Raw genomic sequence first — 60909 nt, 5'->3', positions numbered from 1 at the left:
TCTGATGTGTGGTCGTTGTTAGTACGAGGTTGTAGCAACGAGAACCTTAGGAGGTATTTTCCTGGGTTAGCCATGACTAGCATTAGAGTTGAATGAGTTGTGGTTGTTTGTGTCTTTAATCAGCACTGGTTAGTGGAATTCCTCCTGGATTGGTATCCCCCGGATGTAGATTGGTTGATAATCGAACCGGGTCAACAAACACCTTGTCTTATTGTTGTTTTATGTTCTGCATTGTTTTTCGTTGTTGAAACGTAGTTATAACTGTGAACCGTCCACGCTTCGGGAGTTGGCCCTTTAAAGTGTTCGAATGTGTTTTGTTCGATAAATCACTATCCTAACATTCTTCAATCATAATCATTCCAAACATTTTGGCGGCATCAACATGTCAAACTAAAAATTTAGAACTAATATGTATTAAATTTTTAGTTGTAAACACTCAGGGTGTGTTTGTTTGTTGGTTTGAGATTTTGGGTTTGGATTTATGAATAGTAAAAAACTGGATTTGAATAGTTGTTTATGTGATATAAATAGATGTTGATGTGATATTTTGAGTGTAAAATAAATTTATAATATAATATAAAAAAGAAAAATAATTGTTTGATTTTAAATTTTTTGAAAAAAAAAGAAGAATCTAAATAGTAAAAACTTGTGTTAAAATTCACAAAAGAACACAACCTCAAGAACTTATCAAAATCCATTTTTTCACTTGATCATTTCGACAAAAAATTCTCCCTTGTTGGCGGTTGATTTGTGGGCACGAAAAAGTTTTCAACTTCACCTTTTGGACATATAAGTTGCTGAGATACCAAACCGAGTCGTTGCTTTCCATTCTTTTCAATCAATGTGGTTTTGGGCCACTCAATTGCTAAAAGAAAATAGGTTTTTCTTTTGCTTATTTTTTTTTCAGCGACATGGCATTCACACCTGCCATAAATGAACCATTGTTTACCTTCATGTCTTACTCTTTTGGTTCAACAAAATCTTCATCAATAATGATGATGAAAGGCTTATCAACCAACTTAAATTTATCAGCATCTTGTCTTTCATTTCTCATACTCTCGGTCCAAATGGCACAAGATAGTAGTTGTTGTTATTCACTGAATACTTACAAGAACAAAATTTTCTTCATTTGCCAACGGAAGATTTAAATGTGGGGTTGGGGCAGTAGCCCACCCAACCCCTAATTTTTATTTTCTTCAATATAAAAATAAAATTTTTATATGATTATGCTAATTTTTCCTGCCTCCGGCCTGCAAATCTTATTGTTTATAGTTTTTTTATGTTCCTATTTTTTTTATTCTAACCTACTTTGCTAAGGAGAATTGAAGAAAGGGGTGTTGGATGGGTAAAAGTGGACTGATGTAAAGCCGCTCTAGAGTTCGAGGGCATGTTCCGCCACTGTTTGCAGATGCATATATTTTACTACTATATGTGTCATTTGAGTATTCAAAATTTGTGCATTACAATGACTTTTCATTTGTTAATAGTACATAATATAGAATTTGTGCATTACAATGACTTTTCATTTGTTAATAGTACATAATATACTCGGCTACCAATTCATCAATTTTTTGCTTTGCATTCATTAAATTGAGTAGTATAATTTAAATTGGCAAGTTATAAAAAGGACAAAAAATACTCTTTTTCATATCTTATCATTATTGTATGGAGTTTAGTGGTAACGCCAAATACTAATTGAATATTGTTCCAATCATTGGCAGAAAAAATATTTGAAATTTATGTCAATCAGTATATCCTACTTATTCACATTATGCAATAAAATGGCTCACATGTTCAATACTCAAGTACAATGATGGATCCATTCAATCAAAGTGGGGTCACAGACCCCATATGATATTTATATATACATATATTAATTTAATTTAATTTAAGTATCCAAAAACAAATCTATCAATAAATTTTATCCACAAATCTTATCCACAATTTCTTAAAAATGTGCAGTCCTATTTTGATTATTTAAAAAAAATAATTAATTATATAATATATTAATTTCATTCTCTATCTAAACCTAATCCTTTCTCTACTTTTATTCACTTTATCATTTTTATTCTCTATTTTTCACAAGTCACGACAGGCGACTCGAAGGGTTAAACCTTGAAGACCGAATGCGAGATGATTTGGGTATCGATTTGGTCGATTTCTTCAATCTTTCTCATTTGAATTGCAATTGAGGTTTTCGATTTGGATTTCTTCAATCTTCTTCAAATGAGTTTTCTTCAATCTGATTTTTTTCTTTCTTGGTTTGAAGTTGTTTTGTTTGAAATTTTAGATTTGTGTAGTGCTCTATTTGAAATATATATCTTTTTTTTTATTTATATAGATTTTCAACTTGAAATTGGTTTAATGGATGGAGAGATATTTTAAAACAATTTTCTTTTTAAAGAAATTAGTGTCGATTTAAGAAATGATATTCCTACCGGTGCAACTAATAGTATTTATCAATCCATTCATACTACTTCAGTTGCTAAAGTTTTGCTGATTTAGATAGCCTCTCTTCAGATCCTGTAGAAATAAAAAAATATATATATTTGAATATAACCCCAACCAAGTTGACAAAACTAGAACAACTTACTTATTAAAGGTTTCTTGTCAACCACGTGATCACGACTTCCCATGTGATGAAGAAATCTAATTTGTCTTTGAAATGTGCTTTTGATATTGGGCTTACTAATTGGCGTTTGGGTTTGATGAAGATTCGAGACAAGAGTTATAATGGGACAAGTAATATGAAGAGAGAATTTAATGGGTTAAAAGCCTTATTATGAAAGAAAATTAGTCGTTCATTGTTTTTCTCATCAGTTGTAGTTAGCTACTATTGCATTGGCTAGAAAAAATATTGATATTACAATTTCTTTTTATAATTTCCTCTTCAATCAATCTGGTTGGAGCTTCTTGTTAACGTAATAACATGATTCAACAAAACAAGCAAAAAGAGTGGTGGAAAGAATCAAAAGTAGTTTTCTTAGGACTAAAATGGATTAAATCAAGAGTTGAGTATTAAGCGGATGGTGGATACATGTTAGGGTCTCATTATAAATCATTGTTGAATTTGATTGCTTTATTCTATTCCATTCTCGAAGTTCTTGAAGTTGTTTCGTGTGATGCTACAGATTCATAAAAAAAAAAAATGCTCAAACATGTGGATTATTAGGATATTTGTAATCATTTGATTTTGCTTTTAATTTTAAATGATGTTGGTTATACCTGGTCTTACACATGACTTGTCATTAGCATTGCAACGAAAAGATATAAATATTTTGAATGCTCTAGCACTTGTTAGAGTAAGTAAAAAAAGATTGCATGCAACAAGAAATGATGGATGGTGATCGATGAGTTTTTGGAGATTTAAAAATATCTTTAAGATACAAAAAAATGATAAATGTATAAAATAAAAATAGTGTAATGCGTGTTCGTGTAATAACTTCTAAAACTTCATCAAAAATAAAAAATTCCTTTAACCGGTGAGTGTTCGTGTCGAACTTAAGAAATATGTGAATATCCTATATTTAATTAGAAAAAGTGCAGTGAGTTAATGCAATCGAAGAGACTGAAAAGAAAATTCGCAGAAATTAAATCTAATTAAAAAGCAGTAAAATATATATATCTCGAAGAGGATGGAACGAGGCGTTTGTGTGTAACTTTTGCGTTATGGCTAGATTTTCATGGATGTTTCATGGATGAAATTAGTGGGATGACGATGGTGTGCTAGCGAATTTTTTTTTTTTTTTTTGGGGCAGTTCGGAGGAAGGAGTGTGATCGCATTTGCTCGCTTAAGACCGATTTTCGACTCGGTTGGTACTTGACCTTAGAAGATTTACAACGAGGCTTCAGCACCCGAGGAAGAACATTATTTGCTAGAAAAATCGATGTCACCAGACATTTCTGTGACCCGATAGGCAAGCACCTATGTCCAATGAATTATTCTTCCAACCATTTCGCTAGTAGCTCTGCCCCTCTATACCTCTCTTTAATTGGGGTTAAATTCGCTCACAACTAAGAAAGTCGATAAGGTTCCCGCCTACTTAGCTGCTACGAACCGCCTAATCTCTATTACTAAATACGACGCGATTATAGGCATAGATAGTTAACCCTTCTGCCGCCCTTCCTTAGCAACTTCGTCGCAAATCTAACTTGAACTCTTCAAATGCAAACATGGAATTTTATGGGTGAAGGTAGGGTGGAAAAATATGATAGGAACTTTATTAGCTAAAAATAATATGCAAAAATTAAAAGAAAATGAGGAGAAAATCAGTTTTCACGCGACACAAATATGAGAATATCATATTATTAAACTAGATAAAAATATAGGAGAAAAAAATGGAGAAAAAATAGAATGTATGGAATGATGGTTTGTGTGTATGGTTATATATAATAATATACAATTAAAGAGAATATTTATAGGAACGAAAGCTTCTAGAAGCTTGGCGGTTACAACCGCCCTAATTAACTACATCTGAAAATAACTACTAATAACTACTTATAAGTTACATATAACTGCCTATTTTATAGAAGGTTCTAGAATAAAAATACACAAAATAGTCAAAAATAGGCTAAGTAATTATGTGTAGAGCAGTAAATGCAGCGAAAATAAATGCAAGTAGAAATTCTGTAAAGAATAATGATAAGTTGGTGCAGTAAATGCAACCACTTGCCATAAATACCGCTGATTTCTATGCTCACTTGCTTTTCGTGCTGATAAATGCGGCGGCTGACTGCTAATGCTCGCTGGTGTCCGTGAAGCCGCCGGTAGAATTCCGCAAAGCTGACACTTTGCTCAATTTCATGCATGATTTTATGTTTCGCTCTCAAATTTCGTGCAACCGCCGCTGGCTTTCCACGCTCACTAATGTATGTGCAGCCGCCGCTTCGCTAACCTTCATGGTGGATTTCTGCTCCGCTAACAGATTCCGTGCAGCTGTCTGCTTTTCACACAGCCGCCACTCGCTTTCCGCACAGCTACCCTTTTTTTTCGAGCAGCCACCGTCGTTTCCCTTAATTTCATGCATGGCTTTCCACGCTGAGTAAATGTAGCCGTCGTTGTAATTCCGCGCCCGCCAGCATTCAGTGTAGAGTTATTGCAGCTAACCAGTTATAATTGCTTCTGCTGGTTTCGGTGCATAATGAATACAATCGCCACTTAGAATAAATGCGGCCGCCGCTTCGCTGATTTTCACGCAGCCACCATAGAATAATCACTCTACATAGAATTTTGCACTGCGTTAATGCAGATTCACTAATTAATACCAAGTTTGACATTTATTAAAAATTACAAAATAACTCTTTAGTTAAATAAAATAAATTATCTTTTAAAAAAGATTAATTACTTAATTTGCCAAAATTAAATATTTAAAATATATTTTCTTATAATATTCAATTTAACTAAAATTAAATATTTAAATAACACATAAATAATACCTAAAAAAATATAATTAAAGAAACACATCAATTAATTTAATTTATACACCAAAATAATTATAAAATACACTTACAAATTAATAAATTAATATTTTACATGCAATATACAATAAATACAATTATGAGAATAAATTAATATAAATAATACTAAAATTTGACATAAATATATAAATTAATTAAATAAATATAAGTTATAAAATATGAAAAAATCAAGAGTTATCAGATGAGATCTCTACTTGGTAAGATCACAACTTTTTTTCATGTTATAACCCCGATTGTCATATTAAAAACAAAAAACTTTTTGTGATGAGCATAAGATTGATTGTGTAGATATGAATGATAAATATATTAATCATCATCGTCCTCGGCATAACACAAGCATTAGTAACGATTTTCATTATTGTGTGAAATTTTTTAATGTCATTATGGATAAAAATAAAATAAAATTTGAGATTAACAAAAAGTTTAATGAGATCAATTTTGAATTGCTAGTTTGTGTTGCTAGCTTGAATCCAAGTAATAACTTTTCCGATTTTAATATAGCAAATTGGAAAGATTGTCTCATTTTTATCTGATTGATTTCTCTCCACTTGAATATATGATGTTTGAGAATCAGCTAAAGACATGTATTATGGATGTGCGATCAAATGACAAATTGGTCAATTGGAGGGGCTTGTTGATCTTTTAGGTTATGCTAATGCAAACAAAAAAGCACTTGTTTTACCATTATTGTATCGGCTTTTGAAGTTAGCATTGATTTTACTGGTAGCCACGGCTATGGCGGAAATATGCTTCTTGGCATGAATATTGTGAAGACATATTTACGAAACCGTATTTGTGATCAATTTCTAAATGATTGTATTGTGTATTTCATTGAAAAAGATTTGCTTAGTTACAAATGATAATGCAATTAAATGTTTTCAATGTATAAAAATGTGTAAGAGACAATTTTACTGTATATTTTTTATATTGTAATGATAATTTATTAAGTGTACACCCACTTGAAAAAACGGCTAGATCCGCCACTGCTCGAGCATCCACCATCTCCTGAAGAAAGAAAAATAAATTTAGGTATATTGATATTGAGTGGCAATAGCATCGTAGCCGCTACCCAATCTAGATAAGGCCTTTGATATATGGTCAATCAACGGAGTGTAAGTGCTACCCAAAAACTCCATGAATAGCCACATTCAGAATTTGAGGATCAATGACATTTTGAGGCACCAAAAGGGTTTTCAGATCAATTTGGTATCTCGGGAATGTTATACCAGCAGCATTTAGATCGCCTACTGGCATAATGATAGTGGCGGAACTCCTTGATCTAGTAGTTGAAAATAACTATCTCATAGCACATGAAATTGCTTTCCCTTCAAGCGATGCGTAGTGGATTCGACAACTAAATTAGTGGGTATTATACTGGCGGTGTTGTGATTGTTGGCCTAACATGTGGTTACTGCCCTTGAAATTATAGATGGAAGTAATGATCGGTCAAAGCAATAAATGATTTCTAGACCTTATGAGTAGATATTGGTTATTTTTTACTGTTAAATCAACAATTAGGATTCTACAATTTCGGGTCATATTTATCAATTGTCCCCAAACTCTAACTTGTTGTCTCGGACGCGTCAAACCAACGGTGCTAAGATCGCTTGTTGGTGGGACAATCGGCGATGGTAGTCCCTGATAAGGCAATTGAAAATAACTGTCCCTCTTCCCCAGAATACCAAACGTTTGTTGACTCCCGAGAGGCTGATGCGGCAAGGTAGCCTATTGGGTGGGAAAATACATTACTCGTATTTACTTCCGAATCAATCGTTTAGATATTGTTGGATGAGGCTTGATACACCAATTTCCCCACAAATATGTTGGGGTTGCCGCTGCAATTTCGAATACTTGTTATACCTGTTGAAGGGTCTTTCTAAAGCGCTTAAACCTACCTAAACTATACACATACGATGAAAAAGTAGAAAAAAAAACCTACCTTATTTGGGACTTCCGTGTATGAAAACATATGCAATTTGACACATGGTAGTTGTTCAAAGCTTTTGGCTCTTTTCTTGTCAAATGGTGGTCATTTTTTGGTTTATGGTTGGCCAGATAGTGTCAACCACTTAGCTCGACATATCATTCATAAAATCTTGAACTCTTTCCTGCATCATTGATGATATTTCATCATGATAAAGATAGTTGCCTTCTGCTAAGAAGAAACGGTATCCTCCACCATACGAAGCGCCGCCTATGTGGCATAGATGGTCTAAGATGCATAGCCCGTGGGGGAGTCCGACAACTCATTTTTGTTCTTTTTTTATTCTCCATATGAATAAACTCTTTTTTTTCTTAAAATGTAACTGTATATGCTACAAAGTCCCGTTGGGTATGCCAATTATATTGGCCTGATAATTTGGTTTCCACACTAAAATTTCTCATCAGAAAGAATTAATGAATTTTCAGACGACTTAATGTTAATACTCGAAGGTATGCAATAAATTTAGAGAAATATATCGCAATTTGATTGAAGAAAAAATGACTCAAATGAATTGTAATTAACCGAAAATCAAATTATATTATCCTACAAATAAAACAAGAAAAATACAAATAAAAGTAAAGGATAGGTTATGGATAAATGTGGTTGGTTTTTTCACATGGCTGCTCCAATCCCATTTTGTCTCAATTAGTTCCTCGTTCAATTTTGCATTCATCTATTTATTTATGTTATCTATCATCTTTGATTGTCTTTTTAATGTCTTGTTAATAACAAGTACCTTCATAATTGTCCACTTCAATCGTCAACGTTCAAAAGTAATTCGGGTTCATTTCTTGTACTTGCATTCTTTTGGCCTTTTCTTGAATTACATCCAAATTTCTATCAATCATCTTTGGGCCAAAGATATTGAAGGTATCTTTCAAATTTGGTCAACCCAATTAATCGGACTTACACTTGTCTTCATTATGCGTGAAAAAAATAAGCATGGTCCGATAGCACAGTCTAAACACGGCACGAAAAAATCATGCTTAGGCCTCCAAAAGTAGGCCCGAAAATTTTTGGGCCGTGCCTGGCCCAGAACGCTAATGAACCGGACCTTTTATGTGTACTGCAGGAGCAAAAATTGATATACGGAAGGGCACTCTCGCTTTGGAATTTGATGGAGAATAAGTCCATTTCAATATTTTTGATGCTGTGAAACATCCTATTGATTCCGAATCATTATATACAATTGATGTCATTGATCCCTTGGTGCATGACGCATTTGAATTAAGTGGTTCCGACGAATTGAAGATCATGTTGATAGAGCATCTGAAGGAACAACATGTGAAAGAGATGGCCATAGATAAGAGAATAAGAAAAGTTCTCAAGGAGCTTAACTCAACTCTGAGAGAGTCACCAAGGTATTAATTGGCTCCAATATTCTTACATGAATCTAATCAGTGTTTATTACCATCTTTGATGCAGACACCTGAATTGGAATTGAAGCCTTTGTCTGAAACTCTGAAGTACGATTATTTGGGAGAGAAGAATACTTTACCGGTGATCATCTCCGCAAAATTGACACCAGAACAAGAAGAGAAATTGATTAAGGTTCTAAAAGATCACAAGACCGCCATTGGATGGACGATCGCTGACATAAAAGGTATTGATCCCTTGTTCTGTACCTATAGGATCACACTCGATGAGGATTCGAAACTAGTGAGACAACCTCAAAGAAAGTTGAACCCGATTATGACTGAAGTAGTCAAGAAAGAAGTGTTAAAGCTCCTCGAAGCTGGTATCACCTACCCTATCTCCGGTTCAAGTAGTTCCCAAGAAAGCTGGAGTAACGGTGGAAGAGACTCGAAAAGGAGAAAAGCTCCCTGTTCGAAAACAAACTAGATGGCGCCAGTGCATAGATTACCGTAACCTCAATGCGGTAACAAAAAAGGATTATTTTCCTCTCCCTTATATTGATCAAATGATTGAAAGACTCGTTGGTCGCACATATTGCTGCTTTTTAGATGGATTTTCAAGTTACTTTCAGATAGCGACAGCACCCGAAGACCAAGAGAAAACATCATTCACCTGCCCATTTGGAGTTTTCGCCTACAGAATGATGCCTTTTGGTTTGTGTAACGCTCCTACTACATTCCAAAGATGTATGCTAAGTATTTTCTCTGTGTATATTGAGTGATCATCGAAGTATTTATGGTTGACTTTAGTGTATATGACTTTAGTTTTGATGATTGTCTAGGCAATTTGACTATAATCTTGAAACGATGCATCGAAACTAACCTTGTGCTTAATTGGGAGAAATGTCAACTGATGGTTCAACAAGGAATTTTTTTAGGCCATAAGGTGTCACATGAGGGTATAGAAGTAGATAAATCTAAAGTTGAGCTAATCATTGCTTTACCTTACCCTACTTCTGTGCGAGAGCTACGCAGTTTTTTAGGACATGCAGGTTTCTACCAACGCTTCATCAAGGACTTCTCCAAGATCGGAGCACCAATGTTTCACCTCCTGCAGAAAGATATAGCATATGAGTTCAATGACGATTGTAAGAAGGCATTTGGAGCACTGAAGGAGCGCCTCACAACCCCACCGATTATTCAACCTCCGAATTGGGACTTGCCATTCGAGTTGATGTGTGATGCAAGCGATACTGCAGTGGGAGCCGTTTTAGGGCAACGAGTTGGGAGAGCTTCTCATGTCATCTACTATGCTTCACGAGCATTGAATGGCGCTCAATTAAATTACTCTACCATGGAGAAAGAGATGTTTGCTATTGTTTTTGCTCTTGATAAATTTAGATCTTATCTTTTAGGCACTAAAGTGTTTATGTACTCTGATCAGGAAGCTCAGTGTTACTTGATGGCAAAATTATTGGGCAAAATCTTTAATTTTTGCTACTTTTTATGCCTGATTTGTTGTCTTTTCGCATATTTTTGATATTTGTCTGAAGTAAGTCAAAGGTGGTCTGTGTGATAGGTTTTTCTAGCATGACTAATGACATTTGATTGGTGATATGTTGAGTCAAGTCGACGTTTGAACCCTGTGAGATTTGAGCCTATGTTCCAAAAGTTACATTAGAGAATAAATTGCATACATTCAAGCTTTTGGAAAATTCTTTTATGTGTGATTTGTAGTAGTCAATTAGATGATCTAGAACTTGAGTGATTATGCATGTTGAACTTGCAACTATCGAGTCTTGCGTTTTGAAAATGATAAGGGCATTAGGCAACCCCATTAAGCCTTTAATTATTACCCAGCATAATATATTTCCCTAGTTAGCCCATTTGAGCCTTCTTAGCCTAATTTTTCTTTTATAATAAACTGTCTTTTAGCCTCATACATTTCTTTTGATTAAGCCTTCTCCGATTTGAACCCTATGTTAGAAAGAATTACTTTAAGTCCATATTGTGACACACTTTATTTCTTTGGCACTAGTTAGAAACGAAATTTGGGTACGAATAAGTCATAGTATGCAGGAATAATTATGGGTAGTGAAAGTATATATATATATATAAAGGCAAAAGCCAAAAAAAAAAGAAAAAAAAAAGAAACAAACAAACAAAAAATAAATAATAAAATAATCATCTTGATGAAGTATTTCAATTTAATTATATTATTGGACGTAGTGAATAAAGTACGGATTTCATTGTTTATGCCGATTTGTTCTTCATGTGCTAGCATCGTGTTCTTAATGTATTCTTTTTTGACATACTTAGCTGTTGTTTATCCTTTTCCTACCCTTAACCATAAGCCCTACTACAACCCTTATTGAAAGTCCTTTTGATTCTTTATGTTAGATTCGAATACTTTAAGCAAATGAGATTTGATTTTTACTCAAGCCTATAGGATAATCTTTTGTTGCACTACCTGAGTGTTGAGCCAATTATACACTTAATTCCTTGAGAGAGCATGTGCGAATACACTTTATCTTGTGAGGTTGACTTGGCTTGATGTGTTGGATTTCGGATTGAATTGGCTATGTTGGATTCTCTTGTCATATTGAGTTGCCTGCAAGTTATTTGGCTTATTTCAAATCTATGCTTGAGGGCAAGCATGATCTACGTGTGGAGAGATTTCATAGTTAGAAATTGCATGCATTTTATGTTCATATCATATGCGATATTTGAGTGATTTTGATTGGATTCTACCTAATTTATTGTGTATTATTTATTTGCTGTGTACAGAGGGAGAATATCAAATTTGGCATAATTGGCAGAAAAAAGAAAGATAAATTCAGATTTGCACCACCTAGATGGTCATGGCCATGACTAACTATACCCTCTTGATATGGAAATTTAATTAAAGGCCCAAAAGCCCAACTACAAAATAATTAAGGCAAAAATTAAAGAAAAGGGAGAAGGGTCACACGTTTCAAAGTAGAGAACGGCCAGAGCAGATACACACAAGAGCAAAAGACTGACAGACTCATAGATCGCGCAAGAGCAAATCGACAAAGAAGATTTCCCCTTCCCATTATGACTTTATCTTTCTCTTTTGTTCTTTGTTATTTGATTATGGAGTAGATATTTTTTTTTTGTTTGAGGGATGATAATGTTTTGGTTGTTTTGTTTTGGATTGTTAGATTATGAGATTGATTGAATATTTTGGTACCGATATTTGAATTAGTCTGATAATCTAAAGTCAATTCAGGTATGATATCCGTAATTCTATTCGCACTTGAATAGGTGATAACCGGGTTGAATAGTTCCTTCCCAGGGGTTAGACAATCAAATCGAATTGCTCCTCTTAGGTAGTAATTGTTTTGAATTGGGTTTTTCTAGATTAGAATGCGGTTAGGCAATATTCTTATGGGTGCACCTAGGTTTATTTGCTTAATTAGGAGTAGTTAATGGCCGTACCTTAATTACCTACATTGTAAGGAAAAATTTGTTGTCAAAGCTTGTTGATAACTATAACCAATTTATTGATACTTTAATAAGAATTAACTTTATTGAATTAATGATAAAACACAAGTGTCATAACTGCATCATCCCTTGAGCCATTTTCATTAGATAATAAAAGAAAATTCCCCATTTTATATATTGCATTAGAACACGAAAGAGTGAATCACACAATCCCTGTGGAGATGATCCATTCCCCTGTATTACATTAAATTGTGATCACGCAATAGATGAATTATTTGATTGACCGCGCGACCGGTCAATACATTTGATATCTTTGAAAAATTGTGCAAAAGATTGATGAATGAGAAAAGATCAAAGGTGAATCGAATTCGTATTGATCATGGTAAGGAGTTTAAGAATCAGAAGTTTTATTGTTTTTGTTATGATCTCGGAATACTTCACGAGTATTCAGCTCCGAAGACCCCACAACAAAATAGAGTCGTGGAAAAGAATAATCGAATACTTTAGGAAATGGCTCGATCAATTATGCAAGCCAAAGGTGTTGCGAAGTACCTATTGACTAAGGTTATCAATACCGCATGTTATGTGATGAACAAAATATATTTGAGACCCCACACTGAGATCACACCGTACGAGCTATGTTAAGGAAGAAAGCCGAATGTGTCATACTTTCACATATTTGGATGTCGATGCTACATTTTGAAGGATATGAGTAATCTTCATAAATCTGATGCAAGATAAGATGAAAGATGCTACATTTTGAAGGATATGAGTAATTTTTATAAATTCGATGCAAGATCAAATTAAGGAATATTCATTGGCTATTCTCATAACAGCGAAGCTTATCACGTTTACAACAAGAGGATGAAGAAAGTTATGGAATCGATCAATGTAACTTTTGATGACTCTCGTGCGGAAATGAGATCAATCAATTAAGAGGATAATGTAGACTTGATGCCTCTTCCTACTATTCAGAATCAGAATGTCTTACCTAAGGTTCATAATCCTCTACCTCAGATTCCAGAAACAACTCGTGATGAGAGTTCGATGCAGTTCGATTAGAGTGAAACAAATGAATCTACTGAAGTTAGCACTGCTGCTAACAACCTGAAGAATGTCAGTCTGATGCTGAATTGAGAAGATATGGTTCAAGAATTCTTAAGAACCATCTCATTGATACTGTCATTGGAGATTCACAAGAAAGTCGTCGAACCAGAGGAAAGCAAATTGATTTTAGAGAATTTTCTGGTATGAATTGCTTTGTGTCTACCAATGAGCGAAAGAACATTGAAGAAGCACTGAAAGATAAATACTAAACCAGTGTCATGCAAGATGAGTTGAATCAGTTTGAAAGGAACAGAGTGTGGATGTTGGTAGAACGACCATATGACATCAATGTCATTGGAACAAAGTGGATATTCAAGAACAAATCTGATGAGAAAAGGGAATATCACAAGGAACAAAGCTCGGCTAGTTGCACAGGGATGCACTCAGATTGAAGAAGTTGATTATGATGAAACGTTTGCCCCCGTTGCAAGAATTGAAGCCGTGAGGTTATTACTCTCAATCTCATTCTCGCTTGGATTTTCTCTATTTCAAATGAATGTCAAAACTGCATTTTTGAATGGCTGGATCAAAGAAGAAATGTGGAGCAGCCTAAAGGGTTTGAAGATCCATTTTATCCGAATCATGTCTACTGATTGAGGAAAGCTTTGTAGGGATTGAAGCAAGCACCCCGTGTTTGGTATGATCGATTGTCTACCTTCTTGATTGGAAAGAAATACACCAGAGGATCCACAGGTAAGACATTATTCATCAAACATAAAGGTACTGATTTTGTGATTGCTCAAGTTTATATCGATGATATTGTCGTTGGATCTACGACAAAGAAGTTGAAGGATGAATTTGTAAAGTTCATGCATTCAGAATTCGAGATGAGTATGATGGGAGCTAACATACTTTCTTGGATTGCAAATCAAGCAATGTGTTGATGGGATATTTTTGAACCAAACGAAGTATGCAATGAATATGGTTGAGAAGTTTGGTATGAAGAGTTCAAAGACTGTTAGAACACCGTTGAGACAACAGGACACACTGTCTAAAGATGTAGAAGGAAAGGATGTCAATCAGAAGTTGTATAGGAGCATTATCGGAAGTCTTTTGTATCTCACAGCTAGCAGACCCGATATCACATTTAGTGTTGGTATTTGTGCTCGATTCCAATCAGCCCCGAAAGAATCTCATTTGAAAGCCACAAAGAGAATTTTAAGGTATATTCATGGAACATTCGAACTTGGATTATGGTATTCTAAGAGATCATCACTTAATCTAATTTCGATTGGGCCGGATATTGTGATGACCAGAAAACTACTACGGGAGGATGTTTTACATTGGTGAGAACTTGATCAGTTGGAGCTCGAAGAAACAAATTTTGATTGCTTTATCTACTGCTGAAGCGGAGTATGTAGCCCTGGAAGTTGTTGTGCGCAATTGTTGTGGATCAAGAAAATGTTGAATGATTATGGGATTGAGAAGAAATCGTTTATGCTGTGGTGAAACAAAACCAGTGCAACTAACATCTCAAAAGATCCAGTCCAACATGGTTGAACGAAGCACATAGAAATTCGATACCATTTTATTCGAGAGCTTGTGGAAGCTGAGGTGTGCAAATTACTACACACTGGGACTGACTTTCAAAAGGTAGACATCTTCACCAAAGCTTTGGATTCATAAAGGTTTGAGAAATTGAGAAATGAATTAGGTATGTGTTGATACCTTAACTAATTCGGATTATTGGAGGAATTAAGTCCAATATTCATGGGATTTTATTTTGATATATTTTGGAATATAGGATAAATATAAGAAAAGGAGAAATACATGGCTTGATATTACTGGAAGGGAAATTTATAGCCTTTTTAGAGCTGCAGCTATTGTGCCTTGGGCAGTGGTGTGCTGTTGAAACATCGCTTTGACATCCCACACGCCTGGACTGATGCAATTTATTGATGATGATGTGTGAAGGGTTTTGATTCCCCTGTATATATATCATTCAGATCAGAGTGCTCATACATCACTCATTCTCACTTTCCCTAAACCCTAATTTTGACTTATGAAGGAGTTTTCTCTTGAAATCTCCAACAATGGTGAAAACTCATTCCAGTGGAGTTGCCAAGGATGTTTTTTAAGCTGAAATCTGCTTCAAAGAGAAAAGTTGGAACTACAAAGAAAGGGAAGAAGCCGTCTGAGCCCTTTTCCCCTGTTCTTGAAACTGTTCATGAACATATGATGGAAGAACCTAGTCATGATGTTGAGGCTTCAGCAACTGTTGTTGTCCATGATAAGGAAACCATTGTCCAAAGTACTGGAAATCTCTCTATATCTGAAGAAGATGAAGGCTATCCAGTGGAAACCGAAAATGTTGGCCAGATCGATTTAAATCAAGTAGCAACTGTAGAGGCTGAAAATGAATGTGGTAACAATGGTGATGTTGGTGCTACTGCAACTGCTCAAGATGCCCTCATTTTCATTGAAACTCAAATAGATCAAATTTATGAGGATGTGTCTAGAATGTGTCCGAACTTACTGAACCAGAGGAGCATCAACCCATTGGTGATGTCGAAGAAGGAATTGAAGGAAATGCAGTGAATGAAAATCCAGAGGAGGATCTTGCTGATTTTCAATAAGTTGAAGTTGTTGGTAATGCAGAAGCTGTTGCAACACCAGATGAAGCCCCTGTTGCTGGTGCAACTGGAGATGAGGTTGTGTCTGCAAATGTTCCTGCAGAAGGAACTGAGGAAGCTGGATCTAGAGAAGAAGGCGTTGGTGTTCAACCACCCGAACTCGATGAAGAAGATGATGATCAAGACTCATGTCTTCTATCTCTGCCTTGCAAAGACTTCGAGAATTCGGAGGATTATCTCGTGTTGTGCCTACCAAGGATGGTCTTGCTCCTGCCTCTTCCTGCAAGATGTTCAAGAGGACTAAAGCAAAGGCTACAAAGTCGAAGGACCCCTTCGAAGTTCATGAGGATAGAGCACTGAATGAGGTTTATTACTATGCCTCTGGAAGATAATATGCTCAAGAAGTTCTTGCTGGAAGAACATTCATTGCAGAAGCTCAGTTCATTTGGAAAGTGTATATCGAAAATGGATTTTGTGCCTATTTGGAGGAGCGCCATTTGTTGTTTTCGGCTACCGAGTTGGAAAATATTGTCCACGCCTCGTCAAGGAATTCTATGCAAATTTGAGTGGGAAGGTACTTGACCCGAACTCTCTTTGGTATCATAAAATTTATATTCGTGGAAAAATTTTGGAATTAAGCCCTGCAGTACTCAATGAGTTGTTGCAACTACCTGTCAATGATGAGATGAAATTGCCTGCTGAATTACTTGAGGAATCTACCAAAGAAGTTGTCCGTACAATCGCTGCTAGAGATGCATCAACATTTGGACGTTCAGGAGTCACTGGAGCAATGTTGACTATGAAATTCCAATGTCTGTTTCACTTGAGTGGTTGCAACATCCTGCCAACCGTCAACAACACTTCTATGAGCAAAGACATGGGTACTCTTATTTTTTTCATTGACAAGCATTTGGAGCTCATTAATTTTGGTTATTTAGTCATCAGGAAAATGATTGATTATTGCTCTGATTCTCGAGTTGATTGGAATAGATTGTCATACCCTGTCTTAATTTGTTTGTTCTTGAGCTCTAAGGACATTCATCATGCCCCTGAAGATGAAGTTCTTCTGATTCGCTCATTTCAAGCTCAATCTAATTTGAAAAAGCTTCACAATAATTTTCTCCTCGGTGCCCCCCTAGACGTTGATGCCCGACTTGAGAAATGTAAGGAATTGCTCGATGAAGTGATGAAGGAACACTCCTCCATCTCCAAAAATCTTATTGCTCATAAGAGCAAGCTTGCCCAAGCTACGAGACTCCTGCCTCTTTCATCCGAAGCCCTCGGTGATGTGCCCGATGATGATCTCGTTGATGAGGAGGAGGAACGCCCTTGATCTGCCCTTTTTGGCCACTGCTACAAGCCAGGGGGAGAAGCAGCAAGCCAGGGGGAGCTTATGCTAAGGGGGAGTGCTTGGATGTGCTGGTATCTGTTTTTGAGTTTGGCTTATTTTCTGTCTGCTTTATGAACTGATGTTTTCTGTTGGTTGTTACAATACTCTTTTGATATAAAAGCCGTATGTGGCTTATTGGATTTATAGCCTGTAATAACTGTGATTGAATTTTTGTTGGTTTGTGTTTGCTTGCTTTTATCATGTCTTGCTTCCTTGTCAAGAAAAAGGGAGATTGTTAGTACAAGCAAACCCTAAAATCCCTTTTTATTATTTATGGCAATGACCAGGCATGTTGACACGTTGTCACAGCTATTCTGTAACACAGTTTTGGCACTATCCGATGCCCTAGTCGAGGAATCAGGTTTGCAAGGGTCAAACCTGTTGTGCATTCAATGCTTTGAGACAAAGGGACTTGTCTCATGTGGAGAGGAAGCATGACGTGACAATGGACATCTCATTTGTCCTACATGGCATTAATTATTTTTGTACACACTTTGTCTTCTAGTGTGTGTATATGTGTTTTGTTTGCATGTATGTTTGTGTATGTGCAAGACAAACTGTGTATGTGCAAGACAAACCAGAACTTAGAGAGGGTTCCCTCTCTACCTGTTTGTGTTGAGAGAGCTTATTCATGAACAGGCCTGGCCCTGGGTCAAAGCCATAAGGGCCTTGCCCAGGGCCCATTCCCTTAAAGAGCCAATCATATATATACTCCTATATATTAATATATATATATATTATTATTATTAATTTTTTTATAGAATATATAAAATAAAATTTGAAAAAAAAACTATTTTATAATTATTTTTTGAATAAAAATTTCTACATTAATTTTTAAATTATTTATTTGTATATTTTAGTATGTTTATTTAATGATATGATTTTATATATTTTTGTGAATTATGTAAAATTAAGAAGATCTGATGGAGTAATATTTTTTGTGTTCTTGTTATTATTATTTTTATTTTTATGTTTATATGTATAAATTTGTATATTTTAGTATTTTTTTTGGTAGTATTTTTAAAAATTTGTGTATTATATAAGCACTGGGTTTGTTTTTTTAATCTAAACTTTCTAATTTTTACTATTAGGACTATGTATTTCTCAAAAAAATACATTTTTTTCTCTCACAAACATCTCATCAATCATTATTTTAATATCAAATTCAATCCAAACTTTTCCCTAAACCAATCAAAAGAAACAAACCCTTGATAAACATTTTTGTTTGAAAATTTTCTTTTAAAGAGTTTTATTATTTATAAAAATATTTTTTTATTTTATTTTTTATATTATACTAAAATGTCACATTAATTTTATATTTATATTTTGATTTTTTAATATATAAAAAAATTATTTTATTAATACATTTACATTAAAAATATATTTATAAAATTATTATATTATTATTATTATAATATAAGAAATATATTTAAGTGCCCAAATTTCTAATTTTTTCCCGGGCCTAATAAAAGTCAGGAACGGGCCTGTTCATGAATGTTTGAAGACGAGAAGAAAAATTTCTTGGAGCTGAAATCGAATGAGTCATTCATCCGATACATATCCTTATTCTTAGCTTGGCCGCAGGTTTGCTGGTGTTGCTACGGGGCAGTAACAACCAATCCATGAGAGTTTCTATAAATTAAATGGAGCTTAGGTAGAAGATAGGTTGGATAGTTCGGTTTGGTGACTTATATGGTGTAAATCAAGTGTTTCATTATTTTTTACATAAGTTATAAATATATTGTTACACATATAAATAAAGTACAAATAAAAAAATGTCAAAACTATATTACACATTTTTACTGATTAATAAAATACTATTATTTTTTAATCTATTATTGTCCCAGACTAATGGAGCATCTATTTAGATTACATCAATATTATTTACTCTTCATATTATTTTAGTAAAAATATACTATTTTTTTAATAAGTATTACATCAAAATATAATTTAAATAAAAATTCAAATTAACGTACATTTCAAATCAATTTCAAACTATAACCAAATCGTTAATTTTCATTCAAATTTTTTTTATTATTCTCAAAATTTTCTAAATCTCCAAAATACTTTTAAAATATATTTAAATAAAAACAAGGTTGAAATATATATAGATTACAGCAATATCTTTGTGTAAGTTTTATTATTTTAAAATTTCACCTCAAAAATATTAAATTAAATATTTATCTTTTATTTTTTATATTATAAAAAATAATTTTATATTAAAAATATTTTATTAATAATTATTTATAATAATAATTATTTTAATTCAAAATTTTATTATTATTAATTTTAAATCATAATTCAAAACACATCTAGAATGTAGTCTAACCAGCCTACCGCTGGAACCTCCCAATAAACTAAGGATAAGATGATAGTGATCAAGTCATCTTATTCAAATCTAAAATTTGGCTCATAATGTTTCTGAATGACCTCAAACTTGTTCGTGAACGTTTGATAGTATTTATTAAAAAAAATATATTTAATATTATATACTTATCTTCTCTCATAACAGTATGTATTTTTTATTTTAATATGTCTCGTAATACTGGATATATTTCTACTTTTTAGTAAATACTTCTTTCGTCCCACAAATTTTATCCATTTTACTGTAGATGCAGAATTTAAGTAAAGTATAATTAGTAAGTAATTAAGAAATATATTAGTAAATATAATTATGATATAATAAAAATAATTATAGATTAATATTAAGATGACTAGATAAATTAATTAAGATTAAAAAATTATATTTTAGTCTTGATTTTAAATAATTTAATTAAGATTAAAAATAATTTAAAAATATAAAATGAAATTTAAAATATGATCAAAGTGTATAATTATATTTTCAGAAACGGAAAAGAAAAATTATGTGTGACGGATAAAAACTGAAAAATGTGGATATTTTATGTGGGACGGAGGGAGTATATCAATATTAAATATAAGTAATAAATATAAATTAATTTAATTAAATCTATATATTAGCTCACTCAAAAAAATTTAATTCTATCTTTCATCAATCAATTTAATTAAATTTTTAATTTCTTATGCGTCGGGCCATTCAATACTCTTTTATTTCTATCTCTCTCGCTAATAAACAAATAGTTTTACCTACATTTAAAACTCCAATTTTTTATAAAATTAATTTATGTTAATCATAAATAAATAAAAATATTTTTTTATTTAATTGTATTATATACTCCTCCCATCTCAAGTCAAAGTACATTTTTTATCACGTTTGATTGTTGTTGAAACTTATCAGGAATTTAACCCTAAGCCCAGGATCTACCGTGTTGTAATAATTGAGATAAGAATAAAGAAATTTTGATTTAACCTTATTCTTCAGCATAGTCGGATTCAAATCTCCAAATTGATAGAGGGTTTTGTGTTCTTCAAGCCTATGGTGCAACCCCTCCCGAGAAAAACGCTAGGGTTTCTGCCGTTACTCCCACGATGAGATATGGAACGTAATGGTTGTTGCGTCTAGACCTGTGATCACAACCCTATTTATATCCCTTATTATTAATTGGTCTCATCACCCAATTAATAATTTACCGGGTTTCTGCATATTGGAGGCCCGCACTTACTAAACACATTTAAGCCCAATAAATTAATAGATCACTTAATATAGGCTTAATCTGACCGATAGCCCAAATAGTTACATTTAATCCACAATTGGATTTTTAATCCAACAATCTCCCACTTGGATAAATGTACACTGAATAACCTTATGAGCTAATGAATGTTTTGCTATCAGATCCTTAATGTATATTACCAATCTTATCTATAAGTCACATCAATGCGGATCAAAGCGGTCGTCACTGCATTTATTGCAATGGGACCGATCGGTGGTCATAACACTAATATAACCTAAGATTCGATCAAGTGCGGATGCACAACATGGAAATTTCATGTAATGTGATCTTAACATGCCTATTTCCAACTGATCCACCTTAACTTTAATTCAGAACAACTGAATACTGAATTAAAATTGAATACTGCACACTGAATATTGAACATTGAATATTGAACTGTGCAGTGTAAACCAAAGTAACTTTAATAGTATTTGAACACTACTAATTAGCTCCCACTAAACCGAAGTATCTTATATGGTTCCATTCTCGTACGAGCAATATGCTCACTATAGAACTTATGTGAAAACCCTTTAGTAATTAAGCGGATCCGCAATCATGGAAGCTGTACGAATATGTTCAATAACTAATTCATAATATGAAGTCAGACTGTTAAGAAGCAAATGATGATTATTATCATCAAATGATGTACTAGTTCCAACCAATTTTGAATTCTGGAAGAGACAAAACTCTATATCCGAATGAATAATAATAACTGAATTTGTTCAAAATAGAGATTAAAATTAAATTTTGACTAAAGATGGTACTATAAAAAAAGTCTCATCCAAAAATAAATAGTAACGAGTACTCAATGATAATCTAAAATTGTCAGTGACTTCAACTTTAACCTTCTTGTCGTCACCCATATAGATGTATCTTTCAACATCAATTGATTTCGACAATAAAGTAATCTTACATATACATACTGATGTGTGTTATTACACCAAAATCTACCCCCAGGTGTGTCTATGAACTAAAATTAAATTAATTTCATGAGCAAGACTAATAGGACAAACATGTCCTCTGAAATGTCTAACTTAAGTGTCCTCAATTTAGTAGCAATAGTAGACATGTTCATGATGTACTCCCTTATGTTATGTTTGTCGTTATACTTTATGGTATGAGACTCTTAAGAAGTGTACGTATTTCTGCCTTATCGCTTTTGGTAAAGCGTTTCTTAATTTCAACAAGGAATCCATATCATCATATATTGTACTCCTAAAATTTATGGAGTGTTTTTCTTAATGATAATTAGACTTAGGCGTTGGATGTAACACCCCCAGTTGGCTCATACTGGAAATGCTACCGCCACACTGCATCATGAGGTCGTCACCTCCTACTTCGGGCCCCACAACACAGTGTTAAGGCTAAAATTAATTATATAAGCATTTTATTATTTCCAAAAAAACAAGTTTATAAATATTTACAAAAACATACTCCCAAAACGGGAGGTTTTTCTAGTTAGGATTTACATATAATACATCAGATGCAGTTCACTCATTCAGCCCGTCTTTCTATCTCCCGAGACGTCCCCTATCCCGGAGGTGCCATGCGTACCTGAATCAAATATTTTTCTTAAAAGCAGTCTAGAATTAAATCCATTTTAAGAACTAACATAAAATATGCCATGTCATGCTCGAAAATAGAGTTTAATTTCCGTCATTTGCAAAATAAATGCCATGCCATGCCCATACTGAAATAATGTAACAATAATGTCAAAATCGACAACTCATGCACATATACCCATATACATATGTCAAAGTGAGCAGCCGGAATAACCTCGGCTCCATGATAACAGCTCACTAGACTATCATCAATAAATAGCCGGAAAATCCTCGGCTCAAGGAAGGACCTGGTAAACCCATAATAATATAACGGTCACCCGGTCACTCCCATATACCCACCATACGACTCCCGCAATCAATACATGGATAGTCGAACGTTGTCGCCATTAACCACAAGACACCCCATAGTCTGTGATAGCGAAGATAGGACCCTCCTGCCTAGCCCTACCCCGTGTAACGTAGTAGAATCCGTGCAACCTGGAATCACCCGAAGGAAACCCGGAAACTCTACTCCTCCTCGCACGCCCTAACGGGATCGCGTTTGGAGTTTGGCATCTGATCCTAAACTACCGGTAGACCTCACTAGTAGCTACTCCAATGAGTGGAACAACACCGAACCCGAATGATTAGACCAAATACGTCTCAACTGCAATGGGTCTAATCCCTGAATGACCGTGCGACTAAGTCACCCAGTTGTCCGACTACTATCGTCCACTATCGCCAAAGTGTTACGGTACATCGGGGTCGAATATCCTAACCCCAGATGATGCCCTCGCCTAGCACTACCGCACAAACGATAGATCCATAAAACATATCCGATAAATCGTGCGAGGTGTGCAGCATGTCAATAAGTGAATTTAATGAAAAGGGCTGGTGAGACGGCCCACCTATCCTCCTTTTTATAAATTCACCAACACGATCAAATACGTATATCAAATATCGTAAAACGAAGTTTCACACATGCATATACACACACATATATACATATATAGATGCACTGACCAAATGATTCCACATAATATCATATCAATATCAGAATCAGAATCACATGCAACATAAATACCTAATTTCTTAAAATTAGATTTAATTCCCTACTGCTTACCTCCTACCGATACTTTCTGGATTTTTATAACTTCACCCAAATCTCCTCCAACGCACACCTGTTCCATTATTTACTCAAATCAGATGAGCTTTATGCTTATTCTCAGGAGCTACCTGCTTATTCAAAAGCTAATTTCTATAATTAACTCGTCGGGCTCCAAACTTTTATATTTAGTAGAATATGATATTCTAGCTATAAAATCCTTCTACCTCATAATATTTATATTGCCCGATTATTAAATAAAAATACGCAAAGGTATGAACAAGCAGGCAGGTGCAATTCACTACCGTTTTCCATTCGGCTCGGATCGATACGAAATTCTCAGAATATAATACTAGGACTACGAATAGGCTATCAGCTAAAAAATTCGTCGATTAAATAGTCAAATAGCCGGTTATGAATTTTTGAAGAATTTCTAATTTAATATTCCCAAAATATTTAATTTCTTAATTCCAAAATATAATAAAATATTTATTTGCTATAATAATATTATTTTATACATTCCGAAATCGGGGCATTACAATCCACTCCCCCTTAAAAAAAAGATTTCGTCCCCGAAATCTAAACTCAAACACATAACAAGGCAACTTAATTAAACAATTGTGGGTATGCCTTGAACATTTCTTGTTCTACTTCCCACGTGGCCTCTTCCGCTCCATGTCTGGACCACATTACTTTCACCATACGAATATCTCGATTCCTCATGGTTCGAACCTTTGTGTCCATGATCCACAGAGGCTTTTCTTCATACGAAAGATCTTCATTCAGCTCTATCTCATCTGGAGATAAAATATGAGAAGGATCTGCAACATACCTACGAAGCTGAGATATATGAAACACATTATGGATACGCTCCATAGAATTTGGAAGTGCCAACCGATAAGCCCAATCACCAACTCGATCGACAATTTCATAAGGTCCAACATAACGCGGACTCAATTTTCCTTTAATCCCAAACCTTCTAATACCTTTCATTGGGGATACTTTCAATAAGACAAAATCTCCACTTTGAAATTGACCCTCACGTCGGGCTCTATCGGCATAACTCTTTTGACGATCTTGAGCTATTTTCATCTTCTCCCTGATAATTCGAATTTTTTTTTTTTGATTCTTCGATCATTTCTGGACCTAATATCAGTCGATCTCTCATGTCATCCCAACTTAAAGGAGTTCTGCATCTTCGTCCATAAAGAGCTTCAAAAGGAGCCATTCCAGTACTTGTTTAATAACTATTATTATATGAGAATTCCACTAAATCCAAGTGGTCCTCCCAACTTCCTTGAAATTCTATTGCACAAGCTCTTAGCATATCTTCCAGAATACGGATAGTTCTTTCTGACTGACCATCAGTCATAGGATGGAATGCAGTACTCATATGCAACTGAGTACCAAAGGCTTCCTGCAATTTTTGCCAAAATCGAGATTGAAAACGTGGATCACGATCTGATATGATCACCTCAGGAATACCGTGTCGTTTAACCACATAATGAACATATAATTTGGCTAATTTCTGCATACTCCAAGTCATACGTACTGGAATGAACACTGCTGACTTGGTCAATCTGTCTATAATCACCCAAATTGCATCTGTTCCCGACTTTGACCTTGGAAGTCCTGTTACAAAATCCATTGCGATAGAATCCCATTTCCAGAGTGGAACTTCTAAAGGTTGTAGCAACCCCATTGGTCTATGATGTTCTGCTTTTACCTTTTGACAATTTAAACATCGTGCAACAAATTTGGCTACATCCTTCTTCATGCCCTTCCACCAAAAATGTTGACGTAGGTCATGATACATTTTATTTCCCCCCGGATGCACTGAGTATGGTGTATTATGAGCCTCACTCATAATCTGCTCTTTCAAATCATTTCGATCCTTTGGGATACACCACCTCCCGTGAAATCGAAGACTCCCATCTGGAGCAATATTAAAATTTTGAGTCTGACCGTACTGAACTTTCACTGCAAGCTCAACCATTTTATTATCTTCCATTTGAGCCGCTCTAATGCGATCATAAATTTCAGGCTCAACTTGTATCATTTGCAAATATCCCCGAGTCATACCCCTTCCAAGTACCTCAATTTCCATCCGCGCTAAATCTTGACACAGTTCATCAGCAACCGACATGAAGCCCAAGTTATGCCTTGGTTTTCGACTTAAGGCATCGGCTACAACATTTGCTTTGCCTTCATGATACACAATTTCAAGATCATAATCCTTCACCAATTCTAACCATCTTCTTTGTCTTAAATTCAATTCTTTTTGGGTGAAGATATATTTCAAACTTTGATGGTCAGTAAATATTCTGCAATGGGCTCCATAAAGATAGTGTCTCCAAATCTTCAAAGCAAACACCACTGCTGCCATTTCCAAGTCGTGTGTCGGATAATTCTCTTCGTGAGGTTTTAGTTGTCGTGATGCATAAGCAATAACTCTTTGATTCTGCATTAAGACACATCCCAATCCCTGCTTCGAAGCATCACTATACACTTCAAACTCCTCACCTTCCACTGGTAAAGCCAAAATTGGCGCTGAAGTTAATCGATGTTTCAATTCTAAAAAGGATGACTCACACTCGTGATCCCAGTTAATCTTTGCATCCTTTTTCAGCAAATTAGTTAATGGTTTTGCAATCTTCGAAAAATCAAGAACGAATCGCCGATAATATCCTGCCAAACCCAAAAAGCTTCTTACTTCTGATTGATTGGTAGGTCTTGGCCAATCCAAGATTGCCGCCACTTTAGAAGGATCTACTGAGATACCCTTTCCAGAAACAACATGCCCCAAGAAAGCAACCTCCTTCAACCAAAACTCGCATTTGGATAACTTGGCATATAACTTTCTTGCACGCAATATGTTTAATATTACATGCAAATGTTTTGCATGCGTCTTTTTATCTGGGGAATAGACCAAGATATCGTCAATAAATACCACCACAAACTGATCGAGGTATGGTTGAAAAATTCTATTCATCAACTCCATAAACGCAGCCGGGGCGTTAGTCAACCCAAAGGACATAACCGTGAATTCATAATGCCCGTATCTAGTCCGAAAAGCTGTCTTCGGAATGTCATGCTCTGCAATCCTTAGCTGATGATATCCAGATCTCAAGTCAATCTTTGAGAATATAGTTGCACCTCTCAGTTGATCAAATAGATCATCAATCCTCGGAAGAGGATATTTGTTCTTCACCGTGACTTTGTTCAGTCCACGGTAGTCAATACACAACCTCAAACTTCCATCTTTCTTTTTCACAAATAAAACTGGAGCTCCCCAAGGCGATGTACTAGGCCGAATGTAACCCTTATCTAGCAATTCCTGTAGTTGCAATTTAAGTTCGGCTAGTTCTAAAGGTGCCATCCGGTATGGAGCCCTTGATACTGGCTCAGCACCCGGCACAATATCAATAGCAAAATCCACCTCACGAGCTGGTGGCATACCCGGAATGTCATCAGGAAATACATCAGGAAAATTTCGGACTACAGGAATATCTTGCAATCGCTGCTCCCCTTGCGTCAAATCTCTTACCTCACACAGATATACTGGAAACCCCTTACGAATAAATGATTGAAATGATAGGGATGAAATTACCTTCATAGAAGGTTGTCTGGCAGATCCTGCATAATCCACCTGTTCGCCCATCGCTCCAACCAGCGAAATTGATCTTTTTCGACAATCAAATTGAGCTTAATATGCCACTAACCAATCCATCCCCAATATTACATCGAACTCGGATAGCTTGATGCCCAACAAGTTAGTAACAAAATCAACCCCTTCAATACTAACCGGAATCTGCATATAAAGCTCTCGGCATTCCAACACTTCTCCTAATGGAAGTAAAACTTCCACTACCACTTCTACTGATGAATTCAGACCCAATCGTTTAACTAGACGCTTAGATATGAACGAGAATGTTGCACCCGAATCGAATAACACAAGAGCAGGAAAACCGCAAACCAGAAATCTACCCGTTAAAACCTCACCTGGATGATAATCAGCTTCTGCTTGGGTAAGAACATTTATTCGTCCACGCTGGTCAGGTCCTCTGCCTGGCTGCCTAGATGACGAACGTGACTGACTTCGTCCCCCTCGCCAAGATGATCCTAATCCTCTCCCTTGTGACTGCGAAGACGGCGGCTGCCATGGCCTAAACCTCGGTTCTGGAAACTCCCTTGCAGTTACCACACTTGGACATAACCTGGCAATGTGACCACTACCACCAGATTTAAAACATGTCAATGGAACTTTATCACAACGAGTACCTGGGTGGCTTGTTCCACAACGCCGACAAACAGCCCCCGATTGCTGAGACCTCTCCTAACTCGGTTCATTAATCGAAATCCCCTTATACGATGGCCCAGACCTAAACATTTGCCACCATTTCTTTTTACCCTTGGGTTCATCCTCCACTTTAGCTTTTCCCTTATCTCGAACCTGATGTTGATAACCTATTTCCTTCTCACTCTCCTTTTGTCTGACTTCCTGCTTCTGATAAAATCGGGCAGCACGCTCGTAAGCCTCATACAATGAACTGATATCCAACACCGCTAAAGCTTCTTGAATTCTGTGTTGCAACCCGTCTACAAAATGGTCAATTCTGTCTCGCTCACAGGAAAAGTAGTCAGGAACATACATCTCCAACTCATTAAACTTCACAAAATAATCCTCAACTGACATCGAGCCCTGCTTTAAGTCCAGCAATTCTTGCTTCTTCGCTTTTCGAATATGCGACGGTATAAACCTAGCCTTTAACTTTGCTTTAAATTCATCCCAAGTCATATCCACTTGGTCTACACCTGCAGCTTCTTCACCTAACCACCACCGATTTGCTCGGCCTTCCAAGAAATAGGCTCCAATATTAACTCGTTGATCTGGCGGAACCTGAACAACACGAAATATCTTTTCCATCTTTTCAACCCAAAACTCAAGGACTCCTGGCTCCACTGAACCAGAATATGTTGGTGGGTTATGCCGCATCACAGCATCAATGAAACTCTTCTGTTGAGGCATCATCGCGGCCATAAACTGCCGAAAGAAATCCTGACTAGGTGCCTCTGTTGGTACATGCGCTGGCACAGGATACTGTGACTCATCAGACAAAGGATCAAACTCTGGGCCTTGAATAGCCCTACGTACACCACCACCTCGAGAATTCGACATACTGCCCCCAATTTTTCCTGATTCAATATCAATTCAGCACACAGCTAAACCAAGCATAACAATAAAAGATAGATCACATTAACATGAATGCACCCGCAAAACCCAAACCTCACCAAACCAATTCAATATCATTATTATTTTCAAAACCTTTTTAATTCAAAGAGCCAAAATCTATCAAACCTAGGCTCTGATACCAACTTGTAACACCCCCAGTTGGCTCATACTGGAAATGCTACCGCCACACTGCATCATGAGGTCGTCACCTCCTACTTCGGGCCCCACAACACAGTGTTAAGGCTAAAATTAATTATATAAGCATTTTATTATTTCCAAAAAAACAAGTTTATAAATATTTACAAAAACATACTCCCAAAACGGGAGGTTTTTCTAGTTAGAATTTACATATAATACATCAGATGCAGTTCACTCATTCAGCCCGTCTTTCTATCTCCCGAGACGTCCCCTATCCCGGAGGTGCCATGCGTACCTGAATCAAATATTTTTCTTAAAAGCAGTCTAGAATTAAATCCATTTTAAGAACTAACATAAAATATGCCATGTCATGCTCGAAAATAGAGTTTAATTTCCGTCATTTGCAAAATAAATGCCATGCCATGCCCATACTGAAATAATGTAACAATAATGTCAAAATCGACAACTCATGCACATATACCCATATACATATGTCAAAGTGAGCAGCCGGAATAACCTCGGCTCCATGATAACAGCTCACTAGACTATCATCAATAAATAGCCGGAAAATCCTCGGCTCAAGGAAGGACCTGGTAAACCCATAATAATATAACGGTCACCCGGTCACTCCCATATACCCACCATACGACTCCCGCAATCAATACATGGATAGTCGAACGTTGTCGCCATTAACCACAAGACACCCCATAGTATGTGATAGCGAAGATAGGACCCTCCTGCCTAGCCCTACCCCGTGTAACGTAGTAGAATCCGTGCAACCTGGAATCACCCGAAGGAAACCCGGAAACTCTACTCCTCCTCGCACGCCCTAACGGGATCGCGTTTGGAGTTTGGCATCTGATCCTAAACTACCGGTAGACCTCACTAGTAGCTACTCCAATGAGTGGAACAACACCGAACCCGAATGATTAGACCAAATACGTCTCAACTGCAATGGGTCTAATCCCTGAATGACCGTGCGACTAAGTCACCCAGTTGTCCGACTACTATCGTCCACTATCGCCAAAGTGTTACGGTACATCGGGGTCGAATATCCTAACCCCAGATGATGCCCTCGCCTAGCACTACCGCACAAACGATAGATCCATAAAACATATCCGATAAATCGTGCGAGGTGTGCAGCATGTCAATAAGTGAATTTAATGAAAAGGGCTGGTGAGACGGCCCACCTATCCTCCTTTTTATAAATTCACCAACACGATCAAATACGTATATCAAATATCGTAAAACGAAGTTTCACACATGCATATACACACACATATATACATATATAGATGCACTGACCAAATGATTCCACATAATATCATATCAATATCAGAATCAGAATCACATGCAACATAAATACCTAATTTCTTAAAATTAGATTTAATTCCCTACTGCTTACCTCCTACCGATACTTTCTGGATTTTTATAACTTCACCCAAATCTCCTCCAACGCACACATGTTCCATTATTTACTCAAATCAGATGAGCTTTATGCTTATTCTCAGGAGCTACCTGCTTATTCAAAAGCTAATTTCTATAATTAACTCGTCGGGCTCCAAACTTTTATATTTAGTAGAATATGATATTCTAGCTATAAAATCCTTCTACCTCATAATATTTATATTGCCCGATTATTAAATAAAAATACGCAAAGGTATGAACAAGCAGGCAGGTGCAATTCACTACCGTTTTCCATTCGGCTCGGATCGATACGAAATTCTCAGAATATAATACTAGGACTACGAATAGGCTATCAGCTAAAAAATTCGTCGATTAAATAGTCAAATAGCCGGTTATGAATTTTTGAAGAATTTCTAATTTAATATTCCCAAAATATTTAATTTCTTAATTCCAAAATATAATAAAATATTTATTTGCTATAATAATATTATTTTATACATTCCGAAATCGGGGCATTACATTGGACCTATCCCACTTCTCAAATTACTGTTTTCATATGCAGTGTTTCTCGCCGTATAAGTGGGTTGGTCTATTATTAATGTCAAGTCATGATTCATGCAACCAAATGAATCATAATGAAACTCAATAATAATGCATTCTCATCTCAAGACACTAAGTGCAACATCAATGATCAATCTTTGGATCAATAACATTGATTGCTAGCAGTCATCTTGTTGCAATAATCATATACGGACAATAAGTAATGTCAAACAGCAACCAATCTTTGGACTGATGTACTATTCACATAAGTTAAATCCATATAATCGTCCCATACATACTATCGCAGATGTATATTTCATTTTGTCAATTACCGACTGCCTTTGGGCCGAAGAATAATCACATGAATTAAAATACACATAAACACTTACGTTATCAAGAAAAAATCTTATATAAGAGAGGTTACTTTGGTAACGTCAAATACTTGATCTTCACCATCAAAACGCAGCATGCATTATTAATGAATTTATAATTTTTCTTAAACTAAATTATAATCAGAATCACGTTCAATGTATAGGAGTCTGATTCCATAAAAAAATAAAGAATGTTAATTAGCAACTGAATGTACATGTCTATAAGCTATTGAATGCTCCGTGTGTGAATTTATGAAAGAAATTAGCAATCTTATCACAAGTTATCGAGCAACATCAGCAAATTTCGTTAGACAAATTACTGACTCACTAATGATAAACTTGTTTTGACAATTGAATATTGACAATGCAGTAGTGTGTCAAACAACATCATATCTTTGGACAGATTTATTATTCACACACAAATAACCAAATTATTATCACCACATTCAATGTCACTAAATATGCATGTAACTACTTAATGGCTGAATTGCCTGTTGGCAATCAGGAGCCTTGTAAGTCACAAACACAACTTTCAAATACACAAAATAAACTGATTTACGCAGAGGCTGCTTTGGCAACATAACTGTTTCAACCAATTCATAAAATATATTATATTATTTATTACTAATTAAATTCGCTTTAAATAAATCAAATATGTATGTTCAATATATATTAAAACTATAACAGCAGCAATTAATTTCTGGACTCATTAAATAATCAAGCAGTCCAAGAAAGTGACAAATGCAGCGGAATTACACAGGCAAAAATTTGCCACCCAAATAGACTATAAATTAATACACCAAATAATTATAGTTGAATTTGAACAAATGCATACTATAAAAAAAAATTGCATGCCGCTGAACTTCAAATTTAATTAGACTATCAAACGAATCATAATGAATATTCGATTTTATAAAATCAACACTAATGAATAAATAAATAAATTATGCGCGTATTAAATTTAATTGCAGATACATTAACATCCGCACATTAATTAATAAATTTTGTAATCATCAAATGAATGTCAATCTCAGCTCAAATGATTGATTAAATAACTAAATTAATCTAATCATAATACCAAAAACGGAAACAAATAATCAAGTTCTTGAAGACCGTTCTTTCCAATGAATTTTGCATCAGATTAATTTATGAATAAAAATTGACAACACAATGCATTAATTAATTTATTTTGTTGAAAGAAATAAATAAACAAACATACGTCGGACTAACACAATTGCCAATGGAATCATTTATTTTCTGATTTCCATCCAAATATTCAAATGCAGGTCATCTATAATGCATAATGTATTATATTTATATGCTCTATAATTAGCATACCAATCCTTCTAATTTAATTTTTACAACAATATATATATGTGTTGATTTCACACGGATATACTCGTATACATGGATAAGAATAAAATTTAACATTCTTATTATTCACAAAATTAACAATAAAATAAATAAATGTAAACAAAAAATCTGCAATGATTCAGATCTAATTTTGTGATTTCAATGTCCAATTTGATCGAATAATCAGTTTAATCAAGTCAGTATACCCACATAAATAATCCGACTAATTAATTGATCAATGCACAGATATATAAATATACATCCTTATATACAATGTGGTCGTTCACGAATCACTATGCAAATCCAATATCATTTAATTTTGAAATTGCTACTTCACACCAGCACAAGAAACATACCACTGATATACACAATGGCTAAATAATGAATGTCTTTAATAATCAATCACGCATACTTGATGTATTAATGCGCATCGCTTCAATTAAAATTAAATATAATTGATCTAACCAAACCAAATATCCCAATAATTCAACTTGGAAAGGATCTGATACCAATTGTTGGAACTTATTAGGAATTTAACCCTGAATCTACCGTGTTGTAATAATTGAGATAAGAATAAAGCAAATTAGATCTAACCTTATTACTCAGCATAGTCGGATTCAGATCTGCAAATTGACAGAGGATTTTGTGTTCTTCAAGCTTATGGTGCAACCCCTCTTGAGAAAACCGCTGGGGTTTCTGAACGTAATGGTTGTTGCGTCTAAACCTGTGATCACAACCCTATTTATATCCCTTATTATTAATTGGTCTCATCACCCAATTAATAATTTACCGGATTTCTGCACATTAGAGCCCGCACTTACTAAACACATTTAAGTCCAATAAATTAATAGATCAAATAGTTACATTTAATCCACAATTGGATTTTTAATCCAACATGTCTCACTAAAAAATATTTATATCCTAATATAATAAAAATATTTTGTATACAAATACCAAAATACTCCTATTTTTACACAAATTACAAACATATTACTATTACTTTATTTGTACTTTGTAATGGAAAAAATATCAAATTACCTTACACAATTTCACTACCCAATAAAATATACTCTCTCCGTCGTCAAAATTCAAAATATTATTTTTACCATTTTCGTCTGTCATACTTCAAAATATTTCGTTCCTATTTTTAGAAAAATATAATTATACATTAATACTATAATACCTTTACTTAAATTACAAATATACAATTACACATATAATTACTTTATATATAAAGTTAAATAACAAAAATATAAAACCTCTTACATATTTTCACTAATTAATAAAATATTATTATTTCTTAATTTACTACAAAATTCTAAAAGCCCTTTAGTTTATGACGGAAATAATATTATTTTTTAATCCACCACAAAAAAAAAAAAAAATAAATGAACCATTTGAAATAAGACGAATGGAGTAAAAATTTATTTTTCAGTATCATATTGTATATATTTTAGAGAGATGTAGTGTTTAAAATAAATATATTTTTTAAATTTCTTAACAATTATAGTATATATTAATTTTTATTTTAAAAAATGTCAATATCACTACTTACTTTACGTAAATATTTATATATATACTCGTTCAAATTTATGCTTATTTATGTTTTGGTTGTCATAAAAAATTATTTTTGTTTTTTCTTAAATAAAAAAAAATCATTATACTTTTCTACTTTTTTTTAACTATAAAAGAAAAAAATAACAATTATTACTCTCTTTTTTTTATTAAACTCTAATCCGGTCAAGTGAGCACATTTTAGGTAAATTTATTAAATCAAAACATATTTAACTAATATAAATCTAATTTAATTAACTACATAACATATAAAATCATAAATCATATAAAACTCACTCAAAACTTTTTTATTTATATCTCTTTTGAAAACCAACTATTTTTTATCTTATTTAAAACTCTACTTATTTTATAAAATTATTTTATATTAATTAAAAATAAATAGAAATATTTTTTATTTACTTGTATGATAAGTAAGAAATTTTATTTTTTGCAAAATAATATTTATATTATAATATTTTTTATTGTGATATCATTTTTAGAATATATATTCTAATTTTTCAAATATATATTAAATATATTTTACAACTATCAATATTATTAATTATCTAAAAAATAATAAAATAATACTCTCTCCGTCCCAAACGAAATAAGTCATTTGGAGTTTTGTAGTAGATTAAGGAATAAGTATTTTATTTATTTATTTTGATGACGTGGAAACCCGCAATTGCTACCCGGAAGTACGCACTGGGTAAATCTCCAGTCGAACCTAATATCCTACAAACTAAGCCCAACAGGCAAGTCTCACTAGGAGAATCATGTGTAGCAGGTGACCAAACCCATTACCTTACGGTCATAAGTAGGAATAAATATTTTATTAGTCAGTGAAAATGTCCGAGAGATTTTAACATTTTTGTCTCTTGACTATTTGTATAAAATAATTATATGTATAATGGTATATTTATAATTTAAGTAAAAATTAAAGACTATTTTGACATTAATGTATGATTATTTTTTTAAAAATAAAAAAAATTTGGGACTAAGGGAATGTCGTAACTCATTATTAATTAAGTAAATATTATTATTTTAAAAATATTGTATAACTAATGAAAATGGTCAATTATATTAGAACAACAAAACACTTTATATAGATTTATTAACAAAAAATGAAATAATTATTAATGACAATTTAAATTTTAATAAAATTAAATAAATAAAAATATATATATATTAAACGAGGCCAGTTCAAACACGAATTTCAATTTGTATACAAAGACGCTGGCGATGCCACGTAGGATGGTGGACACTGAATGGGCAAAGGCGAAACAAATAGAAATAATTGAGGGTAAAATGGTCTTTTAAAAAGATGGCAGTTCGTACCAGTGTCATCCGTCTTCAATTCCATCGTCCAAACAGTTCATTCAATTTCTAATTCTGGCTAATAATAAAATACTTGTGTAGTTGATTGATATCCAAACATCTTGCTCGCAACTATTTCTCTATCCAAATATCAATCAAGTTTTCAGTTCTTCAAGATCCTTTCCACGTCCAATTCCAACGAAACTAAAGTCAAGTTTCTCGCAATTGGGCCATTGGAGCCGCTGCTATGCTATAATCTTGCTACTTCCGCTATTCAACGGTACTACAGATCTCTGTTTTATTTCAATTTCGCGTTCCGATTGAACAAACATCTGTTGTTATCTTTTTCCCTCAATTAGGGTTTCGTTGCCAGATTTCGGTTTTTTTATTGGATAGTTCAGTTGGAGATTATATTATGTGTTCTGAGATTTAGATTACTTTATACTCATACTTTTAGAATTGATTCTATTGCTGAATTCGTAGTTTCAATGTTTTAGTGCTGTTTCGCTTTCAGTTTTAATCTTAAGTGCGAAACGATTGAGATGAGCTGAAGCTGCACAATTTCTCGTTTTCCATTTCAGATTCTTCTTTCGATCAGGAAACTGAAACTTGATTAGTTGATTATGTCAGTGAAGCAGGTTAGGTTAGGCTATGATGGATGAAGCAGAAACACCTACATTAAGCACTGACAATTCAGGTCACAAACATGGCGGATATCCTAATTTTGTCAGTGATGCTTTGAAGAACTTTGCCTCTTTTCCGCAGAGAATGCGCCAGATTGTTCAAGTAAGACTCTGCTAAACAATTCTGTTTAGAGGAAAAGAAATTTAGTTTTGTTTGTTTTTGTTGAAATAAATTTCTTATATTTTAGATATCCTATATATATTACATCTATTAATACATCTATTAATAGGCTAATACTAAAATTCTACAACATATAATATGGTTAGACCCACATTTTTCAAGAACATTTAATCTGAAAGGTAAAGGTAAAGGTCTTCCAATTTTAAGATTTTGCTATATTCGTTTTTCAGCTATAAAATTATATATTATGTCCGTCTATCTTGAATTTGAGAGGATGTTTTTTTATTGATAGTATTATTTAGTTAAGTTGCTACCATTTGATTATATCCATTGGATTAGATATTTATTATTTAATCTACACTCTGTATGTTGCTGTAGTTTCCTTTCAAACCATCAAAGAGAGATGACTATTTAACATCCTCTGAGCATCCAATGAAAAACAGCATGGAGTTGTCTTCTTCTGTGGAGTTGAGTTTAGAGAAGCAAATGAATGCTTGGAAAGACAATCCGGCATGGACGGAAAATCCTCCTGATATAAAGGTGAAGACGATGATGCCTCAACCATCTAGTAATTTGTGTTTAGAATCTACCCGATTTTATGATTTTCGTGCTATAATCCACTAAATTGATCTTAAACTCTTCCTATCTAAATCCCTATTCAACATTCTTGCAGGTCACTGTACCTAAAGGTTCACTTTGCAATCTAAGTTTGAGGGTCGATGTTGGATTACCACCCGATGCAATATACAATATTGTCACCGATCGCGATAACAAAAGAGTTTTCAAAAACATTAAGGTAAAACTAATAATAGTTTTGAAGCCTTGTTTCCATGGATTTCTACACTTCCATCATTTTGGGCTTTCGGATGTCATCGGCATGCTTGCAATTTTTTTATGACATTCGGATTCTTAGTTTAACAATTGATTAAACTCAGGAAGTAATATCCAGAAAAGTGATAGTGGATGAAGGACTAAGGCAGGTTGTCGAAGTAGAGCAAGCAGCCATTTGGAGATTCCTTTGGTGGTCGGGAACAATCTCTGTCCATGTCTTGGTCGACCAGAACAGACAAGATCACACGGTAATAACATTTAATTCCGAGGATTGTACACTCCAAAGTCCCGACCAATTCGACTAAACTTAACTAGTTTGTGTCACGAATAGTGTGTTTGTTTGGGGGTTTAAATTTTGAGTTGAGATTTGAATAGTAAAAATTTTAAATTTGAATAGTTGTATGATGTGATATAAATAAATATTGATGTAATGTTTTGAATGTAAATTTGATTTTTAATATAATATAAAAAATAAAAAATAAGTGTTTGATTTGATATATTTGGAGAAAAAAAATTGGATGAATTGTGAATTTTGGGACAAATCCCCCAAACAAACACACCTTCAAGGATCATTAACCATTGTATTCGGTTTCTTTCTTTCCTCATTCTATTTGATGATCAGATGAAGTTCAAACAAATCAAATCAGGATTCATGGAAAAGTTCGAAGGCTCCTGGAAGATCGAACCTTTATTCGTCGACCATGAGCTATGTCATCCACCAAAACCAAACTCAGTAGAGGAATACATTTCTTGCACCAAAGGCAAGGGAAGAATCGGGTCGAAGCTGAGGTTAGAGCAACTTATACAACCATCTATTGTCCCTCCCCCGCCGATATCATGGTACCTAAGAGGAATCACTACAAAGACCACCGAGATGCTGATTAATGACTTCCTGGCCGAAGCTGCCAGAATTCGGACAAGTTGGGGCAAAGACACTGATAACACCGAAGAAAACTATGCCGAAAACTTAGATCGAAGAGGTGATGCTCTTAATGTGAAACAAAGATGGGCTATGATGAGGAGGAAAAAGTTAAGGCATTCTCATAGAAGATTGTCCAGTATGGATTCAAATTCCATTTAGATAGATTGTAGCTGGGAATTTTATGGCAAATCCTGCCAATGATACACACTATAAGGTGTGTTTTATCATTGGTGGAAGAGTTATTGTACCACTATCAATAAATGTTGAATATAATCATAATCGATGTTCCTACTTCGACTAGAATTATTCTCCATAAACAACAAGAAGCAAGTTTAGCATCTATAACATATATACCATATAGAGGAAAATCATGACATTTTCAAATGAGGATTTATCACAATCTGCAGATAATACATGGGATTAAGAACCATTTTCACCCTAAAATTCTAAAGTTCCTGAAGACATCGCTATTGATACTGTAAGACAACTCACTGCAACAACTTCAAGAGAAATATATACGCTAATACAAGCAGATTACATTAACCGTTGTGCAGACAATGGGATTCGAAAATAAACACATCATAAACACGAAAGGCATAAGTAGCGACAAAAATTATCCAACATAATTAATGAAAACACAACCACAACTAAAGGGATCGATGTTCTGCAGTTAAATTTAAGACAATCACCACGGTATCATTAAAAAGGGTTATGAATTCCAAATGACAACAGGTAATGCTTGTTTAAAATGTCACAAACCTGTTCAAAACTTGAATTTTCTTTTAGTTGATTTTTTGTTCCCTTTTTCCTTGCATCCTCTCTTTAGCTTTTTCTCTATTCATACAAATTACGGCCAAGACAACTTACATAAACATCTTACCTGGTTCCTCAACATAAGCTTCAGATCCCAGTCAAAATAGGCAAACCGCAAACAGCAAACCCGAACTACCAGCTGTCATCACTCTGGTCTAATATAACAGCATTCTTGTTAAACTTCGACAGATTTATTTTGTATTCTCTCTTCAATTTCCCAACCGATGCAGAACTGAGATCACCAATAGATATAACACATAAATGCATATGAACTGTTCGAGTAGTTAGTCCAGGATACAGAGAGGTTAAACATGATTCTCCTGCAGATGCCTTTTGTGGTCTCTTTCAGAATATCCAGGCCTCCCCAATCCATTTCGTTCCAACGGGCTACCCGGCTTTCTCTTTCGAGGTGATCGATATCCCCTGTCTACTTCCTCGGATGGTGCTACTTCCCCTTCTTCCACAGCATCAAAATCATCTCTACCTTCATTGGCATATCTTGTGTGGTGAGAGTTCTCATGCTCCGACCTATTCGAAGGCTTGGACCAACTTTGCTTCCTTTCGCGCTTGGTCTTCTCATTCTCACCTGGCACCTCAACATCCTCCAGTTCCCTCTCAAGCTCATCCATGGGGTCCATTTTATTTATGTCGCCACGAGCCTTTCTCCGTTCAAAAGCAGCTTTTATCTTTTCTTTGTCCAATTTTTTTGTAGCATCATGGGGTGCCTGACTGACTTTACTATCCTTGTTAAGACTTCGGCCATGATATTTATCCTTCATTTCCCCTGCATCCCTTGGTTCAATCTGCACAACAGTTCCCTCCTGATCATCACTGCCATGCCCTTCCATTAACTTCGATCTATTCTGGATCTCCCCTGCATTCCCCTTCAGAGGAGCCACTTCTCTCCCATGGTGTTGGATATCATTAAACTCATCATCTCCCCGACGCTCAGGATTGGTACTGGTTTCAGCACTGCCATAATCATTATTTCGCGCTTGGGAGGTTCTGGATGGTCCGTGATGATTATTTGCATCTTGTGGATCTGGAGCTGGCTTTGATGGTGCTGGCTTGGAAGATGATGCCTTTGAAGAAGCACCACCATGGGAAGAACTATAACCAGTGGCGTGTTCTTCGTTGCCGGGGCCTTTTGTAAAAGGTCTCTGACTACCTCCAGCACTCCCTTCAGCTTCACTGGCCTGGGATTGTGGATTTTTGTTTTGTTCGTACAATTCTAACATCTGGTTGCTGACCTCTGCAAAGAACAGATAGCGTACAGTTAAAATGAGATCAAATATTATAAATCAACTTGTAGCAAAATAATATAGTCACGACAGATTAAATCAATTGCTATCCTTGACCCTCCCTTTTCTCCTTTATATACAATGTAATTTGAGATATGATGAGAAAAGAAAAACTGCAGTGCAAGGGGTTCATAATATGCATTAGATGCTATTTTGTTACTTAGCATTTACCTCGCTAAAATCCAATATTAAAACATAACGTAGATATCAATGAGAAAGCCAAGCTATTTTAATGCACCAAAATATTCTAGAAAGGTCGACTATTATACAGGGGTGAGAATTAGCTCATGAAAGCATGATGTTGATACTAGTCAACATCATGAAATCAATCTGTACAGTCAACCAAAAGGCATGCAGGACACCAACCCTCCAATTGGCGTGGGGTGACATCAAACTCCTGCCACCAAACCTTCTCACCATCAGATGGAAGCTTTACTTTAAGAAACTTGGCAGCTAGGAATATAGCACCTGCTGCAATGTGGTGGGGCTTAAATTGCAAGCACAGAGATGTTCGAAGCCTGCATGCCGCTTTCTCGGGTCAAAAGGAGAAGAGGTAGAAAGGCCATGGATAAGCGATAAGTTTAAAGCTATGTTAAGTATTCCATACCCATCATTGACAAAATTCCATGCAACTTGAGCAAGTGCATTTTGAGCAACCTGAAACTTTTTAATTGCCTCAACAAGTGGCTTGTATGGATGCTGTATATTGAGGTCAAAACCAAGTGTAACAAGAACAACCCTTTCTCCCAGCAAAACAAGTTCTTTTTGTTGTTCATACACCTCCTGCACAAAGGACCAACATATCGTATTGATTAATAAAGACGCCTTGGATTCTGATAATAATAATAATAACAATAATAATAATAATAATAATAATAATAATAAAGACACCTTGGAGCTTATTTTTCAAATATCATACAAACACATGAACCCAAGTGTCACAATTTTTCAACCACGGGTGATCTAAAAAGCTCCTAAAACCAATATATGAAGAAATCACGATTGAGCAGTATCAAGCCAACAAAGAACAATTTACGCCACCTTCTGCTTGATTCTTTGCACAGCTGCAGGGTCCTTTTTATGAATAATCTCATACGAAACAAGAATGACATCTTTTAGAGGACGAGGTGTTTCTTCAACCTTACCAGCTAGAAACATACAAACTGTAGCAATTGTCTGCAAAAGATGCACAAAACATCAACTTTCATGATTTCAGAGTGCTAGTGGTGAAAAGTTGAACCTAAAAAAAATATCAAATTAATAATATCATGAGCAATAGATCAATTTCACCGACATGAAATTAGAATTACAAAATGCATATGAAAATTTTCTTTCAACTATCAAGATATACATTTAAGGTGTTTCAAGGGTCTAAATGAAATAACCAAATCTAAGCATATGAAGTTATAAGCACATCTTTCAGATTGCTACAAATTCTCCAAACCATGAAACAAAAGTCAAATCACCATGAGAAGTAAGCCCTTTATATGATCGCGTAAATTCCAAATACAGAAGAAAGACATCCTTACAGGATGCCTTTACAAAAATTGCACCAGGAGTTCCAATTTGTATTTGCATTTTTGTAACATGTACAGAATATGAAGAATGTGCAAAAACACCATCAATTTGTAGGTTGTCACTGGATTTTTGCCAAAAATATTGTGCACTGTGTCAATACCTTGTTTTGCTTTTTCATCTTTTACATCACTGTCACTCACTTGAAATCAATAATATATCAAGTGCAAAATGAACAGTGAAATCTTATCAAACAATGTGCTTAGATAAGGTAGACCACAGGCTTTGGCCATCTTGGCTTATTTCAGGGTTGAAAATTAATAAAAATAAAAAAAGTGGCACAGGCTATATTGTAGTGAACAACTCTTGAAAAAAGCAGTATACAGTTAAGAACAAAACCTGGATGCTATTCAAAAGGTAAAATGAAAAAGCATGCTCATCAAGATCATCTCAAGATGGTTTGTGGCCATAGATCAAATGGTGCAAATATAAGTAACAGTCTCACTAGAATCTGGATTTTCCAACATCAATAAGCATTAAGTAATTTTCTGCTTGAAATGATCTAACGAAGGCACAATAAAAATCTAAGCTTGATCAAAAGACAGTATGCTTCTAGTGTAACACGATAACCAGTCAATAGGCAGTACTTAACAACATAGCAATTGAAATAACATAACAAAAGGTTAACATAAACCACTCACCCTCCTATCATTTTTCGCATGGGACTGTCGAAGGAAGAAACGGTGACAGAATATAATAGCTGTTGCTATTGTCACTTGAGGCCTGTATTATAATGTAAATTGGATTCAGTTTGCATAGATTTTTACATCTGTACTATTTCATTGCAAAAGAATAGTGCAGTCAAGAAAGCATAAACATATTCCAGACAACCACAGTTAAAGGGATGGGCTTGTATTCCAATAATTACCTAGGCTTATTAAAATTTAGAATTTTTTCTAGTAACCAGGAACTATAGAATCTGGATGATACATTATCCAAATCCTTCACAAATTATGAAATAGCAAATACTTGTGCAAATGCACTTCAGCACATACATATCATAGACACCATATTTTTATGAACTTACATCAATTTAAACCATATAGCATAAAATACAACAAATGATATGTATGTCATTACTTGTATCTTTTTCTTAACCAAGGCTATTCACATGCTCCTCTTCCATAAAACAGGAAGCAACTCAATAACAGAAGTATATAACTACACATATCAAGATCACCTATAGTCAAAGAAAATCGGACATCAGCATATTAATAAGGGGCTAAAAATAAAAAGAAGCTTAGCACATCCTTCACAAATTACCAAGGTAAAAAAAGAACAAGAATAATAAAGAACTTACACTTTAAGTCTCATGCCTAAATCTTGTAAAAATGTGCAATATGATTTGCGCAGGTAAGTTTCTTTCTTCAAATCAATGCCATCTTGTCTAGAAGGAGAGTTCTCTTCAATTTCCTTCCTTGAGAAATACCAACGTCCACCACCTTCTTCTGGCTTTACCTGAGAAGCCTTGTAATTTCCTCCGGATGGCCCATGGTGGGAGGGTTCACCCGACAAGAGGCTAGCCATTTGCAGTTCTCTTCTCCCACCAAAGATTTTCGAAAGTATCAAAAAGGGAGTCTGAAGTTTGAATAGGTTTACTGTTTTAGATACCTTCAAAGACAAACTCCAACTTAGCAATACAAACAATGTAAAATGCAGTAGAATGGGAGCGTGAGCAAACAAAATTAGCATGCATATAGTGATGTGACTTAAAAAGCATCAAACAAATATAATATTGAGTCAGACAAAATTCAGAAATTAGAACATCAGAAGCAATATTAATGCAACATGAAAGTTTATGCCTGCAAGCAGCACATGCAAACATCAAGAAGTTTCCTTGCATCTCCAGAAATTCAATGAACAAAACCAAGAAAATCACTACCATATAATAAATGTCAACAGCATTGCTTTATAAAATTATACACATGCATGAACTAGAGCAGGAAACAAAGCGGATATTAAAAAGGAGAAGAACAAAACAAAACCAAAAACAAACTAGAATCATAGGTTTTACAATTATTCAAAATAATTTGATGCCATATGAAATATGGGAGCATACAAATGATACTAAATTGTCACTATATGACTATACAACTGAAAACTTTTCATCATTCTTGATATTGAGTCATTGTGCAAGCAAGTTGTTTTTTGCATTGTTAGCTATAAGGAAATTCTGCATTGACCCTTCAACAGTTGAGAAAGGTGTACATGCAATCAATGCCTCAAGGAGTTATATTAACTATGTGATTCGATTGTTAGCCTAGCAACCAATTAAAGCTAAGAACAGTCGGCCACCCTCCCTCTAGGTTTTGTGTTAGAACTAACGATTATATAGTTGTAAATGACACAGGGGCAGGAGCGCATTCACTAGCAGCTATATGGTCGCAAGCGGCAGCAGAGTGGCAGGAGCAAGGAATAGGTGAAGAACAAAAGAGTTATCAGGAGAGAAGTGGAAAGACAATTCAAGGCTAAAAAAGGCCTAAAAACATTCAATTAGATTTTAAAAAACTAAAAAGAAAAAAGAGAGCAACATAAGCGACATCATTGTGCGCCTCGATGCCTTTGTAATGGCACATGCCATTGTGCCCCTTTTATAATTGTGGTCCCTAACCCTTGAGGAAGTTGAAGACCCAAAGCTCCCATACCTCCATGAAATCTCTTAAAGAGAATTCAAAAATATTGACCTACAAAATCTTTTGCCACAAACTTTCTAGGTGTAAAGTCACTTTTAGTCAACGAATAGCTTTTTTTATCGGAACTAATAGCTTTATTTAATACTATAGAAATACAAACATAGCAAAATATGGCAGCTGGCATTAAATGAACGACTGGTTGACACATAGCACCAAAAGATGATCTCGGTCCACTTTCTAATTGTATCAAAGTGAGCATCCCTGGCCAACAAGAGAATTAAAGCTCGCTCAAGTTGGAACACACAACCTAAAATTATTGCTAATTCAACTATTTTTTATTTATTAGGATAGATTATATTTCCCTGGTTGACTTCGTTCCGTAATTTGATCCAAAGTTGTGGGAAGACTATCCTATTATGCATAGAGTAATGGAATATTATGTATATTCCATGGTTATCCGTAACCATAATGCACCAAAGCAATAAATATTTTAAAGTTTAATTTTACTCTCTCCGTGTTGTGAATTCAACTATTTTTATATTTATTATGCTAATTATATTTCCTTATTTGACTAAGATTCATTCTGTTTGATCCAAAGTTGTGGTAAGTCTACCTTATTATGCATAGGGTAATGAAATACTATGTCTATTCCATGGTTTGCTGTAACATAATGCACCAAAGCAATAAATATTTTAAAGTTTACTCTTTACACTCCTTGCAATCCTAAATTTAGCTTGTTTCTAGAATCACTCCATTTTGGTTCATGACTTGTTTAATCAAATTCCACATAGAAGCAGCATAGAGCCAAATATGAAATTAAATCATCAAATTCAAGTTATGTAGTTGTAGGCCAAAGGAAAACATTAACGGCTGTGAACTAAAAGGGAATGTAGCATTTTTGGCAGGTCCGAAAGCTGCGATTTGTCGAATTTCAAATAACATCCACAGGATACATAATCCAATGGATACACATAAAGCCCAAACTTAGGCAAAACAGTTATTTGACTCAAAAAAGTCTCAATTACAATAACAGAGCCAGACAACGGGTTTATCACACATAATAAAGCCAAAAATTGCAACAGAAAACTAAACGATAATAAGATTTGAGCCTTATCCAAACAAGACAATCATGAGCCCTAAAGATACCAAACGCCAGCCATACAAAAGTGAACCAGTTTAATTTGCAAGAAGATTAATACTTACCCGAAAAACAAACAACGAAACAATAATAATAATCTTCAGAAACCATCTATCGAAACTAAATTCGCGCGCATTCAAGAAACCTGAAACAATGAAGTACACAACAAAATAAAAACCCTAAAATCAAACTTTCAAATAGATACAAAAATTTTCCGAAAACAAGAAAAAATTAGGGCACAAATTGAGTTCGCACGAATCTTGGGAACAATGAAAAAGGTTATAGCAAGAATTGAACCTCAGAAGCAAGCGGCGGAGAGGCGACGAAATTGGTTCGCAGAGTCGGTGGCAATCGAGGAGCTCGGCGGGCGGGCGGCCTGCGATGAGGTAGCGTAGGCGGTCGGCGAGGGCTGTGATAGGACCAAAAACCGAGTCGAATGTGGTTTTTCTGAATATATATCGGAAAAAGGAAAATTGAGGTACTGCAACTCATAATGGGCCTCCCTCCATTTTTGCATATTTCTCCAGCCCAAATTTCACCAACGGTCCAAAATCAAGTTGCCAAGTGGGCTTCATCTAACTTCAACACTGTTAATATTTTAAATAAATATATATTTTTTTCTTTTTATTACTTATTGCTTTTAAATTAAAAATTAGGGGTGTGTTTCTCTAGTCCAGTTTTGGGCTGGATTACTGTGCAAACAATATTAATTCAATCCAAAACTGGGTTGGAGGTGATTTGGGGATCTACGCTTTTTCTTCTGTTTTTTTTTTTAATTATAAATGTAAAAAAATATATATTAATTATTATTTAATAAAATATATACAATATATATGTCATAGAGAATAAAATTTTTTATATATAAATAAATAAAAATTTAAAAATATATACATAGATATAATATAAATTTATAATCAAATTAATATATATTTATATTATTATAATCATTATCATCAAATCAATCCACATCAAAACTCTCCAAATTCAACCAAAATTTAAATACAAAAGAAACACATAAATTCAAACTCACCTCAAAATTCAAATAAAAACCAAATTCAAATTCAAATTTTCCCAAAATTCCCTGAAAAAACACATGCCTGGAACCTCAACTAGTTGTAGTAATATCTACAGTACCGCAGCGTCAATTGATCCACGCGCAAAGTTCGGCCGCCAACCAACCAAATAAAGGATCCCATCTCCCCTCTATTCTCGCGCACTATCACTACAACATCATCGTTGAACAGACGCTAACGACTTGCCTTCAATGACCTTCAAGATTCGGACAGATCCGACTACATGTGTATATATATATATATATATACTAGTACTCGTGTGAGCGCGGCTAAGCCGCGCAAGTTTTTGTTATGGTAGAATATTTTTTGTAATTTTTTTTATATAAATATATTGTATGAGTTCATTAGCGGTATATATTTTACATTTTTTATTTCTTGAAAAAAAGGATAATATAAATATATTTTAGGAAAAAAAAAAAAAAAAAAATTGACCGATTTAGTTTTACGAAAGAGGAAGAGAATGAGAGAAAATGAGGAAAAAATAATATAAATATATTTTAGGGAGAAAAGTAAAAAAAATATTGACCGAATTAGTCTTACGAGAGAGAAAGAGAATGAGAGAAAATATAATATAAATATATTTTATGGACAAAATGAGAAAAATATATATATATATATTTGTTACGTAGAAAATAATAAGGATAATGGTAGCAGGGTCTTAAAGGAGGTCGGACAAGATAAGGTCGGGCGAAGAAGGATGAGACGGACGAAACGGAGGTCGGACAAAAGGAAGACGGACGAAGAAAGATGAGGGACGACAGAGGTCGGACCAAATGAGGTCGGACGAAAAAGGATGAGACGGCCGATACGGAGGTCGGACCAAATGAGGTCGGTCGAAAGAGGAAGTTGGGCGAAGAAGGATAAGACGGCCGATACAGAGGTCGGTCGAAAGAGGAATTCGGGCGAAGAAGGAGAAGGCCGATACGGAGGTCGGTCGGGCGAAGAAGTCGGGCGAAAATGATGAGATGGCGCTGATACGGAGGTCGGTCGAAAGAGGAAGTCGGGCGAAGAAGGATAAGTTGGCCGATACGGAGGTCGGGCGAAGACAGGTCTGTTAATTGGTCGCCAAATTAAGTGAACAGTAGTTAAGTCGCTTGATTGGGGCGACCATTGAGATAGAAAGAAATATAATATAATAAATTATATAAATATATATTTTTTATATCTGTGCAACAAACAACTTTAAAAATATATATATTTTTCTTTGGATATTTATTTTCTATTTTATTAAAAAATTATTTTCTACAAAATGATATATATACTGAGAACCGTCCAATAGGTAGTCGGTTGGGATAGAAAAATGAGATAAAAAATATAATAAATTATATAAATATTGTTACGTACAAAAAATAATAATAATAAAAATAATGATAATGGTAGCAGGGTCCTAACGGAGGTCGGTCGAAAGAGGAAGTCGGGTGAAGAAGGAGGCGGCTGATACGGAGGTCGGGCGAAGACAGGTCTGTTAATTGGTCGCCCAATTAAGTAAACAGTAGTTCAGTCGCTTGAATGGGGCGATCATTGGGATAGAAAGAAATATAATATAATAAATTATATAAATATATATTTTTTATATCTGTGCAGCCAACAAATTTTAAAAAATATATATTTCTTTGGATATTTTTCTTTCTATTTTATTAAAAAGATTATTTTCTACAAAATGATATATATACTGAGAACCGTCCAATAGGTAGTCGGTTGGGATAGAAAAATGAGATAAAAAAATATAATAAATTATATAAATATTGTTACGTAAAAAAAAATAATAATAATAATAAAAATGATAATGGTAGCAGGGTCGTAACGGAGGTTGGTCGAAAGAGGAAGTCGGGTGAAGAAGGAGGCGGCCGATACGGAGGTCGGGCGAAGACAGGTCTGTTAATTGGTCGCCCAATTAAGTGACCAGTAGTTCAATCGCTTGATTGATGCGACCATTGGGATTGAAAGAAATATAATATAATAAATTATATAAATATATATTTTTTTATATCTGTGCAACCAACAAATTAAAAAAAATATATTTTTTTTGGATAATTTTTTTTCTATTTTATTTAAAAATTATTTTCTACAAAATGATATATACTGAGAACCGTCCAATACGTAGTCGGTTGGGATAGAAAAATGAGATAAAAAAATATAATAAATTATATAAACATTGTTACGTGCAAAAAATAATAATAATAAAAATAATGATAATGGTAGTAGGGTTTTAACCGAGGTCGGTCGAAAGAGGAAGTCGGGTGAAGAAGGAGGCGGCCGATACGGAGGTCGGGCGAAGACTGGTCTGTTAATTGGTCGCCCAATTAAGTGAACAGTAGTTCAGTCGCTTGATTGGGGCGACCATTGGGATTGAAAGAAATATAATATAATAAATTATATAAATATATATTTTTTATATCTGTGTAACCAACAAATTTAAAAAAATATATTTTTGTTTGGATATTTTTTTTCTATTTTATTAAAAAATTATTTTCTACAAAATGATATATATATACTGAATATATCGGATGGAGAACCGTCCAGTAGGTAGTCGGTTGGATAGAAAGAGGAGAGAAATAAATATAATAAATTATATAAATATATATTTTTTATATCTGTACAACCAGGGCACGAAGTCAGGCCTGATAAGGTCGGGTCGGACGTGATACATTCGGGAGAGAGGTCGGACCTGAGTGAGTCGGGCAGGGTAGTCGGACATGAGAAGGTCGGGCAGGAAGTCAGATCTGATAAGGTCGGGCGTGGCAAGGCCAGACACGGAGGTCGGATGTGGTAAAGTCGGGCACCAAGGACGGTTGCGATAATGTCGGACACGAAGTCGGACATTATATAGGTCGGGTGAAAAGAAATCGGGCAAGATGATGGACAAAGAAAATAATATCCAGGTCGGACCACATATAGGTCGGGCCAACAGCCCATTTAAGGCAGTAAGACCTTTGGTCAGCCGAAGCAGTTGAGTGCGGTAATTGATGCCACTTGAGATCAGCCGAAAGGCAGTTTTGGGGGGTTCAGGTCGGGTGAAAGGCAGTTCTGGGGCGGTTAAACTGATAAAACAAAATATATGTTAATTTGACATTACTGAATAGTTATTGTTTACAACACGTATTCAAATGTGGTTATGGACGTAAGGTCAATAAAGGGAAATGACCCATTTAAATTTCTTTACAATAGAAACCAGAATATTATTGAAATAAAAACCATACAATTTTATACATTAAGGGTGTCTATAAAACATTCAATAATAAGAAAACATTGACGAAGCAGTAAATGTGAATTAATAGACATTGTCAACGTCGATCATTGAGTAAGCAGTAGGCTTCAATGCTCAGTACAAATATGCTTCTAAACTATTCAATAACCAAAAATATTGGCCAATCAGTAGGCATTAATTAGTGCATATTAGTATCGTGAATCATTGAGATGGGAAAAGTGGAAATGTGCTACGGCCAATCTTTGTCCTCATAGTTGTTTTAGTACAGCAAAAAGTGCATATGCCAAAAGGTATGCTAGTGTTGATGGAAACTATTTCTTGCTACTAAGTTTACTCTTTTTGGTGGGTGTTGCAGGTTGCTTTTCTTTTTTTTGTGCGGTTTGTGGACAAGAAGCTATCATCATCAATCAGCAATGGTGTGAGGTTTTTGCGGATGCTCCCTATTATATAAATTAGTAACATTGTAAGTAAATGTGAATATGAAAGAGTAATTTTATGTTTGAGATGGTTATATATATATGTACAATTATAACATGCATTTACGGTGGACATGATCACTTAACTTGTATTTGGAGCATGAAATGGTGAATCTGATGTTGTAACATGCGATAGTGATGGAGTGAGTCCCGATGGTTCCGGATTGATATGGGTTGGTGAATCAGTTGTACCTAAATTCAGCTGGTCTTCTGCTATAAAAGGTCAAATAGACAATCATTAGAATGTTAAATTTAGAACGGATAGTACTTTTGGTTTTTAGATCAATGACATAGTAAAGTGAATTACCCAAGTTCAATACTTCCATGGTGTTGATAGTATAACTATCTGCGTTGAACTTTACTAACGTTGTTTTTTTTTTTTCTTGATTGTGAAGGTGAACTCGGTATTGCTGACAACTTTGTTGCGGCTTTCGCACAGTTAAATAAGCTCCTGGAAAAGGTATGTACCAATATAAGGTTATATTGGTAGTAAAGTTGTCTGGTTATGTGATATATTGAAATTTGCATTAATGTTCCAGGAACTGCTTTAAAAAAGGTGTTATATTGTAGCGTTATAGTACCTTTTCTGTTCTGGTTTGCAAAAGTTCGAGCTGACAATCCAAAAGTATTGCTACAATTTTCTCATATGCAATGCATTTGACGGAGCCAGTTGTGTCTGCAACTTCCACGTTCAACAAGTATCTGCAATTGTGAAAATGAATTAGTTATATAAGAATTTAGAAGTAAATGCTGAAAAAAGTTTTACTATACCTTGCTTCACATTTTTGAACTCTTGAACAGCGAAAACAATGGAATGTGTGGTTAACAGGTATTTTTGTGGATGTGTGGCATTTGCCACACGCACCATATGAGAACTTAAAGTTTGTTGGTACAAGGATTTCGTAGGTTCCTCTAATTCTATGATCAGTTGCCTGCTTATTGAATTTACAAGAGTTAGTAAAAAAAGGTCTACGTACGTTAGTATTGGATGATAAATGGTTGGGAACTTAACTGGTGAGTCGCACATTGCTTTTATTGTTGAAAGTCCGAAATTTGGTATTGTTGGATGAAGTGCTGGACTTTCAGAATTTTTTGAGGATAGCAGTTCCTCAAGATATGCCTTCTCATCTTGTTTCCTAAACCAAATTTATTTGTATTAATTTAAAAATGTTTAAAGTATGTTTAAACTAAGAGATCGATAATAATGCGTTAAATTTTACCATTGATGAAGTGCCATCCTCTCCGGGTATGGTGGATCAAACAGAAAGTTAGCCATTGACATGGCAGACAATGAAACCCCTAATTTAAAGATCAACGAAAATAGTATTGTGAGCAATATGTTATAAGTGCTGCTATGTTTTAAAACATTAAACTGAAATGAACAAATTGTCATATATTATAAATAAATCAAATCACTTGTTACTAATGATGAAGGATGACCAACACATATGCTATTGAAAAGAGAGGATACAATAACATTAAACATAGCAGAGATGGGATTTTATATTAAAATAACCCTGTATTGAAATTAACATTAAACATTTTTTGTTAGTTTAGAGATAAAATAATGTAAAGCTACCTTTATAACTTGAAGCCTTGATGTTAAGTGCTGCAATAATTGGTCTTTCTGGAAGTAGAGAGTGGATTTTATATCCTTCTGCTTGTACCAGATCATTCCAAATAGTTAACTGTGTTGGTAATTTCCTGTTGATAGAAATAATTTGTTAACTTTTACACAGAGGTTGAAAAATATTAGTAATGTTATGTGATAGAGAAATTGAAATTACTCTTCAGTAACGATTGTTATTTCTTGCAGTTTGTCGGTCCCTCTAAACTTGACTGGACCAACATCGATTACAATGCCGATGACATCTATAATATATTTGGATATAATAATTTTGACATTGTCATAAGTAGGAGGTCAGTGGTAATGCAATGAAGATGAAAGATTGTTACATGTAAGCTAAATAATTAGTTACTATTAAGGAAATTTTTGACATGCAGTATATGGATGAATGATAGTAATAAAGTATATTACCAAAGAAAGACTTAGAGTCCAAAAAAGCCTGTAAACTCGATAGTCTGACGAAGGATGGTTTTCCGACGAGACTGTTTATAGCTGCATCAAAAACTGGGGATATGCATGACTTCTGGTTCAGGATGAGTTGTACATTTGCGTTATACCCTGAAAGTGTTGTGCTGATGGCTTGGAAAAATCTCCGTAGATATCGTACGTCTAAAATAAGCTTAAGCATTCATCCAATTTACAAATATCATGTTCGAATGCACACGCTTGGATTTTTGTTCCCTACATTGATTAATAAAATGCCTTAAATATTTAAAAAATGTTTAAACAATTTTGGGTATATAAAGGAAAATCAAAAACATTGAGGAACTAAAGGGGTGAGAGTAAGGATGAGAACAAACGTTGGCATCTACAAAAATGTATCTTTTGTAGGCCTTTTCTGTCCGACTGGAAATGCGCTAGGCTGAAGTCTCGAGTAGCATAACCCGAATGGTCCACTTTCGAACATTCACTGTAAGGTTGGCAACATCTATTACTTGTTGCTCTTGGTCCATTTCAGATACTTGTGTGAGAATCGCAAGTTGGTCGAAAAATAAGTTGGAAGTATGTAAGGTGTTTCCGAAAATGGATTGTGATAAAGTTGAATTGTGAACGATTGAGTTTTTTGTGTTTCATTAATTTTTATAACTGTGCAATTGTAGGGTCTTACTTCTGCGTAATTTGCACAGGTAATGTGCAGGTAGATGTACTGTGAGACGTGGTTGAATGGTTTTACTTATAGGTATTTCTGGAAGTAGGTGTTATTATGACTGGATACTAAAAATACAATCGGTTTGAATTATTAAGTAGAGTTGTTAATATGATATATTTTAAAACTATGTCTAAGGAAGTAAAGACTGTTGTGTGTAGTAGTGAAGAAGAAGAAGAGAAATATTGTTTTATACTAAGCTTGTGCTTGATTGTTTTGTATCTATGTTTCGTGTTTTTTTGGTTTTTTAATTTAATTGAGGTGATAGGTAACGTGTTAGTGTTACTGATCAGTATGTGTAATGTATGAATGTGGCGTGTTATAGAGTATTTAGAGTATTAAAATGTTTTAGAACCTGACTGTCCGAATGTTATCATTATTGTTAGGTAATACCTAACAATATGTACGAAAGGTTACTGTGGTACAATATTTTGTGGAATACAAACTTATGAACTTATTAATAGTACAAAAGGCTATTTTATGGAAGGGAATGTGTTAAAATCACAACATATATATTTTACTTATTGAACGTAAGTATTAACTTTTTGTTAAAGGTATTAAGAGATACTTCACCTCAATGGTGGGAGAGGTCGGCTGTCATGTTCGGTCGCCCAGCAGTCGGGCGCCCGACTCATATTTCTTCCCACAAATTCTTTTTGTCCGATGCACGCGTCTGCCAGCTGACATTTCTTCGCCCGACAAATTTTTCCCCGATCTCTGTATCGCCTACCTCATCTTTCTACCCTAAACCCGACCAAACGCCCGTTTCCTTCCCCCTTGGGTACGAAATTTTTTGGGGGGAGCTTTTTTTTGGGTCTTCCATTCCCAACAGGTCTATTATCTGATTCTCTCTCTTAGGGTTTTTTTTGTCATTTTATTGTATATGTTTATATTCATAGAATGTAAATCTTGTTTATGTTATGCCGGCAAGTTGTAGAATTTTGTCGTAAACAATATTCTTAGTCCATTCTTCAATACTGTTTGATTGTTTTGGTCGGATCATAATACGTAATGAGGAGAAGGATTTCGCTCTGGATAAAGCAACATACAGCTGACTGTGCATAAAAACAGGATCGCCTATGAATATACCGATGTGTTCTAAGGTTTGTCCTTGAGCCTTATTAATCGTCATTGCGAAACAAAGTTTGACAGGGAACTGTGTCCTTGTAAATTCTATAGACGATACATTTGTATTCTTTGGCTGGAGTGGAATACGAGGTATTAAACAAAGCTTTCCTGAACAAGGTCCGGTCATTATTTGGGCCTGTAGTAGATTTCTTGTTAGTTTTTTGCATATCATTCTTGTGCCGTTTGACAAGCCATTTGTTGGATCAAGGTTGCGAAGCAACATTATTGGAGCCCCAACTTTCAGGCTTAATGTATGTGGTGGCATTCCGTTTGGTGTTGTAGAAGCAAGATAATCTTCGTAATGAGCTTGTTGGTCACTATCTTTTGTTTTATCACGACCTATAGCTGTAATTTCTCTTCCAGACTTTTTTTTTAGGATGTTATTATTAATAACATCTACAAGGTGGTTCGTTGTTGTAAGAATTGATCGATTTATAAATATGTCTGATAAAGGATTGTTTAAGAGAGTTGTAGGATAAATATTTTCTATGAGAGACTCCAAATTTCGGTCGGAATAATTCAATAGTATTTGGTTTGGAAGTCTGACCTCACCATTAATGTTTTTTGGACATGTATTGTTGCCAATACTTTCTAAGTAGTTGCAAAAATCAGGATCCTGTCTTGCTCGCATGTTTGTAGTAAGATGGAATTTTGTTGCATTTTGAAATAGGTAAGAAGAAACCACACTTGCCTCAATAAACATTTCTTTTGACCCATTGGGAATTACTGGAGTAATCTGCCGAAAATCTCCTCCAAATATAACGACTTTTCCTCCAAATGGATCGGCACAATCCATTATATCTTTTAATGTGTAGTCTAGAGCTTCAATTAGTTCTCATCATGCCATTGAGATTTCATCCCAAATAATTATTGAAGCTTTTCTTAGTTCTTGGGCAAGATTAGATTGTTTTGGTATATTGCATACTTGCTTGTCAGTAATGTTTAATGGAAGCTTGAATTTTGAATGTGCTGTTTGTCCATTAGGTAATAAAGAGGCTGCAACACCAGATGTTGCCACAGCGATTGCTACAAGATCTGTATTATTTGCATAAGCAAGTATAGTGGTATACAGAAATGTCTTTCCTATTCCAGCAGGACCGTCAATAAAGCAAACGAAAGGCAAGTGATTGTTTAACTTTTCAATAACTGCATCATAAACTAATTGTTGTTCAGGATTAAGGTTTTCTCGTGACGGGAATTGTGATGTCGAAATAGATTTGTTGCAGATATTTTCTTGTTGTATTTGTTGACGTTCGTAAGATGTTTTAGCTGGTGATACCTGTATACCAAAATCATGTAAATTAGTTCCAAATGGTGCTAAGAAACCATTTAAAATAACTGAAGCTTGTGTCTGTAAATTTGAGGTATTCCTTTCCAAAGTTTTATTATTTTCAGGAAAACAGAAAGAGTAGAATCTATCCCACAATATCTGAGGTTCGGCTGGACTACAAAAAATGAGTGTTGTAGCAAATAGTTGGGCAAATGCTGATGGTAAATGACATTGAGATGCTTCTTGAAGTGAATCAATTATTCCACTGTCACTATCTAATAAATTGAATGCCACACATGCAGTCCTAAAACTCTCATATTGTATTCCATTAACAGTTTTTAGATCTTCGAAAAATGTTGGTGCTCGATGAAATTGAAGTAGCATACGAAGAAAGTATCTTTCATTCTCTGCTGGCCGAGCTGTTACAATTCTTCCAATAGCTGTTCCACGTTTTCTAATATTCCACATATGTGTATTGGTATCCCATACAAAGTGCTGTGGAACTTCTCTGTACAATAAATTTAAGGCTCTAGCATTTGAGTTATGTGCATTTATGTTAAAGAATTATGTTAGCATTGTTCTCTGATTCAGGCTGGAACTTATTATAGTTGGTATTGAATTGTTTGTTTTAAATTATGTGTATTGGTAATTGGGTATGTGTAGTTGAAGAGCATGCACTGGAGGTTGCATTTCATTCAAGTTGAAGCTAAAAATACGCCAGCATGCTTCGGGCGGTGCTACCCAACGACCTGCCTGGAATGCTGAGATCTCGTCAACGTTGTGTTCAGCAGTGGAAGTGTCGATTGTGTATGCTACCCGGTCATGTCCTTTGTAGACATATTTATATAAATATTTAACAAGTTTAATAGTTGAACAAACTTCAACATTTATGTGACAGTCAAATTTTTGAAGCAATTTAGGACTGTAAGGTACGACCCAACGATTATCCAATATTCTTCCACGTGCATACGCAATAGATCCACAATCTTGTCTTCTATATTTTGGAAATCCGTTTTCTGTATGACTTGTTTCTTCGACAAAAACTTTTGGATAATGGTTTTTACATTTGCCGTCAGACATGCATACATTGTCAGGGTTCAATATTCCACAAGGACCATGTAGCATATGCTTGCAAACTAAATTGTACAAAGTGCACTGTTTATACTGGTCTGGCAACTCAGCTGAAATAAAGGAGTCATAGGAAGATACACAATCTAACTTTGAGTTAATATCCATGATCAGCAGCATATGCATATGAGGAAGTCCTCTTTTTTGGAATTCAATTACATAGGAATAAGCTTTGACAACGCCGAGAACATTTTTTTTAAGTATATCATGCTTGATTTCTTCAACTTTTGCTCTAAAAACTCGTGCAACTATGTCTGGGCGATTAGTGGAACTATTAGAATTGGATAAGTATGACTGAATTTCAGGCCATTGTGGATTACAAGTCATTGTAATAAAGAAGTCAGGTTTTCCAAAGGTCTGAACAAGTGCCATTGCGTCCATGTATCGACGATGCATATCTCGAGGGCCACCGATAAAAGAAGAAGGTAACACGAGAGGCTTTCCTATCATTGACAACTTGTCGAATCCATTGTTGTTGTAAGCATCTAGAATACCTTGATACGTATCTTGCCGAAATGTGTTTTGCGATTGTTGAGTTCGAAAGAAGTCAAGTCTTTGAGTTTCAATTTTAATGTATTGATCAACTACGTATTGTTGAAGTAAACGTCCTGCTTCTAGCAAAATAGTTGGACAAGAAGGTCTTACTTGTAACCGATAGCAATAGTACTCTCTCATAGATATTCGCCCTTTATCCATTCTTGCTTTCTTTGATTCTACGGAAAAAAATTTAATTTGTATTACTCTACAGAAATTGAAGCAGATAAATACCTGATTTATTAATGTTTATACTTTGATTCGTGGAACTCTCACTGTTGTCCTCATCTACAGAGACTTGATTGTAGAAATCGCCAGTAGAAACATTAGATTCACTAACTGGTCTTCCATTATTTTTGAGTAACTTGGTATGCCAACCAGGTTGGCCATAGGGATGTAACAATGGATATTGAAGTGGGTCATAAGCAAATGAAAAATAAGAAACTTTTTTTACATTTCCATTAATAGGATATACCTGAATATCATGATGTATATCTGTACCCGGATTATCTCCGTCTTGCCAGATGATAGATATATCATTTAAAGTGGGACGATTGTAAACTTTTTGATTGAGACACGGATTTGTCCTCAAGAAAATCTTATAGTCATTCGTACAAGACATTGTATATAATTGTCTAAAGAAGCATGCATATGGATTTAAGTAAGAGGTTTTTATAAGTATAGCCAGTAATTCAGGTAACAGATTCGGAGAGTTTTGCAACCGTGTCTGAAGTTCTGTATTTGAGTCGTGGTAATAGAGCTGCAAATTTTTCCTCTTATCAAGGGTAGGAGTTAGTGAATTTATGAAATGATGCATTGTTCCATTCACTCGGAATATGTACAAATTATGTTCGTTGCGACACAAATTTACGTCATACTTTACTCCAAGAGTGGAGAAAGCAAAGGAGTTGTTATATGTACGAATATATGGCATCAACTGTTCAGACATATTATGGTTATACATTATGAGATCCCGAAGTATAGGAGGTGTATGAAGAGGTTCAAGAGAAAATGCACCTTTTCCACAGCAAAAAGTCATGGTCTCACGGTAGAAAAGAATTGCACGGCAATGATTACATGAGGGCACGCTCGGTAGATTCCATGTTGTGGAATTAATAGTATTTGTATGTGTAGATTGTCGCATAGCATCCTCACGTATCATTCTTCTTCTAACACTCTGTAAGTTAGAATTGCTTGACATATTTTGACACTTTTTATGGAGAGTTCCGTGTTGAACGGGTTGGATTCTGTCGGTCAAAAACAAAAAAAAAATTTGAAACTTGCCCTCAAGAAAAAAGGAAAGTACAAGAATGGGTCGGGCTAACATATGCTCAGCGTCAGGAAGTATTTAACGAAAAATTGACTATTATTCTAAATAACTTGGCTTGAAAAAAGCTTTTAAACTTTCTAACCTCTCTATCCACGCTGAACTGGCGCCGGCAATCGTCAGCAACAGATATATGTGGAGATCAAAGTTACATTAATGAGAAAGCCTGATATTTTGTTCTAGTATGTACATATATATATAATGTCCAAGTGGGAAGTTGGAATACATACAAAGTATGTACATAATTTCAAGAACATACCTCCTGATTTAACCTTAAAAATTTAGCAATGATTCTAGTGAAAAATTCTTTTACTCGACTGATTTGACGTTTATCATTTTTATTATTGCACAAATCAGTAGATTAGTGAGAAGCTGACAAATGTCAAAACTATTTTACTCTCAAGAAATGGTATGTAAATAATAAAGTTGTATGGGGATTCGGAATATTTGCTGTAGGACGATATTTTTAAACTGTTTATCGGAGGTGTACAGAGAGATTTGATTAGACCTTGTTCATTTTTCTTAGAAGAGTTATTTATATGTGGTTCGATACAGAAAAAGAAGAGCATTTAAAAGTTGAAGTGGTTTGTAAGAACCTCATAGTATTAAACATGGCTGCCGTATAATTTGTGCATGGTTCGTACGTTAGGAAAAAAATTAATAATAATGTGTTGGTGGAGTCGAAGAGGACGCGTAATTTAAGGATTTGGTGAGCTACGAATGGTAGAAATGATCACAAAATTTCAGAACTGTGAAAACTAATTGATATAATTAGTGCTAGATAATAGGTAATGATTGCTTTTATAGGTTAGTAATGAGCAGGTATATGCATTAAATGCAAATCAGATATGTCAAGAATGACATTCACATATATATATATAGATATAGATATATCTGTGCTACGAAGTATGTAAAAATATAAATATATAATTTTTTAAATGTGTAAGCAAGGAATTTAAAAAATATATATATTATTTGTTAAAATATATTTAAGAAAAAAAATTTAAATTTTTTTTTTGAAAAAAATTTAAAAATTTAATAATTAGACTCTGACAGTTGGGTCCACAAATAAAACCCACGAAAATGGAAGTCGGCTTCTAGAGGCACATTTGAAATAAAAGGTCTGCTAATTGGTCGCGTAAGTAAATGAATAGTAGTTCACTCGTTTGATTGGGGCGACGAATGAAATGTTTGGATAGTTCATTGTTCAGCTGATTGAAGAGACCACATTGTGGTCACTTGATGGGGCGCCCAGTAAGTCGTTTGGAATAGAAAGAGAAGAGAAAGAAATATAATTTTGATTAAAAAAATATTTTCTACAAAATGATATATATACTGAATTGGTCGGATGACAAGGAGGAGAATCGTCCAGTCGGTTGGGATAGAAAGAGAACAGAAAGAAATATAATAAATATATATTTTTTATATCTGTACAACCAACCAATTGAAAAAAAAAAAAAAATTATTTTTCTTTGGATAACTTTTCAAATTATATTATTGTTGAGCACAAATAATAATAATAATAATAATGGTAATAGTAGCAGGGTCTTAAAGGAGGTCGGGCGAAGAAAGATGAGATGGCAGACACGGAGGTCGGTCAAGTAGAAGGCGGGCAAAAGAGACATGGCAGTGGACATGCAGGTCTGGTGAAAGACAGTTCTGGGGCGGTACAGGTCTGGTGAAAGGCAGTTCTGGGGCGGTTCAGGTCTGGTGAAAGGCAGTTCTGGGGGGTTCAGGTCGGGTGAAAGGCAGTTCTGGGGCGTTTCAGGTCGGGTGAAAGAAATATAATATATTATATAAATATATATTTTTTATATCTGTCCAACCAACCAATTTAAAAAAAAAAAATTCTTTTTATAATTTTTTTTCTATTTTATTAAAAAATTATTTCCTACAAACTGATATATATACTGAATTGGTCGGATGGAGAACCGTCCAGTAGCTAGTCGGTTGGATAGAAAGTGGAGATCGGGCGAAGAAGGACGGCTGATGACGAGATCGGTTTAAAGAGGAGGTCGGACGAAGAAGGACGGCTGATGCCGAAGTCGGTTGAAAGAGGAGGTCGGGCGAAGAAGGACGGCAGACACGGAGGTCAGTTGAAAGAGGAGGTCGGCCGCAGACAGGTCTGTTAATTGGTCGCCTAATTGGTCTGAATATAAGCCAAACAGCCCAGAAGTCGGACAAGGAAAGATGACGGCCAAGACAAAGATTGGGTGCAGAGGTCGGTCAAGAGAAGGTCGGGTAAAGAAAGATGGGATGGCAGAGACGGAGGTCAGTTGAAAGAGGAAGTCGGACTTGAGAAGGTAGGGCACGAAGTCAGACCTGATAAGGTCGGGCGTGGTAAGGCCAAACACGGAGGTCGGCTCCCATAATTTGTTGAAGCAATGCAACAAAATGTAGTTTTAGATAAGTAGATAACCTTAATAGGGAA

General features: G+C 34.8%; 4 protein-coding genes across 10 annotated transcripts; 1 reads left to right on the top strand and 3 right to left on the bottom strand.

Moving 5' to 3' along the window:
- Positions 1-22489: 22489 nt before the first annotated feature.
- On the bottom strand, positions 22490-30455 carry LOC127261930 (uncharacterized). 2 transcript variants are annotated; one of them, XM_051290374.1, is made up of 3 exons: positions 30407-30455; positions 28325-29296; positions 27569-28246 (listed from the first exon to the last, which is right to left on the bottom strand). In XM_051290374.1, the coding sequence occupies exons 2-3, from the start codon at positions 28807-28809 to the stop codon at positions 27967-27969; spliced, it is 765 nt and encodes a 254-aa protein (XP_051146331.1). In that variant the 5' UTR covers positions 28810-29296; positions 30407-30455; the 3' UTR covers positions 27569-27966. The 2 variants fall into 2 exon arrangements, 1 of the variants encoding a protein (XP_051146331.1); XR_007841022.1 differs by lacking the exon at positions 30407-30455 and adding an exon at positions 22490-22538 and having other exon boundaries at positions 27633-29296.
- Positions 24237-24858, bottom strand: LOC127261696 (uncharacterized). Its single transcript, XM_051289993.1, has 2 exons — positions 24695-24858; positions 24237-24606 (listed from the first exon to the last, which is right to left on the bottom strand). The coding sequence occupies exons 1-2, from the start codon at positions 24856-24858 to the stop codon at positions 24237-24239; spliced, it is 534 nt and encodes a 177-aa protein (XP_051145950.1).
- A 5146-nt stretch (positions 30456-35601) lies between the features above and the next one.
- On the top strand, positions 35602-38391 carry LOC127261708 (uncharacterized). Of its 4 annotated transcripts, none has more exons than XM_051290012.1 (6): positions 35602-35823; positions 36182-36329; positions 36726-36887; positions 37021-37143; positions 37283-37426; positions 37801-38391. In XM_051290012.1, exons 2-6 carry the CDS (start codon positions 36195-36197, stop codon positions 38257-38259), a joined length of 1023 nt encoding a protein of 340 aa, XP_051145969.1. In that variant the 5' UTR covers positions 35602-35823; positions 36182-36194; the 3' UTR covers positions 38260-38391. The 4 variants fall into 4 exon arrangements, with proteins under 4 accessions (XP_051145969.1, XP_051145967.1, XP_051145968.1 ...); XM_051290010.1 differs by having other exon boundaries at positions 36161-36329; XM_051290011.1 differs by having other exon boundaries at positions 36125-36329.
- Positions 38392-38699: 308 nt separating this feature from the next.
- Positions 38700-45983, bottom strand: LOC127261707 (cyclin-T1-3-like). 3 transcript variants are annotated; one of them, XM_051290006.1, is made up of 8 exons: positions 45858-45983; positions 45626-45705; positions 43090-43400; positions 42431-42512; positions 41256-41390; positions 40822-40997; positions 40581-40732; positions 38700-40165 (listed from the first exon to the last, which is right to left on the bottom strand). In XM_051290006.1, exons 3-8 carry the CDS (start codon positions 43314-43316, stop codon positions 39219-39221), a joined length of 1719 nt encoding a protein of 572 aa, XP_051145963.1. In that variant the 5' UTR covers positions 43317-43400; positions 45626-45705; positions 45858-45983; the 3' UTR covers positions 38700-39218. The 3 variants fall into 3 exon arrangements, with proteins under 3 accessions (XP_051145963.1, XP_051145964.1, XP_051145965.1); XM_051290007.1 differs by having other exon boundaries at positions 43090-43367; XM_051290008.1 differs by lacking the exon at positions 45626-45705.
- Between the last annotated feature and the right edge of the window lie 14926 nt (positions 45984-60909).

This window comes from Andrographis paniculata, unplaced genomic scaffold (assembly GCF_009805555.1).
Source record: "Andrographis paniculata isolate CXL003 unplaced genomic scaffold, ASM980555v1 Contig64END, whole genome shotgun sequence".
Taxonomy (NCBI): domain Eukaryota; kingdom Viridiplantae; phylum Streptophyta; class Magnoliopsida; order Lamiales; family Acanthaceae; genus Andrographis; species Andrographis paniculata.
This window is presented reverse-complemented; position numbering and strand designations above follow the sequence as displayed.

Bases quoted from the DNA above. Each gene is read 5' to 3' on its own strand.
- LOC127261696 (XM_051289993.1), bottom strand. From the start codon at position 24,858: ATGGCTCCTTTTGAAGCTCTTTATGGACGAAGATGCAGAACTCCTTTA. The intron at 24,607-24,694 runs GTTATGCCGATA...AGGTATTAGAAG, and splicing joins AGCTCAAGATCGTCAAAAGA to GTTTGGGATTAAAGGAAAAT.
- LOC127261930 (XM_051290374.1), bottom strand. From the start codon at position 28,809: ATGTCGAATTCTCGAGGTGGTGGTGTACGTAGGGCTATTCAAGGCCCA. The intron at 28,247-28,324 runs GTCAGTTGAGGA...TGAGCGAGACAG, and splicing joins GACTTAAAGCAGGGCTCGAT to AATTGACCATTTTGTAGACG.
- LOC127261708 (XM_051290012.1), top strand. From the start codon at position 36,195: ATGATGGATGAAGCAGAAACACCTACATTAAGCACTGACAATTCAGGT. The intron at 36,888-37,020 runs GTGAAGACGATG...ACATTCTTGCAG, and splicing joins AAAATCCTCCTGATATAAAG to GTCACTGTACCTAAAGGTTC. The intron at 37,427-37,800 runs GTAATAACATTT...TTTGATGATCAG, and splicing joins AGAACAGACAAGATCACACG to ATGAAGTTCAAACAAATCAA.
- LOC127261707 (XM_051290006.1), bottom strand. From the start codon at position 43,316: ATGGCTAGCCTCTTGTCGGGTGAACCCTCCCACCATGGGCCATCCGGA. The intron at 42,513-43,089 runs GTAAGTTCTTTA...ATTATAATACAG, and splicing joins TTAGGCATGAGACTTAAAGT to GCCTCAAGTGACAATAGCAA. The intron at 40,998-41,255 runs GTGGCGTAAATT...TCCTTTGTGCAG, and splicing joins TGCAAAGAATCAAGCAGAAG to GAGGTGTATGAACAACAAAA.